The sequence below is a fragment of the Gossypium hirsutum genome, chromosome A13, assembly GCF_007990345.1.
Source record: "Gossypium hirsutum isolate 1008001.06 chromosome A13, Gossypium_hirsutum_v2.1, whole genome shotgun sequence".
NCBI lineage: Eukaryota > Viridiplantae > Streptophyta > Magnoliopsida > Malvales > Malvaceae > Gossypium > Gossypium hirsutum.
The window spans coordinates 85,406,725-85,478,813 of record NC_053436.1 but is presented as its reverse complement, the minus strand read 5'-3'; the positions used below and the strand labels follow the sequence as shown (position 1 = coordinate 85,478,813).

The 72,089-nt window shown below is 32.7% G+C and overlaps 3 protein-coding genes, 1 long non-coding RNA gene and 1 pseudogene across 4 annotated transcripts; 3 read left to right on the top strand and 2 right to left on the bottom strand.

Annotated features, from left to right (window-relative positions):
* Positions 1 to 30,111: 30,111 nt before the first annotated feature.
* On the bottom strand, positions 30,112 to 31,926 carry LOC107895081 (beta-amyrin 28-monooxygenase). Its single transcript, XM_016820297.2, has 3 exons — positions 30,919 to 31,926; positions 30,635 to 30,822; positions 30,112 to 30,551 (listed from the first exon to the last, which is right to left on the bottom strand). Exons 1-3 carry the CDS (start codon positions 31,892 to 31,894, stop codon positions 30,252 to 30,254), a joined length of 1,464 nt encoding a protein of 487 aa, XP_016675786.2. The 5' UTR covers positions 31,895 to 31,926; the 3' UTR covers positions 30,112 to 30,251.
* A 1,271-nt stretch (positions 31,927 to 33,197) lies between these two features.
* LOC107894352 (uncharacterized) lies at positions 33,198 to 33,850 on the top strand. Its single transcript, XM_016819635.1, has 2 exons — positions 33,198 to 33,341; positions 33,527 to 33,850. Exons 1-2 carry the CDS (start codon positions 33,198 to 33,200, stop codon positions 33,848 to 33,850), a joined length of 468 nt encoding a protein of 155 aa, XP_016675124.1.
* Positions 33,851 to 51,035: 17,185 nt separating this feature from the next.
* LOC107895083 (acetylglutamate kinase, chloroplastic) lies at positions 51,036 to 52,557 on the top strand. The gene has a single exon (XM_016820298.2). The coding sequence runs from the start codon at positions 51,309 to 51,311 to the stop codon at positions 52,389 to 52,391; it is 1,083 nt and encodes a 360-aa protein (XP_016675787.1). The 5' UTR covers positions 51,036 to 51,308; the 3' UTR covers positions 52,392 to 52,557.
* Positions 52,558 to 54,299: 1,742 nt separating this feature from the next.
* On the bottom strand, positions 54,300 to 56,892 carry LOC107895084 (disease resistance protein RPM1-like; annotated as a pseudogene).
* Positions 56,893 to 66,966: 10,074 nt separating this feature from the next.
* Positions 66,967 to 68,315, top strand: LOC121212724 (uncharacterized). The gene is made up of 2 exons (XR_005908081.1): positions 66,967 to 67,188; positions 67,429 to 68,315. It is a non-coding gene; the product is annotated as an uncharacterized lncRNA (long non-coding RNA).
* The last annotated feature ends 3,774 nt before the right edge of the window (positions 68,316 to 72,089 follow it).

The following is a 72,089-nucleotide window of genomic DNA, read 5'->3' as shown; positions in this document are numbered from 1 at the left end:
ATAAGCACCACCAAATTCACAAGTTAGTAAGTTCATACATAATATATATAATTTCAACCATATCATAAGTAGATTTTCATGAACACATCATTTATTACATTAACCTTTTTGTAAGATTATGAACCATTATCCAATTGTATACATACCTTGCCATTATCCTTTACTTACCCATTGAACCATCTAGAATTACATTGGATACTCAAGAATGCTTACACACAGTATGCCTTTCCATATAACCGTAACCTTTCCTTTTCAATAGTGCTCACACAAGCTGTGCATCAGAATGTTAGCTACACGATGCTGCTCACACGAGCTATGGAGAATCCACAACAAATGCAAGACCTCATAGATCAGTAGGATATTTAAGACCGACACCTAAAACATGAAATCCCTAATGACATGTCATTCATATCCTAAGAATTCTTAAGGTTCAAACGAGATTATTTATCCGTTAATTACTCAAAACGTCAATCTATTTATATATTCAAGTCAATTTATAACCAATATAATATAAAATATAATCAATCAAATATCATTAATAAGATTATAGTTCATACGAACTTACCTTGATAACTATAGTCACAAAAGTAGAGTTGGAGATTAATCTAAAGCTTTCGCCTTTCCTCAATTTAAGTCCGGTTGTTGTTTATCTTGATCTAAATAGATTGTAACACCCCTATCCCGTAACCGTCGCCAGAATAGGTAAGGGGCATTACCGGACTTGTAACTCATGTCAGAACAGTAAAATTTTGAACTTTTTGTTGAAATAAAGATCGTTCATTTAAATAAGTACTAAGCACAGCCAGAGGTAAAATTTAAACTTCACTAAGTAAACATTCAAAAGATGCCATTTTCGCATGGCTTATATACATTAACCAAAAATATTCTTCCGCCATTAGTCTATTCTATACATGCCATAAAATAATTCTAAACATAACAGTAACAAGCGGTGGATAGTGATAGTGTGACTAGTTGCTGGCGATCCCCGAGCCTGTAGCTTCGAAATGAGATCTATAAAACAGAGGAAACAGAGTAAACGGTCTCGGGTACGGGGTGTTACATACCAATTTAATTGTAACACCCCGTACCCGAGACCTTTTCCGGAGTCGAACACGAGGTGCTAACAGACATAATACATTTATTTTCACAGTCCATTTAAAAAATTTCCAGACAAGCTGGTTACTGCATCACTGTCGCCTTAAAAATCATATCTTGAGTTTCAAAACTCGAAAACCAGTTTTGTAAATTTTTCATGAAACTAGACTCATATATCCATATACAAATTTTTTTCTAGAATTTTTGGTCGAGCCAATTAGTACAGTTTATTAGTTAAAGTCTCCCCTGTTTTAGGGTTCGACTACTCTGACCTTCAAGTACTACGACTTGGATATCTCCCTGTACAAGGCTTCAATACTGATACCGTTTGTTTCTATAGAAACTACACTCGAAAAGGAATCTATACATATATGTCATGACTTCTAATTATCTCTGGTTAATTTATAATAAATTTTCAAAGTCGAAACAGGGAATCCAGAAACCGTTCTGGCCCTGTTTCACGAAAACTTAAATATCTATTAACATATGACTCATATGATCGTTTCGTTTCTTCCATATGAAAGTAGATTCATCAAGGTTCAATTACATAATTTATTAACTATTTAATTCCATTCCTACTAATTTTAGTGATTTTTCAAATTTACATCACTGTTGCCGTCAGCATCTGCCTTTAAGGTAGACTTTACCTATTTCATAGTTTCCATGATTCATCTAGCCCTTTAGCATATATAGCACAAAATATGATCATGATTAACCATTCCAATGGCTAATCGTTTCTAAACATTTCCATACCTCTTAATAAACAACATACAAAACGATTATAATACTATGCTCAAAGTGTATATAAGCCCTTTTCGCATGGCTATCCGAATTTATACAAAACCCAAGGGTACATGACCAACAACAAAAAGGGTAGTCCTATACATGCCATTTCAAAGTTCAACCAAAAGTGTACCAAAAGGAGCTTTGATAGTGTGGACGACTTCGACTTCGACAACCCCGAGTCCGATAGCTGACGAACCAAAATCTATAAAACAGAGAATCAAAGAAACGAAATAAGCATTGAATGCTTAGTAAGTTTTGAGCAGTGTCAACAGATAACAATCAAATTATAACCTAGTCGTTCGTATTTTTATTTCACTCTTCCGTCGGGCATACCATCCCTTTACCGAATATGCCCATCCCATCATATATAATAGGCAGATAAATTCTCACTTGATAGTGATCTCTTATAAACATAGGTACATTACATACTTTCGCCTAACTTTCCACATTGACCAAACGCACAATAATCATAGAACAGTCTTATTGCTTTACTCACATATGCATCACATAACGACCTTGTGATTTAGTCCAAATCACGCTTAAATATAATCTCAAAATACATACCTGACCAACTTAACGCATTGAACGTATTTATTACCAGTTGATATTGTGAAGTCGTATAATCCTATGCTTTACTCGAATCTTCAGCGAAACCTTTAGCTCAAATAGTCCCCACACGTAGTTATCGGGTCTTACCCGGACAAAATCTCCGCACGTAGTCATCGGGTCTTACCCGGACAAAATCTCCACACGTAGTCATCGGGTCTTACCCGGACAAAATCTCCACACGTAGTCATCGGGTCTTACCCGGAATACATTTCCAAGTTTCATGTACATTTAATCACATGTTACAACATTCACATTAGTCATTCGGCTTTACCACATATACATATCTCATACATATTTCACATTCGCCATTCGGCTTTACCACATATACATATCTCATATATATTTCACATTAGCCATTCGGCTTTACCACATATACATATCTCATACATATTTCACATTCGCCATTCGGCTTTACCATATATACATATCACACATATATTTCACATTAGCCATTCGGCTTTACCACATATACATATGTCATATATATTTCACATTAGCCATTCGGCTTTACCACATATACATATCTCATACATATTTCACATTCGCCATTCGGCTTTACCACATACACATGTCACACATATATTTCACATTAGCCATTCGGCTTCACCACACAGATATATATTTATCTTGTACATCAATTTCAGTCATAGCTTATAAGCAACTCAAATAGTTTCATCAATGTTTACAACAAATTCACATATTCACCACAAGCTATTTTCCTGAGCAATAGTCACTAAATTATTTATAACTGGAGCTACAAAACTCAACATCAATTGTCGTTAATTTTCCCTAAATATAGACTCATATATCTTCCAACCATAAAATTTTCAGAATTTTATGTTTGGCCAATCAATACCAGATTTTTCTTAAAGTTTCCCCTGTTTCACTGTTTGACTAACCTGACCATTCTTCACTACAAATCAAATTTCTCATTGTACAGAACTCAAAATATGTTCTATTTGATTTCATTTGAAACTAGACTCATTAAGGAGTCTAAGCACATAAATTTATCTTATAACCATTTTTGTACAAATTATAATGATTTTCTAAAAACAGAACAGGGGATTTCGGAGTCATTCTGACACTGTCTCACACAACTTTAAATATCTCTTTATAGGAAGTTTCATTGCTTACACGGTCTCTTTTATAAGAAACTAGACTAATTAAGCTTTGATTACATATTTTATTCAGCCTATAATTCCACACCAACAATTTATAGTGATTTTCTAAAATCATGTTACTGCTGCTATCCTAAGCAAATTATTACAATTTGCTCTTAAATTTCCAAGTCCAAACACTTATGAACTTACCATTTGAGTTTAAGACATATCATGGCCACATCATATCTTATTAAATCAACTCATTATGTCCTATTATGACTGAATTTACTCAACGTTTAATCACTTAAAACTTACCTCGGAAGTGGTCGACGATTAGATGTCCACGGCTATTCGTTTACTTTCTCTTTTCCCCTATCCGACTTTGATCCTCTTTGCTCTTAAGCTTAAGTAAAGCAATAGATTTGCTTAAGTACTTAACTAATATTATTCACTTAACAATCACATTTGGCAATCACATATCATTTAATCTTTGATTGACCAATTTAACACATACCAAAATCCAATCATACATCTAACCTTTATCTCAATACCAAACCGAGTTATAAGATCATACATTATACTAAGCATATCATTAAACATACCTATTCAATTTAGCTAATTTCATAGCCGATTAATCACCTTACCCCACATTACTCAATGCCGAATATTAACCCAACATCACAAGCATAATCACCATGAAACTTACCTTAATACACATTTTATCCCATTGCCGAATACATATATATATCATCAAACAAATATTTATTCACAGAACAACAATTCATTCACATCTCTATAAATGATCATAATCGGACATTATAAACAAATCAACTAGTTTAGCATTCAAATTCTTCTAACCATTCCTCAATCATTTACTCAATGAACAACAATCCAAGCACATCAAAGCATAGTCGAATGTATCATTCTTCTTAAATTCAAAAATAAATACATGGGCTAACTTCAAAATCTATTTAACAACTCAACTTTATAAACACATATTCGGCTAGGAAGAAAGATTGATAATTTAACAACCTTAGCTTAACATATAATTTGTTGTGACACATCTTTAAGCATTCTTTTATTCCATCAACTCAAAACACATTCATCACTCTCAATAACTAAACTCATATTCGGCAATGGCCTCCAATATAGTGACCGATTCTTCTCAACTAGCACCTAGTGTACACACATGATCATTTGTTTGATTCAAGCACCTATCCACCAAAAATTCATCCAAATTAACAAGAACAACAACCACATTCTTTGTTATCTACCATGACCGAAACCCATATTCATTCACCAAATATCAAAAATTTATCATCAATTTGACATATAAGGACATAACCAAATGTTTCTTGCAACACAAACTCAAAAATTAACACATGGGTCATGTTATGAGCACCAAAACAAACTCAACTTCACAAAAATTCCAAAAGAATCACATGATATCATACCTTAATTCCCCCCACACAAGATGGCCGAATGCCTTAGGTGTGCTTTCTTCCATTTCTTGGTTAGTTTCGGCTTGAGAGAGGTAGGAGAAGAAGATGAACCTTTTTTTTTCTTTTCTTTTGTTTTCTTCCTTCAATTCACGGCAATGGAGGGGGGGCATGGATGAGACAACTTTGTTTTCATCACCCCTCTCTTTTCATTACTTTATTACTAACCTCTTATTTTATTCTTTCTAACATAACACACTAACACAACATGTTTCCAACATGTTTCACCCCATAGCATGGCCGACCACTAGCTCTAATTTTGGGTAATTTGACATGCAAACCCATCATTTTCATAACATGCATTAATAGGCCACTTTAAATTTGCCTAGCACATTTCTAAATTTTCTCACATAAGTCCTATTTAATAAAATTCACTTACAATTAACAAAATTCAAACATGAAATTTTCACACATGCATATATACATATAATAAGCATCAACTATGACGGTTAATTATTTTTATGACTCGATTTTGTGGTCCCGAAACCACTTTTCGACTAGGGTCAAATTAGGGGTGTCACATAGATAATTTAATTCAAATAAGTATTTCAGTTAACCTCAAGTATTCAATTCAACCTATAATTCATATTAATGTAAAATTACAAAATTACCCCTAATATTTTAACTTTTATACAACTTAGTCCTTAAGCCCATAACTTGAAAATTCACCATTTTCCTAACCCAAAACATGCTAGTTGATTCTTCCCTATAATTATATCAATCCACATTTTTACTCATTTCACTCAAAATTCATAGAATTTATCATTTAAGCAATTTAATCCCTAAACCCTAAATTCACTTAACAAATCATGTTAATTTAACAATCAAAATTTATAATCTATAAACTAACATAAAAAAAGGTCAAATTCATTCATTGCAAGTCCCTCAACCTTTAACAGCTTTGCAAATTAACCCCTGGGCTAGGTAGATTAAGTTAAAACAAGCTCAAAAACATAAAAATTACTAAAAACGAGTCACAAAATCTTACCATGCAATACTCCTATGCTGGCCAAACCTTAAAGCCATAAAAAATGGTGTCTTATTTCTTCAATTTTGGTGAAAGACAAGAATTTTAGGAAGATGACACTATTTGCTTAATTTAGTTTAAGATTTGTAATTACTAATTTACCCTTAGTTTATTAGTTTACAAAATGACAAAAATAAACCTATAATTGTCCATTAACTTTTCATATGGCATAAATACCATCTAAGGCATTTAATTTGCATTTCAAGAGCTATTTAATCAATTTACCTATTAGAGACCAACTTTTGCATCTTTCACAATTTGATCTTTTTTACTTAATTAACCATTTAATCTTCAAAATTTCTTAAAAATAATTTAATAATACCTTAAATTAACCCTATAAACATTAAATATATATTAAAATAATAACTCACTTGTCAGAGTTGTGGTCTCAAAACCACTATTTCTGACACCACTAAAATTGGGCAATTACATTATGAGCAAGCACAAGACCATCACTAAGAGCCCAAAGCTAAGCCATAACATTAGTAGTAATGCTCGGATAACGATGAAAATCGACAATCCAATTACCATTATGATCACAAATAATGGCTCCTAGACCAATAGCTTCAGAACTTCCCAATGATGAACCATCATAATCAGCTTTAATCCATCCATTTAAAGGAAGGTTCCATTTGAAGTGAAGTGATGTAGGATATCCTCAAAATTTGGTTTTATGAAAAATAACAAAGTACTCCATAGTAAGAGTGATAACTTTAGATCGAATATCATTTTCACTTATGGGTTTCTCAAAGATGATTGCATTTTAGCAATCCAAAAGCCACGAAGGAAGAAAACAAACATGGCTGGCCAAGGAATGCCATGATGGGGAAAAGAAGATTTAGATATCAAATTAGCATTGAGCCAGTCCATTAAAGGGAGGAAGAACATACCTACCATTGAAGGGGGATAAGGAAAAATGCTCTAGAGATGAGAAGTGAATGAACAATCTCGAAGTACATGTTCAATTGTCCCGGGGTGAGAGTTGCGAAAAGTGCATCCAAAAAAGATGTCAAAACCTTTGGAACAAAGGAAAGATCAAATTGGGAGAAGAGGGCCAACAATTTCCAAAATGAAAAAAGGAGAGTGTAAGTGGAAGTTTGAGGTTCCAAACTTACAACTAGGGGTGAAGCCAAAAATATTGATAAGGGTAGGAGGCGAAGTATTTATATAAAATAAACATGTTGAAAGTAAGCTTGGCCCATAAAACAATGTATTTTTAAATTCTAGATAATCTTGATCGCCAAAATTAACATTTAGAAAAAAAAAATTAAGTTAAATACTCAATTTGTATGAAATATTGTAATTATTTAAGTTTATTTTTTACCTAATTAATATTTAGATACTATTTTATGATTAGATATTGAAATTATGTGATTATTTTAGCAAATTATTATTTAGAAATTAATTTGTATTAATTTATCAAATTAAACTAAGAGTGTTACTAAATTTATCATTAAAATTTATAGATTCTATAAAAGAAATCAAAGTAAAAGAAACATTGAAAAACTTTGGGGGCCAAAATAATTTATCTTATTTTAAATACTAATTATAAGGTCAAAATAAAAACTTTTAAAATTCAAAAGGACTCAATTGAAATTTTAGAAATTTAGGGGGGGCAAGGCCCTTACCAACCCCCTTAAATTTGCCGCTGCCTACAACTAATTACTAGAATCAAGAAGAGAGTTGATAAGGTTGGAGGCAATTGATAAGCTAATTTCATGAAGAAGAGTATTTTAGGAGTGGCGTTCCAACACAAAACATAGGGACCATCATTTAAAAAAAATGAAGTGGGGTGCACAAGAATACAAACCTTGATGTTGTTTGGAATATCAAAGGAAGAGTTATAAGAGCCAACATATAAATTCTTTACCAAGAAACAATCTTTCTTAGGTAGAAAGGGACCATGAATAAGAGAACAAATAGGACCCATGCTCATTTAATTATCATGCCAGAAACTAAGAACTAATTCGGGAACCATCTTTTATAATCCATTGGACACCTTTCTCAATAATGTGGTGAGAATTCTTGAGAGCTCTCCAAGTAACCTAAGAGTTGGATTAAAAGTTTGAATTGTAGATATATTTCAATAATTTTTGTGTAAGCAAATACTTCAAACTTTTATGATCGATAAAGACATGACATCTCTCATCGTAAAGGTAGCTTTTTCTTTAAAGCAAAAACTATGGCTACAAGTTCAAATTCGTGTGTGGGATAATTCGTCTCGTGAGGTTTGAGTTATTGAAAAGCGTATGCAATTGCTTTACCTTCTTGTACCAATGCACATCTTTTATGAGACAAGTCATTGGACACTACAAAATCTGTCAAACTCTTATGATCAGTAACCATTACGAGACGTGTTACTGAATATTACAAAATCCTTTCCTAATTCAGGCTATGTTTGTAACAACCTAATTTCTAGTGGTGTTGGAAAATGCGACTTCAGAACCTCGTTATCGTAAATCGAGTTCGTAAATATTAAATAGTGATATTTACAAAGTTAGCATATTGATGAATTGAAATTTGTTTAGGTAATTTAGCCAAAAAATGGGGTTAATTAAAGCCTAGTGACTAAATTGTAAAAGTTTCATCGCTATAGATTTTTAATTAGGATAAGGCTTGAGGACTTAAATAGTAATTATCTAAGGGAATAAAATTGCTAATAGACCTATTTTAAATGGATCATAGTGGGATGTGATGTTAAATGTCATTAACTTAAGTTAATTAAGGATTAAAGTTTAATTAATCATGATTAAGCAAATTAATTAAGTTTAACTAAAATTAATCATAATATATAAGTTAAATAAATAGGAAAAAAGGTGATAAAGTTATCATCTTCTTTTCAAGAACCACCGTCCACCATTTTTGAAGAAGGAAAAAAGCTTAAAACCTAGCTTGATATTCGATCAATACTACAAGTAAGACCTTAGTAATTTTTTTTATAGATTTTTTTTATCATGAAAGCTTGACTAAGCTAACCCATGGTTGTAACACCCCTAACCCGTAATTGTCATTGGAATAGGTTAAGAGGAATTACCGGACTTGTCATTTAGTTCAGAATAATTTCATATCAAATATCAACTCATTACAATAAATGTCATTCATTCACATTCAGTATGAACTTAAAATCGAGCACACTATACTTAAAACATGCATTAGGGACCAAGTTGGTAACATATAAAAGTTTCAGAAACTTAGAAAAATTTTGAACTTTTAAAATTTCACACATCCATGTGAACAGACCATGTGCCTCACATGGCTTTAGACAAGTTCGTGTGTCTAAGCCGTGGCAAAACAGGGCATACATACTGACTTATCCTGTAACGCCCCGAATTTTGGGCTTAGAAGAATTGGGCTTTGGGTTTGGGAGCGCCTAAAATTCTTGAGACCAAGAAAACGGCACAATTGCATGTTAGTCCTGTTGGGTTAGTGATTTTGGATGTTGGGGGGTCTCTATGAAGTCCCGAGTTCAAGCCTTGGCATAGGAAAAATTTTGGTTTTTAGCATTAAGGGAACCCTGACTCTAGGTTGAATGCTTCTTAAACTTTGAATGGTAAAATTTGACAAAAGAAGCATGGTGGTTTAGGTGGTAACTAACACTTCATAAGGGAGTGAGGACTGGGGTTCGAGGCTTGGATGGAGCACTGGATGTTTTATTTTTTTCTTTAAGGACGTGTGGTGGTAGAGTTTGATCAAAACTCTATAGGATAAATGTTGAATGAGTCTTAGAGGGATATGAGGAAGAAGTTAAAGGATAGAGTTGATTGTTGGAGGGAATTAGGGAGGATTCAAACTAGGAGAAAGCCTAGCCGAATGGGGACTTTGGGTTGCACAAGAATTCGATAAGGGGGAATTTGGTTTATTTTCGGCATTTGGGATATTTGTTTTGGTATAGTCGAATCTTGCTAGAAGAATGCTGGGTGTTTTATTTTGTTTTGTTCAATCGTTTTGGTACCTTTGCCTTTCGTTTTCAAGACTCTCTGACTCCGGGTTGTCCGCTGTTTTGTTTTAGCCGAAAGTGCATTACCATTTAGGCCATTTATTAGCAGATTTCTCCCCCATATCTCATCTTCTAGTCCACTCCCTTATTTTCTAATCCTTTTACCTCTCTTCTTTCCTTTTGGCTTGAGCCAAATGCTAACCCTCTTCCTTTTCTAAACTGTGGCCTTTCTCTTCTATTTTTCCCACTAGTCTCTCATAGATGAAATCCCTCTTCTCTTAACCATCTTATTGTGAGCCGGATTCCCTTACCGTAACGCTATTTTCTTTAATCTTAAGGTGTGTAAAGTTGAATACTCCCTACTATCTCTCTATCAGCTATTGCTGAATTCGTCTCCCTTCTGTTCTCCTATCATAAGGCTGCATTCTTCTCCTATTTTGACAAGATCAAGTGGAAGTCGTGGTGCTTCTTTTTCTTTATTTTGGTTTTCATTGTTGGTGTTCTTCTTTTCTCTGTTGCCGAATCTTCCCTATCTCTCTTACTCTGATGTTGGTTGGTACATAGGTTTGCTCGAGGGTTGATAGTGGGGCAAGTGATGTGAAGCAATCGACATCCCACTTCTAGTTTTGATCAAGTAAGTGATTTTGCCTTGTTATGAGTGAAGGCCGAATGTTCTTAATGACTCTATGAATTGCCAAGTGTAGATTGAACCACATGTTTTAACAATCCCTTTTAGCAAGGCTTTTGTAAACGCAGATCTGCTAGGGGTGTAAACTTTGATATCAAATAGGGAGATTATCAAGGCTTTATCATTTAAGATATGTATTAGTGTGGTTTCGATTCATGTTGTAAGAAAAGGAGAACAACAATATGAATCGAGTGGCTAACTATTAGTCCTGAATATTATAGGTTCGTTACTAGGGGATTCGTAGCACGTTTTGTAAACCAGGTTTGTACATACACCACCTTAACTCTAGATCAGTAAATCTCGAAATACTAAAAAGCTGAAAAGCTGAAAGAACAGCAACGGTTACTACATGAGCACGTGAACGTACGTGTAGAAAATCTGATGCGACAGTAGAGGCCACTATGAGTGAACTTATGGGCCATGGCCGTAATGGGCCACGTTGGGTCGAGTTGGGCTGAACGGGCACAATAGGTCCGTAGGCCCTAGATATGTAAAACTCACTAATAGGTGGGAAAATGTTGGACTGGCTGTGTCACTCACATGGCTTGGATCGAAATCAAGCTTCGTGGGCCAATAGGTTGTATGGGCCTATGGGCCTGCTTAAATGGGCTTTGGGGCCAATCGTACTGTATATTTGCTAAAGGTTGCACGGGTCGTACGAGACGACTGTGAACATACTGATGGGTCAGTAAGTGTACCTAGATCCCGATTTATGAAATGACCGTTATGGGCCGAAGGGAAAAATAACTAAAATGTCCCTATATGTTATATGATTGTTGTTAAATGCCATTTATGATATGTCTGCATTCATGTGATATTATGTTGCATGGGGGACGGGATCAATGATTTGGAGGAAGTATATGATTTGTTAGGGTTGCATGGTTGCTTGACGACTGTGGATCCACCGACGGCTTAAAGCCATTATGTGATTAGCAGCTCTGTTGCAAAATTGATTAGTGCCGCAATTGGTGCTACATTAGGAGTGTAGGGATGGTGGGTCGATTAAATCCCCACAAGAGTGTAGGGTTGGACGGGATACGGAGTGTAGGGTTGGTTGGGTATTTGTGCATTGCATAATCTGATTCTGATTGTGACATGGGCTCAGGCCCAACTGAGGATACTATGGGCTAAGGCCCAAGTGCCACCATTATTGTAATAAGCTTAGGCCCAAATTGATGTGATGTATGCTTTATGATCGATGAGGGTTGTACACACTGAGTTTTCATAAATTCACCCCCCCTCTTTTAAATTTTTCAGGTAATCCTGAGTAGGCGGTTCGACGTATGGAAGGACTCGGAGGTGGCCACACGACGAACAACTTTAAATATTCATATTTTTTTTTACATTACTTAAATTACTTTCTTTTTGGGTTTTTGATGTAATAAGGCCTTTTCTCTAATTTTATAGCTTTTAATTTAGGGGTTTTTAACTATTATGATTTATTTCTGTTAAAAGTAGAGCACGGTTTTCCAAAATGATAACTATTTTTATAACATCACGTTTTCGCAACATTGTGGAAATGCTTTCGCAACAAACATGTTTTTAAAAGTAAGGTTCGTTTAAAATGGTTAACAAATAACTAAGTTGGCTTTAGAATTAAACAAAGGGGCTTTTCTCTTTCAAGCGAGATTTACTATTAAGACAAATTTTTTCAAAAAAGCATTTTAATGTGACACACCAGATTCGATCATAATGTCCAGGCCGAGTTTGGGGTGTTACATATTCACACGGCTACATGACATGCCTGTGTGCCAGGCCGTGTGAAAATTAAGGAGGCTACTGACTTGGCCACACGGCTAACCATACGCTCGTGTGTGCCAGCCCATGTGCCACACAAGGCTATTAGAGACGCCTGTGTATCTAGGCCGTGTCAAAATTGGAGGGTATACTGACTTTAATTTGTAGGTTATCCTAGGGGACACACGATCGTGCAACAAGACCGTGTGTCACACACGGCTGAGGCACACGCCCGTGTCTCTGCCCGTGTGGACAAAAATATGCCATTTGAATAGCCAAATTTTCCACCTTAAAACACAAGCAAATACATTCAAATTTGACCTCATATGAACAACTCAATTTGCAGCCAAATGAACCAATTTAATACACAAATAAAGCTATATCCAAACTTACCATTCGCATGTTCATGCACCTATATAGCATCATATACAATTCATCCATTTAATCTCCTAAATCAAGACTACCTTTGCATAATCTCATACATATATTATCATACTAAAAATATACCATGATTAAACATATAAATATATACAACCAAAACATAGTACTAAATAAGCCAAATCACATGGCTTAACTTATATACAAGTCTTACACAAAACATGGTTCCAAAACATAACCTATACTATTAAACTAGCCTATACATGCCATATTTGCATAGGTTCGAAAGTTCAAAATACCAAACGGAAATTTGGATAATATGACGCGCAACTCTGACTTGTCCAGAACGAGTGAGCTAACAAACCTCTATAAGACATAGAAATAGAAACTGAGTCAGCTTCTGAGCTTAGTAAGCTCGTACAATTCAGAATTTAACTTACCATTTAAAGAAATCAAATGCAATAATAACAAGCCAACAATTCAATAAAAATCCATCACCTAATTACACATAATCACCACATGTTAGTCATTCAACTAATACATAAACCATATCTTATTCATATAATATTATTTAGGCTCATTGAATCTATTAGAACTTCAAAGGATAATCGAGTGAACAATATTAATAGTCCGTCCATTCATCATCATACATGCTCTTTCGAGACATGGCCAGTAAGCTCATAATGAGTTAATAACTGTAAGCTCAATTAAGCTAGAAACGGGAAGCTCTATTGAGCAGAACGGGAAGCTCTATTGAGCTGAACGAGAAGCTCTTATGAGGTATCGTGAGTCCGCAACAAATGCAGGACCATTTCGGTAAGTATAGTAACATGTCACTCGTATCCAATGAATTCTTATAGTTCAACTAAAGCTTGTAACATATTCGATATATCATCAAGTAATTCAATTATAAACATTCAATTCAACCATTGCAAGTATAGTATAGTTCGATTCTAATTATACGAACTTACCTCGAGTTGTTCGGATAACCGTCGACTACTCGTCTACTTTTTGTTTCCCCCGATCTAATTCTGGTATTTGCTTATCTTGATCTATATGAATCAAATTAACTCATTCAAACTTTCATTCAATTCAATTTAGCCTAAAACATTCATTTTTGGCCAAATTACAAATTTACCTCCAAAATTTTGACTACTTTGTAAATTAGTCCTTTATACACAAAATGGCAATTTTACACAATTAGGCTATAACCCAAGATAGCCAAATTTCCTATATGCTACTAGCAGCCCAAAACTTTCATTATTTCACACTTTTAACTACTACTTTTTACAATTCACAATTAATCCCTATTTTACTTTTTTGTCAAAAATTACTTTAGAAAACTAGGAAAACTATCGTCAAACCTCCAAAATCCATCATTTAATAACAAAGAACTCAACTAACAATTACACTTTTCAAAATCTATAACAGTTTCAAAAACTAAAGTACGGGCTAGCTAGATTAAGCTGCAACGAGTTCAAAAACATAAAAATCATTAAAAATCGAGTCAAAACCGTACCTTAATTAAGAATTGAAGTTGCCGAAACCTAAAAGCATAAAATGGCTTCTCTTCTCCTTATTTTCGGTGAAGAAAGGATGAACAATTAGGAAATTTTGGCATTTATTATTATTATTATTACTTTAATAACTAAATTACTAATATAACCTTATAAATAAACTTATAATAACATGAAATTTATGGACATGAATGCCCATTAACTTAAACTAAGGTCAAATAACATTATAAGGACTTCCATATCAATAAACAATAGCTATTTAATACCATTAAACAATAGAACTCATATTTTACGCTTTACGCGATTTAGTCATTTTTACGGAATTAAGCATTTAAATAGTAAAATTTCTTTACGAAACTTCCACATAATTTATCTAACATAATGTAAACCTTATTAAAATAATAAAATAAATATTTTGAATTCAAATTTGTGGTCCCGAAACTACTGTTCTAATTTGACCTAAAAACGAGTTGTTACAACTTTCCCCCAATAGGGATTTTCGTCCCCGAAAATCTTACAGGTAAAAAGGTTAGGGTACTGTTTTCGCAGAGCTTCCTCGGGTTCCCACATAGCTTCCTCAATCCCATGTTTATGCCAAAGAACCTTCACAAGTGTTATACGGTTATTTCTCAATTCTTTGATTTCTTGGGCCGAAATTCTGATCGGTTCTTCTTTATATGATAAATCAGACTGTAACTCAACTTCAACGGGAGAAATCACATGTGACGGATCCAATCTAGATCGACGTAACATCAAAACATGAAAAAAATTATGTATCTTTTCTAGTTTTGACGGTAAAGCAAGTCGATAGGCTACAGGTCTTATTCTTTCAACAATTTCATACGGCCTAATAAATCGTGGACTTAACTTTCCTTTACGACTGAATCGAAGAACCTTTTTTCACGGTGACACTTTTAGAAATACTTTGTCTCTGACTTGAAATTCAATCTCTCTATGTTTAAAATCTGCATAAGATTTTTGTCGATCTGAAGCTGCTTTTAGACTATCACGAATCGTTCACTTTTTCTTCTGTTTCTTTGATTAATTCAACCATGTGTATCTTTTTCTCACTCAATTCAGTCCAGTATAATAGTGTTCGACACTTGTAACCATATAAAACTTCGTACAGTGCCATCTTTATACTCGTTTGAAAACTGTTGTTATACGCAAATTTAATCAGAGGCAGATATTTCTCCCAGTTACTTTCAAACTCGAGAATACAACAACACAAAATATCTTTAAGTATCTGTATAAATCTTTTCGATTGACCATCTGTCTGAGGATGAAAAGCTGTGCTGAAATTCAATTTCGTTCCAAGAGCTTCTTGTAATTTCTTCAAGAATCTTGATGTAAATTGCGGATCTCTATCAAAGATAATAGATAGTGGTACATCATGCAATCGTACGATTTTGAATAAGAACAATTCAGCTAGTTTATCTAAAGAGTAATCTGTACATACCGGTATAAAATGAGCAAATTTTGTCAGTTGATCAACGACAACCCAGGTAGCATCTTGCTTTTTCGAAGTTAGAGGTCGTCCCGACAAGAAATCCATAGTGGCTCTATCCCATTTCCATTCAGGAATCAATACAGGCTGCAGTAAACCAGATGGTACTTGATGTTCAGATTTCACTTGTTGACAAATCAAACATTTTGATACAAACTCCGAGATATCCCGTTTCATTCCTGACCACCAATACTGCTGTTTCAAATCATTATACATCTTGGTACTACCCGGATGAACAAAAAAGCGACTACTGTGTGCTTCATGTAAAATTTTCTGAACAAGTTCTTTATTTTTCGGTACACAAATTCTATTTCGGAACATTAAACAATCATCAGTTCCAATATGAAATTCTGAATCAGAAATAGACTCACATTGAATTCGTTTAGCTTGCAGTCCATAATCATTCTTTTGAGCTTCACAAATTTGTTGCAGAAATACCGATTTAGCTTTCAATTAAGCTAAAATAAATCCATCATCACGTAACATCAAATGGGCATTCAAGGCTCGTAATGCAAACAATGATTTTCGGCTCAAAGCATCAGCAACCACATTAGCTTTACCCGGGTGATAATCAATCACAAAGTCATAATGTTTAAATAACTCAAGCCATCTTTGTTGTTGCAAATTCAGATTTTTCTGTGACATCAAATATTTCAAGTTTTTATGATCCGTAAAAATGAGGCATTTTCACCATATAAGTAGTGTCGCCAGATCTTTAATCCAAAAACAATCGCAGTTAGTTCTAAATCATGCGTCGGGTAATTTTTTTCATGCGGTTTCAACTGCTGAGAAGCATAAGCTAGAAGTTTTCCTTCTTGCATTAAAACACAGCCCAATCCGTTTAGCGATACATCACTATAAATCATGAATTCCTTACCCGATTCACGTTGAACCAAAACTAGTGCTTCTGTTAACAGTGCTTTCAACTATTCAAAACTCTGTTGACACTTTTCTGACCATACAAACTTCACATCTTTCTGTAGTAATCGAGTCATTGGTGTTACAATCATTGAGAAGCCTTATACAAATCTTCGATAATAGACCGCTAAGCCTAAAAAGCTACTGTAACACCCTTTACCCGTGTCTGAGGTCGGGATAGGATACGAGGCATTACTGGACTTAAACATACACAATCACATAAAATCAAACCATAAAATTTCATTCAAATTAAAAACATTCATACATATGTATAACGTCCCTTAAACGGGCTTACGAGGCCCTAAACACGCATCAGAGATGATTCAAGATTAAACCGAAAACTTTGAAAACTTTTGGGAAAACTTAGAAAATTTCATCATGAAACAGGGTCACACGCCCGTGTGGGTAGGCCGTGTGGTCACACACGCCCGTATGGCTCGGGACATGCCCGTGTCCTCAGCCCGTGTAACTCTCTATTTATGACGTCAGCAACAAAATAGAGTCACACGGTCGAGTCACACGCCTAGGTGCTAAGCCGTGCCCTCCACAAGGTTGAGACACACGGCCGTGTCTCTGCCTGTGTGGCCAAGAAAATGGCTATTTACCAAGCTATTTGGCACCCTCATTTGCACATTTTTAACATAATTTTAATGGCACTTTTCATGGCATAATTGAGCATTTAACATCATCAAACAAGTCATGATCATGGTGATTTCATATCAATTTATTCATGCATAAGGTACCATACTTTGCCTAGTTTAAACTTATCAAACTTTCATGCCATGACTATCATTAACCCATTCTCTTATTTCATACTTATGCCAATTATGTCATCAACCAATTATCAAGCACCTAAACAATATCCACACACCCATCCATATTAAACAACATTATCACACCACATGACCTTTGGCACATGCAAGTACATATAATTAGGCATTACAACCCAAATAGTCAGTATAAGCCACATCTTATGGCTATATATACAAAATGAATCAATATATCATCATAAGCCAATACATTTGGCCAAATGAAATGACAGATACACAATTGACTAAGCCCCTATACATGCCATAAACTCAAGTGCTTGAATACTTATACCCCAAATGGTAGCTTGATAGTGTGATTGAATCTCCGGGAATCTCCAACCCGAACTAGCTGAATACATACACAATTGACTAATCTCCTGGAATCTCCAACCCGAACCAGCTGAATAAACCTATAAGAGATGAGAAAGGAAGGGAAGTAAGTTATATAACTTAGTAAGTCCGTATGAAAATAATAAGCAACTTATTAATATGCTTTTGCCAAATTCTAACAACATGTTTTCAAGGTAGCACAATTATAATTGCACATAATTCAGTCAAGCTGTCTACTCGAGTAACGGTCACTTAATTATTTATAACTTGAGCTACAGATTTCTAAATTATGATCCGTTAATTTTCTTTGAAACTAGACTCATATATATTTCTACCATAAAATTTTCAGAATTTATGGATTATTCAATAGGTACAGTTTATTCTTCAAAGTTTCCCCTATTCTGCTATTTTACACCTTTCTTTACTAAAAAATTATTATCTCCTCATACAGGATTCATATGATGTTTTTGTTTTTTATTTTGAAAATAGAATCCTTTTGTTTGTTTCTTTTGAAAATAGACTCATTAAGGATTTTAAGCATATAAATTCTAACCCACAATTATTTTTGTACAATTTTTAATGATTTTCCAAAATCAGAACAGGGGATTCCAAAATCATTCTGACCCTATCTCAAAAAATTTAAATATCTCATAATATAAACTTTTTTTGCTTACACCGTTTCCTTTATAAGAAAATAAACTCAATAAGATTTAATTTCATATCTTATTCAACCACTAATTCAATTTCCACCATTTTTGGTGAATTTTCAAATTCGGACTGCTTCTACTGTCTAAAACTGTTTAAGTGTAAATAATGATAACTAAAGTTAATAACACCTTTACAAATCATTTCAACCATCATGGTATAAATACATATTTAAAAACATAAGCATGGGCCCATAGGCAATCACAAAATCATTCTCATAGGCATTACTTACTTATTTACTTCGTTACAAAGATGCATCATAAACCGAAATCATTTCTCATGAGTTTTGCATACATACCTGTACCGATCCTTACCATTTCATACATGCACGTAATGTCGTTGCATCTTTGATGTCTCACACACTAAGTGCCATACTCAATATCTTGCACACCAAGTGTCATTCTCAATATTTTGCACACTAAGTGTCATATATATATATATAGTCGAAGTTATCTCAAATCACACACCAAGTGCCACATTTAGCCGAAGGTATTTCAAACCGCACACTAAGTGCCATTCTTAGCCGATATGTCGTTAAACATAACAATAGTCACGTATATACAATTTATATGATATCAAAGCATTAAAAGCATAAATACAACAATGCTTATTGCATACAAACTTACCTCGATCGTTAAAACGACGGAACGGATCGACTAGTCTGAATCTTTATTTTTCCTTTAATTTAGACCCGCACGAGGCTTAACTTGATCTAAATAATTAAATTCAACTCATTTAATCATTATTCTACTCAATTCAATCAAAGTTCATCTTATGACAAAATTACCATTTTGCCCTTATACTTTTGACCTTTTTACAATTTAGTCCTTAGGCTCGTAAAATTAAAATTCATGAAATTTCATCACACCCAAGCCTAGCCGAAAATCATAGATGCTCATATCAGACCATACAATTCATAATTTCACATATTTAACACACTATTTTCACATTTATCAATTTAGCCCCTATTTGACAATTTCATTAAAAATCCTTTAACAAAAGTTGTTTATTTAACAACAAGGATTTATTTTCTTCCATAAAACCTTAAAACCCTAGCATTATCATCAATGGAAAATCTCAAACTATTCAATATTTTTGCAAATTGGTCCCTTCATTAGATAGATTAAGCAACAATGATTCAAAAAACATAAAAATTATTAGAAATCGAGTAGAAAATACCTACATGCATATAAAAACACCATGGCCAAATGAAGCTTCATCCATGGCTGCCCTTTTCATTTGAAATTTCAGCGGAGGAGAGAAATAAAGATGAGAAATTACTTTAGTTTTATTTATTTTGTCTTTTACCACTTATTTAGCAAAATAACCTTTAAAACATTTAATAATTACACTAATGCCAAGCCATCAAAATCCACTATCTCTTTAATGGGCCATTTACCAAATAAAGACTTCCACATTAAAGTTCTATAACTATTTGGTTCATTTAACTAATAGGACTCATATTTTACACCTTACGCGATTTAGTCCTTTTTGCCGAATTAAGCATTTAAATGATAAAATTTCTTCACGAAATTTTCACACAACTCTAATATCATGCTGTAAATATTAAAATAATAATAAAATAAATTTTTTGACATCAGATATGTGGTTTCAAAACCGCTATTCTGACTTAGCTAAGATTGGGTCGTTACATCTACGGACTTCAAATACATTTCTTGGAGGTTTCCAGTCAACAATAGCAGAAATTTTGCTTGCATCAACTCTAATGCCGTCGGCTGAAACAATATGTCCCAAAAATCCAACCTTTTTAAGCTAGAATTCACATTTACTGAACTTTGCAAATAATTGCTTATCACAAAGAGTTTGTAACACAATTCTCAAGTGGTCGGCATGCTCAAATTCATCTCGTGAATAGATCAAAATATCGTCAATGAATATCACAACAAATCTGTCTAAATAAAGCCTGAATATATGATTCATCAAGTCTATACAAATGGCAGGAGTATTAGTTAACTCGAAAGCATAACGAGGAATTCATAATGGCCATACCTTGTTCTAAAAGCAGTTTTCGGCACATCCGACTCTTTAACTCGCAACTGATAGTAACCTGATCTCAGATCGATTTTTAAAAATATCGTAGCCCCTTTCAACTAATCAAATAAGTCATCAATCCGCGGAAGAGGGTATTTGTTCTTTATAGTCACTTTTTTCAACTGTCTATAATCGATACACATGCGCATAGAGCCATCTTTCTTTTTCACAAATAGTATTGGTGCACCCCAAGGAGAATAACTCGGTTGTACAAAACCTCTATTTTAAAATTCTCACAATTGAGCTTTCAACTCTTTTAATTCTATTGGAGCCATTCTGTACGGAGCTATAGATATCAGAGTTGTTCTCGGTATTAACTGAATACCAAATTTGACTTCTCTGATCGGCGGTAATCCCAGTAATTCTTCTGGAAATACCTTCGAGAATTCACAAACAACAGTTACGAATTCAATCTTTGATTCTTACACCTTCTTGTCCAATATATATGCAAGATATGCATCATAGCCCTTTCTCAAGTATTTCTGAGCTAACATAGATGATATTACAATAGGTAATTCATTCAAATCATTAGAATCAATCCGAAGAATCTCACCATTTTGACATTTCAATTCAATAATCTTCTGTCTACAATTCACATCTACATCATGCATAGACAGCTAGTCAATACCCAAAATCACATCAAACTTATTGAATGGTAGAAGCATCAAATCAGCCCGAAAATAGTAACCCCGGATCATCAGAGGACAATTCTTACAAATTTTATCAACTAAAATAAACTTGCCTAAGGGGTTCGATACTTTAATAACAAATTCTGTAGACTCAACATGTAAACTCTTTCTAAATACTAAATTCATACAAATATATGAATGGGTTGATCCAGGATCTATCAACGCAACTATATTAGTATCAAAAAGAGAGAAAGTACCGGTGATAATGTCAGGTGATGATGCTTCCTCTCGTGCACGTATAGCATATGCTCTAGCAAGTGCTCGTGCCTCAGATCTCATAGTCGAATCTGTCGTAGCACCTCGATTACCACTCGTATTTTTGGTGTTTCTAGGCAACCTCCTTCTAATAGCCGTGTTACTAGTTTTCACTGGTTGTTCTCTTTCAATCGTGAACTTTTCTAGACAATCGCAGAGAAAATGATCCATAGATCCACATTTAAAACAAGCTCTGCTCACTAATTTGCATCCCCCAAAATGTCGCTTATTACAATGTTTACATTCAGATCCGACATTTCTAACACTTTCTGAACTGGCCACAGATGTTGCCTGAGCTTTTGAACCTAATTTTCTCGTATTTTTTGTCTTTAATAGAAATTCCCGCAGAAGTTGTAGAACGAGGGTGATTTTCTTTAAATTTCTTTGATGTTGATAGATGTGATTTGCCCGTAAATCTTTTTCTAGACTCTCTAAACTAAGAATCAGCTTTTCTTTTCTCTTTACACAAATCTTCGCCCTTATAGGCTCGATCAACCAGAAGAACAAACTCTTTTAGATCAAGAATTCCCACAAACACTTTGATTTCTTTATTTAATCCATCCTCGAATCGTTTACACATAATAGCTTCAGACGATACACATTCGCGGGCATATTTACTGAGTTGTACAAACTCTCGTTCATATTCTGTAACTGACATACGACCCTGCTTCAATTTAAGGAACTCTTTTCTCTTCTGGTTAATGAATCTTTGGCTAATGTATTTCTTTCTAAATTTAACTTGAAAGAAATCCCAAGTGACTCGTTCTGGCGGAACTACAGATATCAAGGTATTCCAACATTGATACACAGTATCTCTCAACAATGATACTACACACTTCATACATTCTTCGGGTGTGCAGGATAATTCATCAAATACTCGAATCGTGTTCTCAAGCCAAAATTTAGCCTTTTCAGGGTTATCATTAGCAGTAGCTCTAAAATATTCAGCCCCGTGTTTCCGTATTCTATCAACAGGTGATTTATTCAATTGCAAAAGATTGGTGCCTTGAGGAATTACTGGAATCGTTGGGGAACCGATAGGGGTAGAGGTTTCGGAATAGCCGGGTTCGTATGTATATACTGTGTAAACCATTCATTTAATATCTGAAAGAAGGCTTCTTTAGCCTCACCCCCTTGACTACTCGTCACTGGTCTAGATTCAGTAGTTGCTACTCTTTAAGCGGGAGCGGGCACGTTACTTTTTACGTCGTCTGCTACGGCTCGCTCAGGATCCATTACTATATAAAAACACATTCAGAAACGTCAGGAGTCGTCACACTATCACAGTTTTATATATGGAATGTATAGCTAGACTCAAATAGGCTACATTAGTCCTAGAATCGACTAAACCATGGCTCTAATACCAATAAAATGTAACACCCCTAAGCCATAACCGTCGCCGGAATAGGTTAAGAGACATTACCAGACTTTTCATTTAGTTCAGAACAATTTCATATCAAATATCAACTCATTACAATAAATGTCATTCATTCACATTCAATGTGAACTTAAAATTGAGCATATTATACTTAAAACATACATTAGGACCAAGTTGGTAACATATAAAAGTTTCAGAAACTTAGAAAAATTTTGAACTTTTAAAATGTCACACGCCCGTGTGAATAGACCGTGTGCCTCACACAGCCTTAGACACATCTGTGTGTCTAAGCCATGGCTAAACAAGGAATACATACTGACTTATCCACACGGCCACATGATACGCCCGTGTGCCAGGCCTGTGAAAATTAAGGAGGCTGCTGACTTGGCCACACAGCTGACCACACACCCGTGTGTGCCAGCCCATATGCCACACACGACCATTAGACACGCTCGTGTGTCTAGGCCGTGCCAAAACTGGAGGGTATACTGACTTGTACCCTAGGGGACACATGGCCGTGTAACATGACCGTGTGTCATAACAGTTGAGACACATGCCCGTGTCTCTGCCCGTGTGGACAAAAATAGGCCATTTGAATAGCCAAATTTGCCACCCTAAAACACAAGCAAATACATTCAAATTTGACCTCATATGAACAACTCAATTTGCAGCCAAATGAACCAATTCAGTACACAAATAAATCTATATCCAAACTTACCATTCGCATGTTCATGTACCTATATAGCATCATATACAATTCATCCATTTAACCTCCTAAATCAAGACTACCTTTGCATAATCTCATACATATATTATCATACTAAAAATATACCATGATTAAACACATAAATATATACAACCAAAACATAGTACTAAATAAGCCAAATCACATGGCTTAACTTATATACAATTCTTACTCAAAACATGGTTCCAAAACATAACCTATACTATTAAACTAGCCTATACATGCCATATTTGCATAGGTTCGAAAGTTCAAAAATACCAAATGAAAATTTGGATAGTGTGACGTGTAACTCCGACTTGTTCAGAACGAGTGAGCTAACGAACCTCTATAAGACATAGAAACAGAAACTGAGTAAGCTTCTAAGCTTAGTAAGCTCGTACAATTCAGAATTTAACTTACCATTTAAAGAAATCAAATGCAATACTAACAAGCCAACAATTCAATAAAAATCCATCACTTAATTACACATAATCATCACATATTAGTCATTCAACTAATACATAAACCATATCTTATTCATATAATATTATTTAGGCTCGTTGAATCTATTAGAACTTCAAAGGATAATCGAGTGAACAATGTTAATAATCCGTCCATTCATCATCATACATGCTCTTTCGAGACATGGCCAGTAAGCTCATAATGAGTTAATAACTGTAAGCTCAATTAAGCTAGAAACGGGAAGCTCTATTGAGCTGAAGGAGAAGCTCTATTGAGCTGAATGGGAAGCTTTTATGAGCTATAGTGAGTCTGCAACAAATGCAGGAGCTCGACCATTTCGGTAAGTACAGTAACATGTCAATTGTATCCAATGAATTCTTATAGTTCAATTAAAGCTTGTAACACATTCGATATATCATCAAGTAATTCAATTATAAACATTCAATTCATCCATTGCAAGTATAGTATAGTTCGATTCTAATTATACGAACTTACCTCGAGTTGTTCTGATAACCGTCGACTACTCGTCTACCTTTCGTTTCCCACGATCTAATTCCGGTATTTGCTTATCTTGATCTATATGATATCAAATTAACTCATTCAAACTTTCATTCAATTCAATTTAGCCTAAAACTTTCATTTTTGGCTAAATTATAAATTTACCCCTAAAATTTTTACTACTTTGCAAATTAGTCCTTTATACACAAAATGGCAATTTTACACAATTAGGCTATAACCCAAGATAGCCAAATTTCCTATATGCTACTAGTAGCCCAAAAATTTCATTATTTCACACCTTTAACAACAACTTTTTACAATTCACAATTTAATCCCTATTTTACATTTTTGTCAAAAATTACTTTAGAAAACTGGTAAAACTATCATCAAACCTCCAAAATACATCATTTAATAACAAATAACTCAAGTATTCAATAATGGAACTTTTCAAAATCTATAACAGTTTCAAAAACGAAGGTACGGGCTAGTTGGATTAAGTTGCAACGAGTTCAAAAACATAGAAATCATTAAAAACCAAGTCAAAACCGTACCTTAATTAAGAATTGAAGTTGCTGAAACCTAAAAGCATAAAATGGCTTCTCTTTTTTTTCTGTGAAGAAAAGGATAAACAGTTAGGAAATTTTGGCATTTTGTTTTATTATTATTACTTTAATAACTAAATTACTAATATAACCTTATAAATAAACTTATAATAACATGAAATTCATGGACATGAATGTCCATTAACTTAAAATAAGGTCAAATAACATTATAAGGACTTCCACATCAATAAACCATAGCTATTTAATACCTTTAAACAATAGAACTCATATTTTACGCTTTACGTGATTTAGTCATTTTTACCGAATTAAGCATTTAAACAGTAAAATTTCTTTATGAAACTTCCACATAATTTATCTAACATACTGTAAACCTTATTAAAATAATAAAATAAATATTTTGACTTCGGATTTGTGGTCCCAAACCATTATTCTGATTTGACCTAAAAACGGGCTATTACATGGATCAGTTTGACTAATTGGTGAAATTTTGATAAGTTTCCATTGTTTAGAATTGAATAAATTAGGTGTGTAATTTTTAAAAATTAAGCTTAGATTAAGAAAATGGCTGAAATTTAAAGTTTAATTATTAGTTTCGTACATTAATGACCAAATTGAATAAAATAAAAAATCTATTCTAAAATTTTGTTAGGAATAGAAAGTAGACGGTTCCTAATGAATGTATATGAAATCAGAGTTTAATCCGAATCTTTAGATTGAAAGTTATGCTTGTTCCAGTTATAGAGACTAAATTGAATAAATTACAAAATATGCATAAATTGATATTTTGTTATGGATTGGGTGGAAATTGTTAGTGTGTTATATTTCATGACTATTCATAGCTAATGTCGATGTAGAAACTTTGAGAGAGAAAGGGAAAGCGAGAGTAGTCGATGAGTGATGCGAGACCACAGTTTGTACTTTTATGATTTGAGATAGTAATATTTGCTTGCATATGCATGTTTATTGATTGGTGAAACATTGAGGTGAGTATATTCTGATAGTATGACATGTTTTGATCAAGATTGGTAGGGATTATCATAATAGAAGACTAAAATGATTGAAATGAAAAATGAAATGAAAAACATGAATTATGTTATGTGATATGGAAATTGAAATGGAATATGTTATATAATATGAAATGTATGGGTTTGATAATGATAATGATTTGGATTATGATTATGATTGAGGAATGTTATATGTTTTAAATCATAAAAATAGATTGAATGTTGGTACCCTATTAGTTGTTCGGGCTGTGTTGGATATAATTGGCATGCCATGGGATTGGTTTGTGTATGGGATTATGCGTTTATGCTCTAGGATGCACCTAGTATGCCAGATATACACTTTGCTTTCTAGGATACACTTCATGTGCTAGTATGCGATTTGTGCGCCAAGATGCGTTTCATGTGCTAGTATGCGCCTTACATGCCAGTTTACCTTACTTTGGTTTATCTGATGATGTACTTCAGTGCCAGTTTGGTGTGTTGGATGGACGATCCGTGTATCATTCTGAGTCTAAGTCATGTTAATAGATTTATAAATGGTGAACTTGGTAAGTAATATTGTATGATGAAATGGTTTCACTTGTATTCTTATATAGAATGCGATAGAAAGATCATGTAAGCTATTAAGCAAATTATTTGAGAACGAGCCTTGGGGGCCGAAATGAGTACGAATGAGTCGATAAAATTCATAAACGAGTTTGAATGGTAAGAAAATAATAGTACTATAAAACATGAATACCATGATGTAAATTGCATATAGAGCTATGTGACCACATAGTTGATAAGGATAGATAGTAAGATATAAGTGATTTGTCAAATGGTATGCCTAGTTCATTTGTCATGCATATATTGATGAATGGATTGGTTAATTCGCACATATATGTTCTTACTTGTACCAAATATGTGAATTATTTTGTTTGATAGATGAGACTTGAATACATTATGTAAATGTGTTATATATGAAAATTCATGAATGTTTTTGTTATCTTAAATCATGAAAGTACCACTGAGCCCTATCGCTTAGCATACGATTTGTTTATTCCGTGTGCAGGTACAAGTATTCTCGAAGCCCTAGGAAACATCCACATGACACTAATAAAATTAACCTAAGTTTTTATAGCCCTTTTTCATTATGTTACTGACATGTACCTAGGTTTTTTTTTTCATCAAATGTTAGAAATGGTCCAAAATACTTATATAAAGGTTGTGATTTGTGATTTTGGTTATAGTCAAGCATGAAGCTGATGTTAATAGATTGATAACCATATTTTGTACATGTTTTAATAGTATAGAATGGTTGAATTGGGGCTTTGGTGCAAAATGATGTTAAACATGCTAGGTGGAAAACATTTGAAACAGAGACCTAATGGTCTGTCTGCAATGTTGCAACTTGAATACCGCAACTCAGGCCATCTCGTCGTGACGTCTCCTGTTTGAGGTCACGATGTCGAATCTGTTTTATTTTGAAAACTTTGCAATTTGGTCCTCAAGTTGGAAAGCTTGGCTACTGTCTTCAATGACGTGACACCAAGCTCTGGAAGTCGCAACACCCACTTGAAATATTTTAAAAGTTTTTTAGTTTGGTCCTAGTTCAGCCTATAGATGGTATTGAGCTTTCTTAAGCTCATGTTTGACCCTAAAATGGTTAGTTTTCGTGTTTTATGCACGCAATGCTAGTATTTAGGCATTTAAGATTGAAACTTGCATGTGATTAATCATAATTGCTCCGGCAATGAATGTGGCATTCTGTAGTTCGGACCTGACAATCGAGTTGGGTATGAGGTGTTACAGTGTTAGTATCGGTGCCTTAGTTAACATTGTCTTCAACTTCTCAAAACATTTCCAACATTTCTTGGAAAATTGATATTCTTCTATAGTAACTTAGTCAATGGGATAGCTATCATTGAGAATCTTTTAACAAATCGCCAATAGTATCGTACTAGAACATTCAAAGTTGACGTTGGTGTCATAGAGGAAACTAATACTGTCTTCAATGACGTGACACCAAGCTCTGGAAGTCACAACACTCACTTGAAATACTTTAAAAGCTTTTTAGTTTGGTCCTAGTTCAATCTATGGATGGTATTAAGCTTTCTTAAGCTCATATTTGACCCTAAAATGGTTAGTTTTCGTATTTTATGCACGCAATGTTAATATTTAGGCATTTAAGATTGAAATTTGCATGTGATTAATCATAATTGCTCCAGCAACGAATGTGGCATTCTGTAGTTCGGACTTGACAATCGGGTTGGGTATGAGGTGTTACAGTGTTAGTATTGGTGCCTTAGTTAACATTGTCTTTAACTTCTCCAAACATTTCTAACATTTCTTGGACCATTCAAAATTGATATTCTTCTGTAGTAACTTAGTCAATGGGATAGCTATCATCGAGAATCTTTTAACAAATCGCCAATAGTATCCCACTAGAACATTCAAAGTTGACATTGGTGTCATAGGGGAAGCTAATAGCTTTCTGCTTTGTTGGGGGAAGCAAAGTGGGATTAAGGATATTTATAGTTGGGTGAGTTTGAGATAATTTTTCCCTTACCCTTCACTTTTTGATTCAAGATATTATTCTTCACAATTGATCAATAGTTACAAGCTTGAGATCAATTACTTCTGGCTTTGGCTTGTTTTTCCTTTGAATAATGAGCCACGGACTGTAGCCATCAAAAGTAGAGGGACTAGTGGTATGAACATCCAAGTGCGATGGATCTAAATGGTTAATAGCATTAACAAATGGAGAAGTAGAAGGATGGCATTTTTCGATAGAGTGGTTGATCTTCCAACAAGAGAGAATTCAAACCTTCGTAGATAATAGCTTGTTTATATCCTTCGCTAGTAACAAAACAAGAAAGGGGTTTACAGAGATTTAGTTGAACATATAAATGACCATATCTATCCCTTTCGTTAGCAAATGTGTGACTATCAACTCTTAGGAGAGATCCAATACCTCTACCAATTTTCTTAAAAATATCCATATCAAAGTTTTGAACTTGTAATTCTAGTGATCTTAACTAGGGGTGAGGATTCGATCAAGTAGAGTCGAATCGAGTCAAAAAATTTCTAGTTAGTTGAGTTGACGAATTCTATTTTAGCAACTAAACTCAATTTAAAATATTTTCGAATCAAATCAAATAAAGTCGAAAAATTTCAAGTCAAGTCGAATCAAGTTAACGAATTCTATTATTTATACTCAAAGTTGCGTTTACATGGACTGATTATTTAACTAGTAGATAAAGTACAAGATTATTTAACTACATAAACAATATAATGGTTTTGCTTTTAACTTAATGGGTAAACATTTATCAAAGTGACGTAGTTTTGCCTTTTAACTTAATGGTTTTGACTTTTAACTTTAGAAAAGGTAAACATTTATCAAAACGACATAGTTTTTCCTTTTCTTATTCAAATTTTTTGATAACTCGATTTGTGTAATTCCAATTCGAGTTAACCGAAAAATTTGATTTCTTATTCAAGTTGATCCGAATAACTCGATTAATTCAAATAACTCAAACTATTTAATTAAAAATTTAGATTTTTATTGAGCTTTTCGAATCAAATGAGATTTTACTCACTCCTAATTTTAACCAAACTGAAACATAGGAAATTGTAGCAGTGGATGTCCTAAGGTTGGATTCCCATTTGTGCACAATAAGAAAATGACCCCAATAAACTATGGTCCATTTTGTATAACATAAGCATAATCAGAGTTATAATGAAGGAAACAATAAAGTAGTTAAGACCTAAGCCTGTAAATTGGATTTTACCTGTGGGTTTCCAAAGGGATGAAAGCTGACTAGAGACAAATTAGTAAACCATAGTTTTCCCAAATGAGGCACTGGCCATTTATTTCTGATTGTATAATTTATTTAAAAGATATTATTACATCAAGCATTTATAGAGTTTTGAAACCCCATCGATAATTAAAAATAAGAGTGAGATATTTAACTCACTTATGGAAAAGTTATTAAATAGGAACAATTAATTTAGAAGGGGTTGGATTTTGATGGGAAGACCCTCCTTAGGAATGGGTGATGGAATGTAGGAAATCTTCTCATTGGGATTGAGTTTAACCCATTTGAAAGTGGTGAGCAGATTGTGGATGAAAGTGAGGATTTCAAGTCGAGCATACTCCTTGCCAGGGCACATTCGAGGACCTCCCCCAAATGGTACAAAGGAGTAGGGTGCAGGACCATTCCCTTCAAACCTTGATGGATCAAATCTCTCTGGATCCGGAAAGTATTTCGGATTCTTGTGCGTTGTATGCACCATCCAAAACGCCTGACCATTTTAGTACAATTAAATCAATATTTATTATATATGGTTGCATTATTTTATTTTTAAAAAAAATATGTATTAGTTACCTTCCATCCCTTTGGGATTGTATAACCTGCGTAAGTGAAGTCGGTTATGGCCTCTCTGAAAGATCCATTAGCAGGCGGAGCCAACCTCATTACTTCGGATGCCACGCACCATGTATACTTCATCTTCCGTATATCTTCCCATCTCAATGGCTCCCCTGCCTCCTTGCATCTTAATACTTCCATTTGTTCTGCATTTTCCCAGCAACTAGTTGAAAACATTACTTTATTCGTGAATAGTCCCATCCCAATGTCATGGGTGCTTAAAATCAAGCTAAATCACGTACCTTCAAGGACCCTGTTATATACTTCAGGATAATCCGAAAGATAGCTAACAATGAAGGTGATGGCAGTGCTTGTTGTGTCATGGCTGGCAATAAAGAAGCCCACAATCTTATTGCCGATCTCAACCTCAGTCATACCATCCATCAGCATGCTGTCAACCAAGTCTGAGGCTACTGTTTTCCCTTTCTCCAATATCTCATTTTTCTTCTGGGTAATGAGGGCTAAAAGCCGTTGTCGAATCAGTCTGCCGGCCTTCACTGCCCGATTGAAAGTTGTACCTGGAAGATCTATGGGAACCGACATGAGACCCGCAGTGGCAAGAGCAAATGGCTTCGCGAAGTTCTCGATCTCGTCGTTATCCGTGACGCTCATGAAAAGACGACAAGCCAGTGCGAACGTGTACTTCTTGGAGAGTGGGAAAACTTGGACTTCATTATACGGCGACCAATGTTGATTTAGGTGCTCTTTCGCCATTATATCCATGACTGGTATGAAATGTTGCAGGGACTCAGGCTTGAGAAAAGGAGGCAGATAGGCCCGAAGTTTAGTGGATTCTTCTTTGGAAGAATTGTCAACACTGGATGGGTCCATCAAAGCTTTCTTAATAGAATCCGGCCACCATGAAGTGACATATTTGTTTTGGCCGGAGAAAAGGAACTTGTTACCAGCGGAGCCGCAGAAGACGGCCATGTCTTCTCCAAGCAGTGATGTGCGAAACACATCGGGTGAATATTTGGTAGTTCTATCAGTCACGAATTTCTCAGGAGTTCCCCTTCTGGACGCCAACACAAAATCCAAGGTTTCACCGATGTATGGAAGACCCTTTTTACCAGGAGGGAGGTTGGGGTTGGGGCCGCCGCCGCTAGATTTGTATTTGTAAAGAAAGTAAAAGAGACCGGCAGAGACGTATAGAAGCACCAAGTGGAGTACGTATGGCATCAAAGAATCAAAGGCGTCGATGGCTGCTGCAAGCTTCATGTTGGTAGCTACGAAAACTGAAATGGAGAATGGATGCATCTGAAATGTATATTTATAGTGCTATCATATACTAGTTTATCCCCATATTTGTCTTTGGAGGAATTGAAGTCCATCCAAGTTTGGTATCTCCATTTACTTTTCTAATGGAAATCCTTCATTGCCATCAATGATACTAATTTTTGACTTGCTCGATGCCTTTACTCACACTAGCATATATTTGTACTCCTTAAAGTTTCAAATCAAAGTATTTCTCGACAAATATTTTTAATATATATTAAATATTTGTAATTTAGTTAAAAGCATCATTTATGTTAATAGAATAAAGTTGTTAAAATTATTAATTATATTTTTATATTATGAATTTATTCATAAATCAAAATACATTGTTAATAGAAAGAAAATGGAAGAAGACTTAAAATGGATTGTGACAACAATTTTAAATCCATGGAATGGGTTATATTATAGGATAAATAAATAAGGAAGAAACAAGAATAAGAATATTTGTTAAACAAAGTAAAATTATGGATCCATCATATCCTTATCCAAGATTATTCTACATTGCTTCACATAGAGTGGGTCGATACAAATAAAATTTATTGAAAGTGACAAAAGGTGGCCAATTGCACTTCATGGACAACCCAGAGAACAAGAGCATCAAGGACATGTTCACTTACACAACGTATGGCTTGGTTTTTATATAATTTGCTTAGCGTTTAGGGTATATTCAGCTTCATCTAAGTTTAGTCTTATTTTTCTTTATATAATTTTAAATGTCTCTCAAAATCCTCTTACTGTAATATTATTCCCATCAACCATATTAATTTTTTATTTGTTGGATGTATTTACCAAACTATATGATATTAGCTGGAATTTTAATTTTTACTATAGATGTTAAAAGAATTGTATTTATCTAAAAGTTAATTAAAGTTATACAAGGTTCCTAGTAAACAATTGTACACAACCTGAAGGCATTCCTAAGAAGCATGTCTCTATGAAGGAGCTTGTTACGCCGAGTGGAGATTGGAATTGGTCTATTCTTAACTTGGTTCTGCCACATCCAGTCATCCTATAAGCCTCCATTAGATGATGACGTTGATGACTCTGCAAGTTGGGTTCACGATAAAAAAGAATTTGTTTTCAGTGTGATCTGTCTACGCTACTAATTGTGGGGGTGGAAAGGAGTAGATACAATGGGATTTGGCATCGGATTTGGTACATTCGAGTTCCTCAAAAGGTGTGTGTTTTCATTGGACTAGCCTTTTTAGATAGAATTCTAACCACTGAGAACAGAGTGAGAAGAAAAATGACTCTTGATGGAAGTTGTATGGTTTGTGGAAGCGCGTTGGAAAATACTGACCATGTACTGCGATTTTGTACCCCAGCTGTGGAAACTTGGCTTTCTGTTACTAAGGTGGAAACGAGACATGAGTCTCAGCTTGGAAGAATGGTTTGTTAAAAAGCTATCTGATCCTAAATATTTTGCCTGTATTCCTAGCGCTTGGGTAACATTGTTTGGTAGTCTCTTTTGGCAATTTTGGATTAGGAGAAATAATTATGTATTTCATGCTGAGTTTATGGAAACCGATAGTATTTTTGGGAAAAAGTTGTTGGATGAAAGACATTTTTCTTAAGGCAAACCATGGGTCGAACCAGACATTGAGGCACATAAATGCTGATTCTCGTAGAGCCATAAGATGTAAACCACTAGATGATGGATGGAAGAACGTGAATACTTATGGTGTTATGTGTCAACTTTCAGGGATTGCTATTGTGGGTGGATTAATCTGTGACCAGGTTGGAGTATGGATTGCAAGCTTCACAAGAAATCTCCAGAGTTGCTTGGTGCTCATGGCTGAACTCTGGGGTATACTTGATGGGCTCCAAATAGCGTGGAGTTTCGGGCTGAAGAAAATGGTGCTTGAGACAGACAGTAAGGAAGCTATTCAAGCAATTTAAGAATATGGAAAAGAGCAGTATGATTCTTTTGTAATACATAACACCAAAAAGCTTCTCCAACGTGATTCGACAATTCACTTAATACATGTTCTCAGAGAAGGCAACAAGGTAGTGGATGGTTTGACAAAAATGTCTTTCTCAAGACTTTTGGGCAATGTTACATTTATGCAACCCTCAGATGAAATCCTTTAGTCTTTACATGATGATTGACCTGATGTAATGTGATCTCATTTTATATTAATTAGGGTTAATCTCTCTTTTGTATAAAAAAATTATACAAGGGCAAGGCAAAGAAAGGGAAAAAGGCCACTAAGATTAGAGGTGTTTAAAGATGGTATTACTACTTGAATTTTAAAAGAGTTTCTTTTACGTAAACCTAACTTGGTATTAGTTATTAAAAAAATGATAATAATATCATATTTTTTAAGTAATGACTTAGTGAGTTTGTTTAAATAGAGAAACATTATGTTTTCTTATAAATTTATCATAAGCAGTTATGTGTGGAAACTATAAATGTATGTTTAAAAATAATATATAATAAATAATGCAATGCATGACTTTTAACTAAGTAATAATAATACATGAAATATGTACAGTATTAAATTTAAAAATTTTAATTAAATTATTTATCATTGTGTTGTTTTTAATCTTGAGTCAGTGTCGAGTTAACTTGTGCCACTAACTCAATTAAATACATTATTAATATATACAAATGATGGAAGTAATGAAGTGTGCATAATAAAATTAAAATGTATAAAAATATTAACATAAAGTTCTAGTTGCATGGTAAATTAAAGTTTTACTAACACAATTGGTTTGGGTTCATATCCCTTAATATGCATATTTTTATTATTATTTTAATTAAAAATATTAGAATATCCGAGTAGTATAATTTATTTTAATTACAAAAAGGCATGTCCGTAATTTTTCTAACCGAGTTGGTGACCCGGTTGAGGGTGACACCAACCTTGTCACCAACTCAGTCATGAACTTAAATAATAGCATAGATATGTAGAAAATTTAATAAGAATAATGCCTTGAGTTGGTAAGCTACCTAGTTAGTCACCCAACTTTTAGAGTGTTTTCATTTTGGTCACAAAAAATGAACTTTTTGCAATTTTATCAACCAACTTTTAAATCGCTTTCATTTTAGTCATCTAAGTATTAAATCTCTAATGGCGATTAATTGTACATGTCACATTATCTATACACTTTCATTTTGATCACCCAACTTCTAAGCCGCTTTCATTTTAGTAACCCAAAAAGATATCATTCTTAAGTATTGATCAGGGAAAAATATGGTAGAAACTGAAATAATACATTAAAAATTGTCAAATTGTACATGTTTACCCCATTGTTAAAAGTTCTAACTTTTTTTATTGAAATTTTAAATTTCAAAACATCAGAATCAATTTAATAAAATTATTGAAAAAAATTCATCCCTTGGTAGTGTTAGCCAATTTGTTACTATAATATTAAAAATAATTAATTTAATTTTCTTCTAAAATTTTAAATTTTATTTTAAATTTCCAAAGTATAATCAACTCAAATAACTCGCCTTTATTAATTATCTATGAAACACAATTTTTTTATTATACGAACTTAGAATCTTCCATGCTAAGCTAAAAGTAGAGAAAATCCTTACAATTAATTAAATAGGTAAAGTATAGAGATGGTCGCTCACCTATTGCTCGTGTTTTATTTTGGTTACTAAGCTTTTAATTTTTTCAATTTAATCACTAAACTATTTGAAATCATTTTTTTTGTCACTGAACGTTAGCATTTGTTTGAAATTGACAGAAGTGCTAAAGTGGGTTTTTTTTATTGGTCTAATAACAAATTTAGCCCTATAATGCTTACACATTCTATTAATTTGAGCCTAAATATAAAAAATTAATAAATTTAACCATCAATGTTTACAAAATTTGTCATTTTAGTTCAAATTCTAAAAAAAATCAATAAATTTAACCCTCAACATTTACAAAATAAAAATATTTAAATTTTAAAATTTGTGTAAATTTAAAACAAAAATCCAACCCCCAAACCTTTATTTCTCCACCGTGCTCGCCTCCATCAACTTACACTTGTAACAATATGCTGTCAGTAAAAAAATTATATGCCATCACATCAGGCAAAACTCTGACGACTTTCATGAAATCTGCCAGCTGACATGCCTCCTCCATCTTCTTCTTCTTTAACACGTTCATGATCAGATGAAAGGTGGCAGCGTTCAACCCATCGTTTTCCATCATAGTCTGTGTTGGAAAATATCCAGTTCAAAAACGGTTTTCTTGCATGGCGAAAAATAAAAATTTTAAAAACTAACTAGGTTTGTGATATTTGTAACAATAAACCCTAGATTGAATTTGCATTTGTGTTTTCGGATAGACGAATTCTTTTTGTTCTCGACTTTCAACCAAACGATATTTTCCGCTACTTTCGTACCATGAACTGCTTCGAATGTGGGCTCGAACGAATCAAATCAAACACAAAACCAGAAACAATTTTCTTTTCTTTAGCGTGAAAACAAAAAAAATCTCTTCTCAAATAGAGACCGACAAAATTGTTCATCCGAAAAATAGATTTAATAGTTGAGAATAAATTCTCTCTATTTTCGCACAGAGTAATAATATTTTTATGTTGTGTAAATAGTCCTACCGGTGCCATCTATTTATAGAAAGAGAATATAGAACCCTTGTTTAATTATAAAAGTTTATTTCAACTAGAAAAATGAGCTCCTAGTATAACTAGAAGTATAGGTGGTGACAACCCTAGTTACTGTCCACCCTTTTAACATGAGAGGATTTTAAACCTACCCCATATCGGATCCAATTACATGTACTTTCCGGTCTTTTAACCCAATACTTTTTGATCCAACTTGATATTTTTTTTATTTCCCAAAATAAAATTCTCAATATATTTCCAATTAAATAATATTCTCAACCCAATTTTAATTCCATTAAAATATGACGACTTTACCGTAAAAGAATTTATGAGAAAATATATTTAATTTTTTATATTCAATAGTTCATTATGACCAAATGATTTATTTTTTTATTTTCAAACTTTATTTAATTAAAAAACATAAATTCATTTTTCAGGTCATTTTAATTTTTTATTTTGGAGAAAACCACATTCATTTCTAAATGATTTCATTTCTCCATTTTCATTTTCATTTTGGAGAAAACCATAATCATTTCCAAATGTTTCCATTTCTCTATTTTCATTTTCGAATGATTTCTCATTTCTCCATTTTCACCATTTTTATTCCTCTCTTTAATTTGATTCAACATACAATTCATTTCTGGTTTCAACGAGCTAAAAGATGGATCGATTGGACATATGCGATTAAGGATTAAATGATTTATAATTAAGTTCCAGCTTTTCGCCTATAAATTATAAACTCATTTAGTCACGATGTCATTCCATTGTAGTATCATGACTAAGCTCTCTCTAACGTGTCACACTCGATCTTTATTAAGGTCTGAGTTAGGAAAATGTGGGAGTTAATTGTAAGAAACTACTAGTTCAGCGGACTCAATTGTGAGAATTTAGAAATTCCAGTGGTTGGTTAGCAATCAGTTGGTTCTGGTTCTGGTTTGGTTGCAACGAAATCAATTGGTTACTTAGTGGGAGACAAAATGATTGCTAATATATAGTGTTTATAGGAGTTGGTGACCGAGCATGTAGTGGTTATATATATAGTAAGAAGGGTTGTTCTGTAGAAAGGGGATTTTCTCTATTCTACTTCTTGTTCCTTCGTTCCATGTTCTTTTTTTCTTCAACTTCTTCGGTTACACCGAAGAAGATAAAGCTAAAGAAAAATTTGCATGCAGTGATAGTCAAGGGTTTGAGTTAGGAAAATAGAGAATTCAGTATATTGGTAAGCCTCTTAATCTTCCTATACTTGTGGATTTGAAAAAAAGAGAAGATATAGATTTCTATAACTTTTGAAAGAATTCTAAGAGTTTTGGTTTTTGGGTTTTGGAAGCATAAATGCTTTGATTTAATCTGTGTTTTTGGTTTTCATATGTAGCTACCAAGAGAAATGAGGTTTTGGCGTTTGGAAAAGCTAAGTTGGAAAGTAGAAAGAAACCAGATGAGTTTCCATACTCCATATCTGGGTGTCGATCTGGATGTTGTATGACTGATGTGATTCTATGTTGAGTTCAGTGAGATTCAGTGATGATATAGGATTTTTGTTGATTGGATATGTTATGTATGCGCTGGTTGTTTGACTACATGAAGGATGAAAATATGTTTTCTAAGAATATGTTATGTGTTGTATTTGTGAAATGGGTGTGGCGTATTCCATGTTATATTTTGAACGTATTGTTGTATGTTATGCGTGTTCATGAATTATAGAGTACAGAGGAAATTGATTGCTGGGTTAATCGGTGTAGGAATTGGCGTTGTGGAGAACGAATGGATTATGAAATAGAATTTCCTTTAGTTTTTTCATAATTCGTTTTGGTATGTGTTGCAACTGAGATAGGCGATTGCCTGGACTTGCGGGCGAACATTTAGGTGTTCTAATTAATAAAGAGGATTTGAGAAGGAGTAAATAGATGACAACAATAATGATGTGTAAGGCCATGGCATCGATTAGAGACTTTAAGCCTATAAGAGTGTAAGACCATAGCTGGATTATGGCATCATATAGTGTAAGACCATAGTTGGGTTATGAAAACATATGAAGTCCGCTAGGATAGTAAACATGACATATTTGGGAGAATCGTGAAATGATTCATGTGATTATAAAGTCTGCCAGGACAGCGAACAAGGAAATCCGTTAGGATAATTATGTCGAATATAGAAGCATTAGCGAAATTACTGAGATAAGGCTCCACCAAGTTATGAAGGTAAGAAGGATATATGAAAGTGTTGCATACGTGGATATGTATGGAGGAAGGTTTTTCCTTATAGAGTATTTGTAACTAGGTATCCACCATTTAGGGTTCACTAGAAAGGACTATTTTAAATGGAAGGTCAGTTGGGGACTATCTTATTTGGTAAAGTCCGTCAAAGATTTGTCGAAAGATAAGGCTGTCCACGAGGACTACCAAATGAATTGAAGTACTATTAGAACCTAATTTAGGTGGAAAGGATCTGGTAGTTTGGAATATTTGTCAGGATCATCATATCTGGAAAGTCCGCCATGGACTATTTTGTGGGACATCCATAGGGACTATTTGTTCTAGAAGTCTACCATGTATTATCGAAGTAAAGGGAAGTCCACCATGGACTATCTTGTGGGATGCCCATACTATCTGTTTTAGAAGTCTGTCGTGTATTATTGAAGTAAAGGGAAGTCTGCTAGGATTATCTTAGAATTATAATGCTGTAAGGACTATCTCATATGGCTATCTATAGAAGGGGTTTATTACCTATGGTCTACCAGATTTTAAGCTTAAACTACCTATTGATGAGGTCAAGTATTCATGGAATTTTTTAACTACACTAATATCTGCCGAAGTGGCGGTAAACAAATGAAGAGATAACAAGATCGTATACCTACATCAAGATCTTCATGAGGGTAAAGATAATGAAAAGAAACTACCCTCTCAATGTAATATATAGTAATTCGTCAAGTTATCTAGGTGGGTATATATATAAACATCTATCCAAAAGATGAAATGCTCGATAGAATATCAAGCAAGAAGAACGAAAAATCTGATATGAAGCTTGAGACTATGGTATGAATCGCCAAGGAGTATCCATTAAGAAGTTGTATTGTTATAAAGTGTTTATTAGAAGTTGTAGAGGGAAAACGTATAAACATCGAACACAACAGCAGATGCTAAAGTCTAAATGAAAAATAGAGAGTTTTAATTACATACATGAACTCTTTTTATTGATTCTTTTATGTAGTGATGAACATATGGAACCTCATTAAATTCACATGAACTTATGAGTGGTTTGCCTTGGTGCAAGACCAAAAAATGTATAGAAAGCATGGAAAGGACCAAGTCGGACCTTGCGGAGTCCAAGAGGACATGCAGGTTGTGGTATTGTGCATATAAGGCACATCTTTAGAGGCTCTGCTTGAAGGTTTGAAATATTAATAGAACTTGAGTTGATATACGTCATGTATAATTAAATTGTTTATAGTAAAGTTGAAGTAAATCTCTATAGTGAACAATTAAGTAACAACTCATATGGTGACTATTAGATTATTTTTAATAGATAATTACATTGAAGTATTTGTAAATGTTTCTTTAGTTGATGTGTTTAAATAGTAAAAATATTTTATTTATCTATCAAATAAAACATGGCTAGTTAAGTTTATTGTACTGTATACTGGATAGGTTTAATTGTGACATCTAGTATTAGACCTGACGAACGGATTGGGTAAGGGGGTTTCAATTTAGTGGTATCAGAGTATAGTTTAGTCGGTCCTATAGACATTGGAAATTGAGAAATAGCCCCCATATGCATGATACTTTTGTCTAGCTTTGTCCCTTATATTATAATTAGTTTATGTATTGTGGATAAGTTCAAGTTGGCGGATAAATGCAGAATGGGTGATAGGTATCTCGGAAGTATAGAAAGGGAAATAAAAAAGGGTAGTAAAGGTAATAAATAAACTTGAATGCTTAACAATGGTAGGGGAAAGATTTCGGAAGTATAAATAATTACATCATATGTATATTAAGACTACGTTTCTCAATGACGACATTGAAGAAACAATTTATACAGTGCAACTAGAAAACTTTGAGTCGAGAGACCCAAAGAATATGATTTGCAAATTAACAAAATCCGTCTATGGACTCAAACAAGCTTCTTGTCAATGATACCACAAGTTTAATCAAGTAATTGTCTTGTTCGGTTCTGAAATGAATATTGTTGATGATTATGTGTATAACAAATTCAGTGGGAGTAAGTATATATTCATATATTCCTGGTTCTGTATGTCGATGAAATTTTGCTTGCCACTAATGATATAGGGTTATTGCATAGAACTAAGAGGTTTTTTATCTAAGTATTTTGAGATGAAATATCTTGGGACGCCTCTTTTGTTTTAAGAATTTAGATACATTGAAACTGATCTTGTGGTATTTTTGGATTGTCACAAAAGAGCTATATCGATAAAGTACTCAAAAGGTTTGGCATGCACAGTTGTAGACTAGATGACACCAATGTTGCTAAAAGAGATAAAGTAACATTGAAATTAAGGAAATGCAAAAGATGAACTATGCATTAATTGTTGGGAGTCTAATGTATGCTCAAGTATGTAAGCGTCTAGATATTGCGTACATTGTTGGGATGTTAGGTAGACATTTAAGCAACATTGGTATAGACCATCAAATAGCATCAAAGAGGATTATGAGGTATCTTCAGAGAACAAAAGATTACATGCTCACTTACAATAGATCAAATCATTTAGAGGTCGTAGGGTATTTTAGTTCTAATTTTGCTAGGTGCCAAGATGGCAAGAAATTTACATCAGACTATATTTACTTGTTAGCTAGAGGAGCTATATATTGGAAAAGTGTCAAGTAGACACTTGTAGCTTCTTCCATTATGGCAGCAGATTGTAGAATATTATGAGGTATCAAACCATGGAATATGGTTGCAAAACTTTGTCATTACGCTGTGCATTTTGGAGAATGTAGAAAGTCCACTCAAATTATTTTGTGACAATAAGTCAGCGGCACTATATCCCAACAACAAAAGAAGCTTAACTAAGTCAAAACATATTGACATAAAGTTCTGAGTTGTGAAAGAAAGAGTGCAAAGTGGACAAATATCCATAGAGCGCATTGGGACAAACTCTATGATAGAGGATCCGCTCACAAAAGGTTTTCCACCCAAGTTCTTTCATGAGTACACTGCTTATATGAGTGTTATGTTGGAAAAATGAGTTTAGAAAACGTAGTGGAAAATAAATTTAGGGAAAAAGCAGATTTTTAAAATTTTTCCAAAATAAGATCTTAGTTGTGATATCTAAAGTAATAAATACCTTAATCAAAATTGTACATTTTCGATTCGTCTAGAATGAGCGCTTCGACCGTGTAATGACCTAAAATTCACGGGCATCGAAAAAGTACAATATCGGGCCTTCGTCTTAGTAAACTGAGTTCGTAAATAATTATTAGGAATAATTGTGAGTCTAGTAGTGTGTTTAATTAGGCTCTAATTAAGTGAAATTAGCTCAATTTAGAGAAAATAGTAAAAAGAACTAAATTGAATAAGGGGTAAAAGTTGAATTATAGATTAATAGAAAGTAAAAAAGATTAACATGGCAATTAAGCCATTAACAAGAAATGAGGCGGCATATATGTAATAAAAATCTAAGATTTTTATGTTATATTTTAATTATATAATTAATTATTTAGATATAAATTATGTTAAATTAATTTAAAACAATTATATTATAAAATTTTTATATGATAAATAAAATATGATTTTGACAAATGGATGGTGATAAAAATATACAATTGTAACATATTTATGTATTTACTTTTATTAAAGTAAATAGATATTTATTATTTTTATTAAATTAAAAAGATAGTTATTAGTTAAATAATTATTTATAAGATTTTTATGAAATAATTAGATAAAATCATGACAAATGTATGGTGTTGATCATGTACAAATGTAGAAAAGTAAATGTATACATTTGTATTATAGTATTAATTATATGATAGATATTTATAATAATTAAATTATAATATATTAAGTTAATAAAATAAATAAAACAAATGAAATAATAAAAGAATAAAACGAAAGACGAAAGAGAAAAAAAAGGGTGTAAAAGAACAGAGAAGCTTTTGAAATAGAGTAGGGAAAGAAGAAAGAAAGAAGAAAAAGAAAGAAATAGGGGAAATAGGGAATTTGAAGCTTGGAGTTTTGGTAAGCTTAATTAAGTCCTTTTCTCTTAATTTTGATTTTTTAGAAGTCTTAAAACAAGGTTTTGATAAAATTAAGTTGATAGTTTAGAAGTTTATAGGTTTTTAAAAATAATTTATGTTGGACAAAAAGATGAATTAGGGATTTAATTGAATGAATTTTAAGTTAGAATTGATTAAAGGATTAAACTGTAAATTAGGCTATAAGTTTTGTGTTGTAGGATTAAATTGAAAGAAGTTTTAAATTAGGGTTTTATTATGAACATTAGATAGTTAAATAGAATATGGAAGGAAATTGAATAGAAATAAAGTATGAATTGAGTTAGAAAAGTAAATGAGTTAATTAGGAATAAATTGGAATTAGGGTATAAATTGGATAGAAATTCAGTTATTATTATTAATTAGTGATGTAATTAATAGTGTAAATTATTTTTTTCGTAGCTAACAAAAAACCCGAGGCATTGGCACAAAAAGGAAAAGTGAAAGTTATCGAGGAGTAATCGCAAAATCCGGGTTTGTATTACTATAATTCAAGTTATTTATTATTAAGTATTAATTTTAAATTTATTTATTTTATAGTAAGTAAATATTGAGGTAAGTAATTTTATTGAATTGAATTTAGAAAATTGAATTGAATGAGAAATACGTGTTAGTATTACTATAATTCGAATTTAATTATTATTAATTGTTAAATTTTAAGTTAATATGCATGGTAAGTATTAGTATTGAATTGTATGAAATTAAATTGAATTGTGATTATATGTGAATAATTGAAATGCTTATTGAGTTGAGAAAATGTATTGAATTATGATTATGTGAATTGAAAATTGATTGAAAAGTGGAAAATGATTGAATTAAAAATGTGAGAAATTTCCACTGAATTGAATTGAGATTTATATGTGATTCGGAAACCCTATTAACTAGTTGGGCTGAGTCAAGATATAATTGGCATGCCATAGGATTGGAAGTGTTCAGGGATGCTTCGACCTCGAGTCGATGAGACACTGGGTGTCATTATTTTACTTCAGATAGATTCGATGAGGTACTGGGTACCACTTTACTTCGGCTAGGCTGATAAGGCACTGGGTGTCAACTTTGCTTCGAACTATCCGATGAGGCACTGGGTGCCAAACTGGTGTATTTGGTTAGATCCGTGTATCCGCCAAAGTCCGAGTCTGTTAATAGGGGTAATTAAAAGAAAAGTTAAGTTGAATAAAAGGAATTGATTGAACCATTGAAAGAAATGTGAAAATGGAACATGAATTGATAATGTGATTTGAATGTGAGTATGAGAATGGAAAGCATGAACCAATGGTTCATGAATTAGATAATGGCTCAACATGAATGTATATGATTTCAATTGACGAATAGCTAAATTAAATTGTATGAATATATTGAAAAGGACAAATTTATGTTTGAAATGGTTTAGTAAATATTAGATTTATATGATTTAATTTATATGATTATTATGTTTATAATTTGAATTATAGTAATAACACTGAGTATAAAATACTCAGCGTACGGTTGTTTCTGTGCGCAGGTTAATAGGTATTCAGAGTCTCGGTTCAGCATCCAGGCGATCCCGACTCCAGCGCAAAACTCGGTGATGTATTCTTCTTTTGGCAAAAGTGGCATGTACATAGGTGTTAATTTGGTCACTTTAAAATGCTATATAATTTTTGTTGTAAAGAATGGTATTTGGTATTTTGGTGTTTAAACTAATGAAATGGTATGAAAATTTATATGATATGCATGGTAGAATTGGTGCTAAATTTAGAATGGATGAATGAAATTCTAATTTAATTTTTAATGGTAACATAAATGTTCATAGAGTAAATTATCAAATTATTGTTATAGGAATGATTTTAATACGATTAAACATGAAATTGCATTGGTTGAAATATTGATTTTGGATTGGTTCCGGTTTGAAATTGTAGGGAATGTTAGATATTTATAAAAGGGGTTTTATTGAGTTTTTTTTTAAAGTCAATTAGCAAAAGTTTTATATGAATTTATGATTATATTATAATATGTTCAATAATTATTTAAATATTAATCGTAAATTGTCCGATTGTTCGGTAATACCTCGTAACCTTATTCTAGCGACAGTTTAGGGTTAAGAGGTGTTACAGACCTAGTAGACTTCTCCGCTATCCTGAAGCTCACGTCTACTGAGTGTGGGTTTGCTTCGAATCAGAAAATTTTTCACAAAAATTAACAGGGTTAATTTTGTAATTTCTCTAAACTTTTGGGTCAAGTTGTAAATCAGAAAAATATCTCTAGAAATTTTTTGGTATAATCTCTTCAGAGAATTTTCTCTCTACAACTTTCTCTTAAACTCAAGTGTGTAAAAATAATGACCTATAGCTCTCTTTATATGGGAAGAGTTTAGAGAATTCAACTATGATTAAACTTAATCACTTTAATATTAAATCTTATTAAAATAATAGAATATTTATCTACAAGATAAATATTAAATTAAATTTAATATTAAGATAATTACTTTAATATTAAATTAAAAAATATTATTAAGATAAGTATTAAATTTAATTTACTATTAAATTATTAAAATAATATTATTTTTGGAATAGTTAATCTGAAATCAAATTCTCTGGTAGAGTTCTAATAGGAGTGTAACTCTTCCACTACTCAACCATTGACAACCAATTGCCATTGGCCACCGAGGCACCGTCGTCCCAGCCACTGGCACCGTCGTGTTCGGTGATGCAGGTGCGACATCCTTAAAGCACCCTGAGCTGGTTTGGCTACTGTCGGTTCTGTTTACTTTAATATTAAATTAAAAAATATTATTAAGATAAGTATTAAATTTAATTTACTATTAAACTATTAAAATAATATTATTTTTGGAATAGTTAATCTGAAATCAAATTCTCTGGTAGAGTTCTAATAGGAGTGTAACTCTTCCACTACTCAACCACTGACAACCAATTACCATTGGCCACCGAGGCACTGTCGTCCCAGCCACTGGCACCGTCGTGTTCGGTGATACAGGTGCGACATCCTTAAAGCACCCTGAGCTGGTTTGGCTACTGTCGGTTCTGTCCATGTCAATGATGACCCGCTGATCTGATCTAGCCACTGGTTGGATCTTCGGATCGATTTAACATACCGGGTTCAGTTTGACCAGTTTTTGGGTCTAAATGTAACACCCTTTACCCGTATTCGACGCTGGAACAGGGTACGAGGCATTACCGAACTTAAACTCAAACGAACATTCAAAACTGAGACATGAATTTACACTCAAATTTAAAACTTTTCATAAACATTCATATCGTCCCTTAAACGAGCTTACGAGGCCTAAAACGTGCTTTGGAAGCGTTTTAGGACTAAATCGAGAACCTTCGAAATTTTTACAACACTTAGAAAATTTTCATGTTTTGGAGGGTCACACGCCCGAGTGGGTATGCCGTATTGTCACACACACCCGTGTCTATAGCCCATGTAACTCTCTGTTTATGACGTCATCAACAAATTAGGGTCACACGGCCAAGGCACACGCCCGTGTGCTAGGCTGTGTGGGCAATTTAATTTTCATAATTTTTCCTAAAATTGGTGTAGACTTCACACGTCCTAGGCGCACGCCCATGTCCCTAGACCGTGTCTTTTACATGGCTGAGACACACGGCCGTGTCTCTGCCCATGTGGCCAATTCGAAGCTAAATTTTACAATACAAGGGACACAAGGCCAGATCACACACCCATAGGGCAAGCCATGTGTTATACACGGCCTAGACACACGCCCGTGTGTCTACCCGTGTGGACAAAAATAAGGCTATTTGCCAAGCTTTTTTGCCACCCTTACTTGCACCAACCTACACAACATCAAACAACATCAATCCAAGCATATACAAACTACCAATTCAGCCACAATCAAGATATCCACACCTCAATTTCATGCTAATTTCTATCACATACAACATCTCATGCTTATCATCACAAATCATGCAATAACCTCATCCATTAAAGACATCATCATATGTATAATATTAGCAAATACCAAATGGCCACTTACAAATGAATCAATTACCATTACAAGCCAACACACTTGGCCAAATCAATAATGACACATATCACTAAAAGACGAAGTCTCTATACATGCCATATTCAAAATATCTAAACCAATTATACCCAAATGATCAAATTGATAGTGTGATCGATGCTCCGACTACTTCCGATCCCCGAGCTAGCTTGGTGACACTATAAGAAATGAAAAGGAAGGGGGTAAGCTTTAAGCTTAGTAAGTTAATATGTAAATAATAATCAACTTTAAACATACACATAACATAATGTAAATTAGCACAGAATCATTAAGTGATCATAGACTTATCTTACTCATTTGCATCCTTACCAATAATGCATCTTAAACCGAAATCATTTCTCATGAGTTTTATGTATGTACCTGTACTACTTCATCACATAATCATAACCTATCACATCTTTGAAATAATCTTTAAATCACATGTTGAACCACTTGGAATACTAAAGGATACTCGGGAATTACATACACAGAGAATCGTACCAATGCCATATCCCAAATATGGTCTTATATGGGACCTTACATCGATGCCAATAGCCCAACTATGGTCTTACTCGATTCTCATATCTATGCCATGTCCCAAACATGGTCTTACACAAAATCTCATAACGATGCCATATCCCAGATATGGTCTTACATGTAAACTCATAACCCTAATGTCATGACATTTGTATTCTAACTATTCCTAAGGTTCAACTGGGAATTTCGCCGTATCGAATCTTTGTCGAACGAATCCATAATGATAATTATACAAGTTATGAAATAACAAAATATTAAATACATAATATAAGTTGCATTACTTACACACGAACTTACCTCGGTACAATATATGGCTAACTAATTCGATTTAGTCCACAACTTTGTTCTTTCCCCAGTCTAGGTCCGGACTCCGTTTTTCTCGATCTATAATAGAAAATTTAGCTCATTTAATTATCACAATGTGCAAAGCAGTCCAAAAATCGTACTTCAAAAAAATTATAGTTTTGCCCCAAAACTTTTACATACTTACAAATTAGTCCTTAGGCTCGTAAAATGAAATGCATTCAATTTCTTTATTACTCAAGCTTAGTCAATCCACACACATGCTCATATCAGCCCACATTTTTCATCAAATTAGATTTTTACTACACATTTTACAACTTTTACAAATAGGTCCTTTTTAGGTGTTTTCTTGAAAAATGACTTAGTAAAAGTTGTTTATCACACATCAAACTTTCATAATCTACCATGAAACATCAAAATACATGCATGTTACACATGGATCAAACCCTAGACATCAACCCTAGCTCAAATAAATGGTAGAAATGGCTAAATCGGTTGATAACAACTCAAAAAATGTAAAACAAATTAAAAACGGGGCTAGATTACACTTACAATCAAGTTTGAAAGTTGAAGAAACCCTAGCTATGGTGACCTTGGGAATTTCAGCTATGGCATGTAGAAGATGAGCAAATTTTGACTTAATTTTCCCTTTTTATTCTTTTATGAACCAAATGACCAAAATGCCCTTTTTACTAAACTTTCAAATTTTACTTATTCATGCTTATTTTTGTCCATAAAAATAGAAATTGGTCAAATTTCTATTTAAGAACCTCTAATTAATAACCTATAGCCATTTCATGCTTAAAGCTTCTAGAATCACATATTTTGCAACTTTTGCAATTTAGTCCTAAAAATTAAATTGGACACTTTATCCACAAAATTTCTTAACGAAACTTTCGTACAATCATCCAAACATATCATAGACCTCAAAAAATTCATAAAATGATTATTTCTACTTCAGATTTGTGGTCTCGAAACCACTATTTCAACTAGGCCCAAAATTAGGATGTTACAGTCTTGGTCTCGATTTTGGGCTCCCGGGATTTACGATCTTAGGTCTAATTTTCAAGTTCAATAACCCATTGGTCCAATTGTTTGACTTGAAAATTAATTTTTAAAAATATCAAATTAATTTTAATTTAATTTATTCAAAAATCACTTAGATTTTCCAAATTAATTTTTTAAGATAATTTTTTAATCAAATTCTCTAGTTGAACAATTCTTACGACCACCTAATTTATTTTCATATCGAATAAATTAACTCAATTAAATTATTCCCAAAGTCGTAGAATTTACTTCTGATTCAAATGCAGTTCGATCGAGGCTTTGTTGAGCTAGCGGAGGGACCAATCAGACATATACAATTATGCTCTAGTGATTGAAATTATGTCCAGAAGCATCGTTCCGATAATTCGCAATTAATTAATCATGGAGTTAGTCCACAAGAAGTACCATGGTTGAAAACTCCTTATTGTATACTGTTTGTGAAAGCAGTTTATCCAACTGCTTTATCCAATGACCTCGTCATATGTGTGTTACCCTCATATGATATCCTTGATTCCTTTGAGTTAAATCCGTTCACTCAATACAATCCTATTTTATCTCACTGTCACCATTGTGTCTTCTTAATGATTAATATAATCACTGTTAACAAATGACTATGATAAATTGCTCGTTCGAGAACTAGTGACCCGTGGCCATATTCCATATTTATCAATCCAAACAATGTCAATAAGAAGATATCATTAACTCTTTAATTGAGTTATAAATTCCACTGTTTCTAGTAAAGCCATGCCATACACAAATCATGTACCCAACATACTGACTATGGGCTCGATCATCTTTAGAGCATAAGCCTCTATTTATATTAAAGCACATGAGTTGCATATGCATAGTCAGTGACTAACTCAGGATTTAGGTAAATCACACCATGAATGTCACAAGTGAGTTAATTCACAAACGGATTCAGAATTAATTCATCTTGAGTCCAATCCAATGTACAATTCTACCAATGAATACATCTATGTCTCTACTCGTGGAGTCAACAGTTCCGATAGCCAAGACTAGTCATCTCCCCAATTGGAATTGTAGACGATATAATAATCCTTCTCAGTGTTTGAATCAAATACTCACTTTGATTCTTTTACGGGATTACAGACTCATTTAGATTATCTACTGAAGTAAGTTGTCTTTCTCGCAATGTAAACGTTATTTACAGTGTCACTTATCTTCAATTTGAACTTTAAACAATCAATGAGCTAATATTTACTTGTCACAATTTCGCAATGAATGCAAAGTATAAAAGACGGAAAATACAAAAGACATAATAGTGGAATGTAAAATTAACTTTATTTATTTATTCATCGTTCAAATAAATAGAAAACAGTTACATGTTTACTACAAGACAGGCACATTCCCTAACATGTTATATTATTTGAGGGCATCATGGTTTAGTGAGAGTTTGTGTTTTATTTGCTTTATGTTTGTTTTCAGACATTTATGTATTTGGTTATTTTCTAATCAGAAATAAAGTATTTAGTTTATTCACTCTGTTTAATACTGACCACGCTTAAGTTTAAGGAGGACCAGATGGAAATAGGCATGTTTTGGTTTATATTGCATGTAAATTCCATGCTACACATCTATGATTGATCCATGTCATTTGACTATATTTGTATATATGACTATTGATGAGTTTAGTCATGATTAATATGACAAAGACTGATTCAATTCTATATGGATATAGTTGATGGACAAGACTATTATAGAATACCTGTTATATTATAGCAAATTTTGAGCCCATAAAGTTGTACATTTATCAGGAAACATATGTTGCTCAAGTGGGAGATTGTTGGATTAAAATCCCCAATTATGGGCACATATGTATAATGTATAATGCTATTATAAAATATGATCAAAATTAAGTAACCAATTATGTTATAAGTGTCATAGGTATCAAAGTGTCATGAAAATAATGTGTAGATATCATAAGTTGAAAATTGTATTTAACTTGATGAGGGGTCAAATTATAAATACTCAAAACTAATTTAATAATCAATTATTTAAAGAGATAGTGGTTTCCAAGAAATAGAGTTATCTCACATATCTTATTCATCCCCATCCAAGAGATATACTATAAGAAAAAAAAATTATTTTCTTGAAAGATCAAAATTTTATGGGTAATTTTCAATAATAGATTCAAGTACACTTCTATATATAATCTTGTTCTTGATTATTTGACATTTATTAAATTTTATATTAAATCTGTTTTTCAGATTCTTTAACAATATTTTCTGATAATAATTTAAATATTACTTGTATAATTAATGTGACGTTTTTAATTGTTTGATAAGAAAGAAAAGGACAAAATGGTTAAGTATGATAATTGTGTCAATATGGTTGAGATCGAAAATAAGGTTATCATTGAAGTCTTTCGTCCAAAAAATGATATTATCCTGTTTTTACATACATTTTATCATTTTTTTTATATAATAATAAGGATGAAGGATAATGTCACACTGTTTGATTTTGCTAATTTATCGTTATATATACTAATTTTAATTGTTGGATTTTAATAAAATTTCATTTTAGTTTCTTATTTTATCTTTTTAATTATTATAAATTCTTTTGACAATAGAATGTAATGATTTGCTTACACTCCTGAGTGGGTGCACCATTAGCTCCTCCTAAGCCAGAGCCAAAGCGAAGAGGAAAGGAAGATAGAAAAATGGGCGCAACAGCCACCGGCAAATCTCTCCATTTTTGCTCTTCACAGGACCCCCTTTCATTTCTCTCCCTAACAATGACAAAATCAAAAGCAGAAACCCTAAACCTCAACTTCAGATTCTCCAAACCCCCATTAACCCCCAATTCTCGTCGCCTTCGTCTTTCCATTAGAGCTTCTTCACCCTCCTCCACCGCCCTCAATGATCCTCCTCTTCCCTCTCTCACCAATTCCGATCTTCAACTTCGAGTCCGAATCCTCTCTGAATCACTCCCCTACATTCAGAAATTTAGGGGAAAAACCATTGTCGTCAAATACGGAGGCGCCGCCATGAAATCTGCGGAGCTCAAGGCCTCTGTTGTCAGGGACCTCGTCCTCCTCTCCTGCGTTGGCCTCCGTCCCGTCCTCGTCCATGGCGGTGGTCCTGAAATCAACGTCCTTCTCAATCAGCTCAATATCCCCGCTCAGTTCCGCGATGGGCTCCGTGTAACCGACGCCAGGACCATGGAAGTTGTTTCTATGGTCCTTGTTGGAAAAGTTAACAAAGACCTGGTTTCTCGTATCAATTACGCTGGAGCCACCGCTGTGGGCCTTTCTGGCATGGACGGCCGCCTTTTAGTTGCCCGGCCCAGCCCAAACGCTGCACAGTTGGGGTTTGTGGGAGAAGTTGCGAGAGTGGACCCCACAGTCCTCCAAACGATCGTGGACAACGGAAGCATCCCGGTGATTGCTTCAGTGGCGGCGGATGAGTATGGTCAGCCTTACAACATCAATGCAGACACGGTAGCCGGTGAGGTGGCGGCGGCATTGGGGGCAGAGAAACTGATTCTGTTGACCGACGTCGCAGGGATTCTGAGAAACCGAGAGGACCCTGGAAGCTTGGTGAAAGAGATTGATATAAAGGGAGTGAAGAAAATGATTGAGGAAGGGAAGGTAGGTGGTGGGATGATTCCCAAAGTGAATTGTTGTATTCGATCGCTTGATCAAGGCGTCACCACTGCTAGCATTATTGACGGTCGTGTTGAGCACTCGTTGCTTCATGAGATTATGACCGATGAGGGCGCTGGCACAATGATCACCGGTTAAACTATAGCCTACTCTTCCTTTTTGTTAGTTTTAATATTGTAACTCTTCTATTTATTGCAGTTATGAATGCATTGCGACAAACTTCAATGCTTTTTGTTATCAGTTCCTGAACAATGTTTCTTTTCGGGCTCAATAGTTTAATAAAATCAAAGGAGAGATGTTGAAATTTGCTGACTCTGGTTTAAGCGTTTTTCTGCTTCAATCCCTTATGGCAAGAATAAGATGGGTAATAATGGAAGCTGAAATCAATTTCAATTAAGCTGTAGATGTATGATACTGACTGAGGCAGTAGCTTCGAGTTTCAATTTTTCTGCCTTGAATCACTTTCTCTTAACTTTTTGGCTATTAACTCTTTCACAGTCCTCTCTTTATGCGCTTTCATTGTAAATTTTATCTTTTGTTTTTTCAGTTTGCATGAAGTTTTATATGGATCCTCCCTCTTTTGTTGGCTATGCTTTTTCTTGCGTATATGGATGTTTGCTTCATTGGAACTTGATGTTTTAGTTGCTCTATGTATTTGGTTTATTGGAATTTCAAGTTGCTTCAGTTGCCCCTGTTTGTATGATAGATTAAGAAACTCCACACATTCTTCCTATGGAGCTCTGTTACCTAAATTTGGCTTGAGTATTGTATGTGTGTGATATGAGTATACTTTTTATTTTTTTTGAAGTCTTTAATATGTTTGGAGGATCATACCACGTTCCTATGTCCAAATAGGTACTTTAGGAAATTAAAGAGTCCAGGTAACATAGCTTTGTTGATTGCAACTTCTGAATGTACTTCTTGTAGTTCATTGTATTTTAAAGGCTTAACCCTCTTTAGTTCATTTATTTATTTCCTCTCATTTAGTCCTTTTTTATATACTTTGTTGCTTACCTTATTACCTTTTTATTTGGAAAACTGTCTTCCATGTACGCAACCTGTAATTTACCATTGCATGTAAGTTGATATTTTCTAGGTTTTGAGGTGGAAGCTATTGACATGAAGTGAAAAAATGAGTATAATATAACAAGCAAAAACGACAAAGGTACAAGGAGCTATTTATGAGATTGGGGGCCGGGAAGGCAACATACATCAATCACCCACATTGATCTGGTAAGTAATTATAACCAGTTAGACTGGTAGATTCAAATTTAGTCTCTTCCTATATGGTTATTCTACATTCAGTTGAATTGATCCATCTGAAAACCATTGAGTGTCTGCCCTGTCCTACAAGTAAAATCATCCAAATTAAAACATAAAATAAAAGAAATAGCAAATCAGAACAATGTAAAACCTATGTTGCTCTCACTCATTTTTCTTGAAATAATATGGTTATGGAGATATGATCCTCTAAGGACCAGTCAAATGCATGTTAAGACTTAGAAAAAGATTGAACATACCTCTGTATTGGCCACTCAACTGTGTCTGACGCAATATCAACATCGGAATTTTAAGACATGGAAGGAGATCCATCCAAGTGCTTCAACTAAGGAATTCTAACAAGCGTGAATCACCAAGCTTGTAGGTTTCATGCTGTGCTCCTTTAACTGTGAAGTAAAGGAAATAGATATTTGGAATATGCCTGACTTTCCAATGATCAGAGCCTCCATTAGGCAACAATTTTTGAACCGACTCCATGGGCATATTGTTAAATGATAGAGTCTTCAGACATTTTAGATGAGAAATGGTAGTAGGCAACTCCTCCTATTGGGGGCTAGGTCCAAGTTCTAGATGTTCTACAAGTGTTAATGATCTTCATCTATTATCAGTCTCTTTAAATCATTTAACCAGCAAAGCCTCAAGTCCTTGAGTTTCTTAAAGTGATTCTTGTTAAAATGCAGTTGAGCTCCACTGTATCTCTCGAAAATCCACAAGAAGAGTAAATTTGGTAGAACACCAAGGATTTGAAGTGAATCATCTGATATTCTATTCTAAGGTAAGTTTTGTGAGGTTCCTCAGTTCATAAATCCAACCAGGTAACTTCATTAATATTCCTCGTAGCCTGAGGCAACGGAGAAAAACCGGAGGGGATGACATTGTATGTAGGTGAAGAAGCTCTTCCTCTTTTATAGAAGAAATTCTCAATGACTGAAGGTGGATCATCTGCTGTATTGCATCACATAAATCATTTCCCATTTTCTGATTTTAGTTTAGTGATGCATAGTTTTCTCAACTGCTTCAATCTTGCTAACTCGCGAAAGAAATTACCACCACTGTAGGCCTCCAAGTCCACCTCATACAGCTTTTCTAAGGACTCTAAGCTCCCAAAGTTGGAATATAACTTCATCCCTCTTCGACTATTGATACTGTTGATGCTTTGTTTATCTTTGTAGTAAGCTACAAGATATTGAAGATTGAAGAGCATGTTGATTTCAACTGGTAACTTGCTTACAAATGAACGTTTTAGATCCAAAGTTTGAAGCTTATGCAATTTACCTATAGATCTTAGGAGCTTTTTCACCTTTGTGTCCCTTATGCTCAAGTATTTCAAATTGAACAGATTTCCCAGTTCCTCTGGAATATAAGTCAATGGGACTCCTTCAAAGTCCAGTTCTTTCAACAATTTGAACTTTGTGAACAGTAAGAAGCAGAAAGATTTAGGTAATTCTTCTATGTGAAAGAAAATTGCTGAATGAGTTTGATAATTACCAACAACCATTGGGAAATTGTTTGATTTGTTGCAGATGGAAATGTGTCGAGCTACACGATCATGGTTGGACAAATTTTCTGGACATGTTTGAATGAAACTCAGTTCTTTGGACTCGGAAACAACAACTTCGCGCATCAAATCATGGAGCTGGCAGTTTCTGACATCGCCAATAGAATCGATCACTGATACTTGAACCAAGCTTCTGTTAATCGATTCGGATAGGTACGTCATCGCAACTTCTTCTAAGGTCATACCGTGTTTACCTTTTACGAACCCCTCTGCGATGCACATCCGAATCAGTCTCTTGCAACTTATGGGATAATCTTCAGGAAACATGCCCATGAACAAGAAACAACCCTTGAGATGGTAAGGCAGATCATAATAACTAAAAGAAAGTATCTGTTTCACATATGAAAGATGTGAACTACTGTCTAGCTCAGCACTAAGGCTATCAGGTAAGCGTTTCCATTGACCAACATCCTTGCCTTTGGTTGCCAAAAGTCCACCAATGGCCACAACTGCAAGGGGAAGTCCTTCACATATTTTGACTAATTCAAAAGTTAAACCATTCAACTCTTCAGGGCATAGTTTATCTTCATCATACTGAAAAGCAGTTCTGCTTAAGAGCTCCTGTGCCTGTTCTAGTGGAAGAGGTTCCAAATTATGGACATGAACTAGTGAAGATTTCTTGCAAAACTCAGCAGTGTTCATACTTCTTGTTGTCATTAAAATTTTGCTTCCTTTGTTGTTATCCAATAAAGCATGTTCTTTATGTCGTCCTTCCATACATCATCAAACACCACGATGTACCTTTTATCATATAGATAGTCTCTGCATATGCTTATCAATTCTACACCATCCATTGTGTCGACCCTAACAGGTGGGGACTGCTTTCGAGACTCATACATCTGCTTCATCATGGTCCTTAGCAACACCTCCACTCTGTATGATTGAGAGACGGTGATCCAAGCATGGCAGTCGAACTGTCCCACCATGATTTCATCATCAAAAGCTTTCTTAACAAGGGTCGTCTTCCCGACCCCTCCCATCCCTACTACTGAAACAATTGTGCGTTTCAGCTCTGCATCTGCCAATCTATGGGCCAATTCTTGTCGAGAAGAATCAATGCTCACGAGTGCTTCACTGTCGACAAAATGAAGTCCCATTCGAGGGTCAATCGGCTTGTTATAGTTCTCACCTGGAACACGTTGCAGGGTGTTGAACCTGTATCTTTCACTTCTTTCCTTGATTTCATTAACAGATGTTTTGATATCTCTGATCTTTGATGCTGCCCGGAGTTGCCTTTTCACAGTACGGACCATATGAGCTATTCTGCTCAGGGAAGCCATTAAACCTTGCTGCTGCTGATCTTGTGCAAGTGGAACATGATAAAGCTTGTATTCATCCATAACATCTTCTATCTGAAAAGCCACCTCCCTTACATGTTGCGCCCATAGTTTGAAGCCACCATTGGAATCCTCTTTATCAACCATTGGATCAGTTTGGCTAAGGAAACAAGCAATGTAGTCGAGCTCGATCCGGATGTCTTCAACTTCTTTCTTAAGCCGTCCAAACAGTTTCACCTCCGCACCAAGGAATGAAATTAATCTATCAATAACTATACCCACAGCTATCTCCGCCATTTCAATTCTTTTCCTTTTCTGGCAACTTGACAAACTTTTCTTGTTAAGTCTTCTCCTATGTTTACATGATAGATCATAAATAGAAACTTTGAGGTTGTTGGTCAATTTATTCATTACGTGTGGAATCATATAGGTCAGTGATGTTGAATTTGAACACGCTTTTACAAAGAAATGCGTGGACACCAATTTGGTTGCTGCTATAATTTGAATCTATTTAGTGAAATTAATTTCATGATCGGTGCAGTCTCTTCCATTTCATGATACTTATTCTACTAAATAGTGACTACTATTTTTCATTAATTTCTTTTTTAATTCAAGATCATCATAATTAATATCAAAGTTTTTAAACACGTTGCTAAAGTGGAATAAATAAATAAATAAAATGCATCGCCAATTCTATTTTTAAAGACAATCAATAATTAATTTAGAACATAATTTCGTCAATTAAGATGCAAGCAGAGCAATCAATAATCACCTTCTCCCAAAAAGTAGTAACAGCAATACTCATTGTTGCAGTATGAAAAGTCTATTTACAGCATAATGAACTATCCAACCACAACTATTTAATTCAAATAAATGACATTCATATTTATGACATAAGATTTGGCAATGCTTCTACAGGTGGACTAATCTGTGACCAGCATAGGATGTAGATTGCTGGTTTCTTAAGGGATATTGGCTGCTATTCAGTTATTGATGCTGAATTTTGGAGTGCACTGGAAGGTGTCCAAGTAACTTGGAATCTCGGGCTCAAACGAGTGATTTTTATATAGGATAATACTGGAGCTATCCAAGTGATTCAAGAAAATGTAGCTAATCAGCATTGCTCAACCGTGGCATGTGCAATTAAGAAGCTATTACAATTTTCTTGGATGGTTAAAGTTACTCATTCTTTGAGAGAGGGCAACAAGATAGCTAATGGATTAACTTTAATGGCGTTCTCAAGACCGTTGGGTAGGTATTTTTTTATGTAACTACAGAATGAAGTCCTTTTGTTATTACATTATGATTATTCTGAAATGTCTTGGTCTCGCATAGTTTAGTTATGGTTTAATTTTTTTTTTGTACAAAAAAAAAGACGTTAGATAATCATCATAAAAAAAATATCATACACTAGTTTTACCCATTAAATTTTTACTAAATTTTGCTAGTGTAATCCAAAATACTATTAAAGATAAAATAATACTATAATCATATTGCATCAGTCATCTTAAGGACCTTGTGGTGAAAGTGGTGGTTGGAATGGTTGAAACTCAGGTAAAGATGTTGCTAGCAAAGATGAAAAACATGCATTAGCATTTTGTTCATTGTACTCACGTTGAAGCCACCAAATCTTGATAACTCGATCTACATTCAAGAATATCTCTCATTTTACTAAGAATTGGAATATTTTTGTGATAGAAAAGTACAAAAATGACATTTGAATTCCATTTTTCAAAGTAGACAATGCGTCCATTGCAGGACTTGAAATATTTTGGTGGTAAAATGGTACAAAAATGACTTTTTGGAATTTGAATTTTTCAAAGCACACTTTACATCCATTGCATCTAAAATAATGTATTGAGAATGAGAAAAAATCAATTTCATTCACCAATTTCCTTTGATTAGTCATATTCTTACATAATTTTTCATAGTCAATATCTTTTTTATTGATCTTTTATTTGGAATTAATACTTTAACCTTTATTTTATACAATCTCAAGCATTGCTTTATCCTTATTAAAAGTTTGGAGAGAAGGGTTTAAAGCTATCTCAAAATTAAGAATATCATAATTCTCAATCCATGTTTATCTGAATCATGGATTCCACAACATGTGTAAATCTTTCATACAAACTTCATTTAGAAGAGCACCAAATGAAGGTGCCTATGCATAGCCACAATGCCACAAAATATTTGTCACATTAACTAATTCAAATGTGGTTCAATTTCTTTCTTTTTAAATTTTTTAAAATCAAGATTTTTCTACATAATATGTGAAATACTAAACATTGTAATGAAGATTTCATAATAATGTAAACTATTAATTTCAATGAACTTGACATATTAAAATATTGATACATGTCAATACCAGCAACAATCTTTTTAAATAAATACCATCCTAAACCTATAAACTTATTAAGCAACTCATTCCATAAGCTTCATTTTTTTTAATGTATCTCAATTATTTTTCAATTGAAGTTTCTCCCAATTTCTTCGTGCTTTTATTTTAAAAAGAACAACATTTTCTAACCCTTCTAAATTTAGATGAGTTGTCGATTCATTAACGTTTTAGCTTATACAAAGTTACAAACTGCCATTGTGAGCTCACTAACTTTTAATGCTAAGATAATATCATCTTCGACTCTAGTCTTCATCATTTATTATTTCATTTTCAAATCTCGGAATCAAAATAAAACAAAAGGAAAAGGAAGAAGATTGAGTGAACCTCTAATAATTCCATGTCACATAGTACTTTCTGCCCAAATCTCACCAACATTAGTACCAATACTCTAAACGCATGAAAGCACACAACACTTCAAAAGCTTTAAATGATTGATGCAACTAACAACACACAAAGACACAACTTGAGAAAAGGCCATACATCTAAACTCAAAATCATAGAAAATAATGAATTTACCAAGTTGAGAAGACCTAGGAAATCAACCAAAGCTTATTCTAAAGATACAAGGATCTTTTGTTTTACCTTAAACATGTGCACAAATGTTGACATTCACGAACCAATGCAATAATTTGAAAAAAAAAACATGCAAAAGATCCAAGGTTTTCAAAACTATACTGCTCCATGTTAGTGGCCTATTGCAACAAGGAAGACAAGCATACTCTTAGAAAGGACTAGATTAAATCACATAAAAATAATAAAAAAGCATGTAATCACAATGGTAGCTAATTAAGAATAACTAAATAATTCTAATTAAATCTTACATTACACGTAAACTTGCATGGTAGCTATTTTAACCCGATATATAAGGAGAGAGAAATGAATATTGAGATCAGCGGCTAGGTTCTTAAACTTGAAAAGTAATTCAATTATTTTAAGATAAAAATCGAAAATCAAGGTTATATTTGTGAAAGAAGAACCTAGTGGGCAAAAACGCCACCCTAAGTTCCAACTTCAAAGTACACTTCTATGAAGGGATTGTTGTAGTGGCCTAAACATGCCATACTAGGCATCCAAAGAGTTGAATGAAAGAATGACCTACAACAATTTTGAAATTAAATTTAATTTGATTTCACCATGGATTGAATATAAGTTTTTAATGATGGGTTGATGAAGTATATATTCGAAAACAAGAAAAAAGATTGCAATGCTCTATCTTCCAAGAACCTCTACAAGAAATTTGAGAGAGCGATGATCTCCTAATTCTATAATGGAAATCTTATCCCCAGATATCTTCCAACCTTGGCTACGTTCGAATAAAAAATGTTTACACCCCTTTAGCCTTTTGGATTGATTATCCAAAGGGAGGTGAAGATGTCTTGGAATCAAATTGTGGATAGCAAGAGGTTGCTCAGAAAAGATTTCAAAGGCATGCAATATAAAAAAGGAATCCGTAAAAGTATCATGAAGGCCTTTATATTAAGAATTGAATTATATTTTAAATCCCTTATTAAAAAAATATGTAAATTAGTCCATATATGTTAAATTAAAGAGCAAATTGATCCTTTTGTTAAAAATTATATCCATTTTTACTATTAAAACCTAGTCCATATACATCAATATAAGCTACACGTGGTTGTTTGGTTATTTTGTCTGCTATGTCAATTTTTAACAGGAAAGATCAATTTACTCTTTCATCTAACATATAAACATACAGATATTAATTTATTCATTTTTTTATTAAAGAGAATAAAATATAATTTAACTTTTAATATAAGAGCCTCCACGAAACTTTCAAAAAAGAGAATCTTATATAGCTGGAAGGAAGCAAGTTAGGACTTATCGTTTTCAACTTTTTATATTTTATTAAATATTGTGTCTGTTATATCATTTAATAATTTTGATTCAATTTAGGAAAAGAAGAAGAAGTTATATTCATGTTTGTGGACTATAGTCGTATGATTTTAAATAATTTGTTATAATTACTCAATTTACAGAAAAATATTTTTATTTTTAATTGTGTACCTACAAGAGTTATTTCAAATATTAATTTAAGATTTACATGCCACCAGTTAGGAAATAATTATTTTATTTTACTTTTAATTAAAGAGTATATCTAAATGTTCACTTGAGAAATAAAAAGTAAATAATTATTTAGGATTTATATGTAATTATCTTTAAATGGTCCATAATTTAAATTATTTATTCATCAACATTAGATCATACCAATCATATCTTTATTTTGTTTTATTGTTTCCTTTTTTACCGTCTTGTGTTTTAATTTTTTTAATGTTTTATTTTGATTGTATTTCAATTAATTATTAAAATGCAATTTTAAACTTATTTACATAACATATAAATACTTTAATAATGATTATTAAATATAATTATTTTTTAGCCTTGGCCTAGCCGGGTAATAACATTCATACTACTACGTTTGGTTGGAGTATAAATTTTTTCACATGTTTTAATCATTGGTTAGCTCGAAACTAATCACAATTGGTAATTTTTAGTCACTCATATGATTTATTTATAGAAAAGAGAAGAAAAACTTTTTATTTATTTTGAAGAGATTTTATTTTTACAACAATTTTTACTCGTCTTTATAATTACATGTTTAAATTTATACTAATTATGTTTTATTTTTATGTCTATCTGTATTAAAAATGATTAAGCATACATTATATTCTTTTAATAAATAAATTTCAAACAATGATTTATTTAGCTTTGAGAAACAAATAATTAGCAACATTTAAAATAGTATAAATTAAAACTTTATGAAAAAAACTATAATGCATATGATTTTGACATCGGCCCACTTTTTTACTAAAATCATAATTGATAATAGTCTAATAAAAATATTACTATTGTATTTGTATCTATAAAATTTATAATTGAAAAAAATGAAAAATATATTTGAAAGTGAAAAGGATATGTATGTATGTAAAAAAGTAAAAAAAAATAGTATACTGTTATGAATATCTTATTAAGTGGATGTCCATCATGATCAAGTTAAAATTTTAATATACTTTAAATTCTAATAGTTATTAGAATTAGATCTCTACTTATTTTATACTTCTTATGCCTATAAATAGATATTCTGATAAAGCATTGTAATCGTTCCTTTTTATCAATAAAAGTAACCACTATCATGGTGTTCATAATAGTGACATTTCTAATCACCAGAAAAAGAATAGCAATGAAGGATAAGAAAGAGGTGGCTAAAATAATCCTTCAAATTATGGAGAATTTATGCTACCGATGTGGTTAGATGGGGCATTGGGCACGTACCTGTCGTACGCCTGAAACTTTAGTGAAACTTTATCAAACATCTATTAAAGGGAAGAAAAATGATATTGAGACAAATTTAATATCAAAAAATGATGAAGAGGAGGCAAAAGAAGAGGGTGATGTAATTCATGGCCTTAATGATATAACTCGCCTTGATGTGACAGATTTCTTTGAGAATCATTAGAAAAGTTGGTGTTATTTTAGCATTTTATGTTGTTTTTAAGTATGTTTCGTTTTCTTGCATAAAGAATAAGTTGGTGTTATTTTGACATATTTATGTTATTTTAAATATGTTTATTTTCTTAATTCAAAAAAATAAAAAAATTATTTATTTATTTATTTATTTTGCAAGTTATACATATTCAATAAATATTTGCAACATTTCTAATGTTTATTTTATTTATTTTTATGAAGAATATGAATGATCAACAAAATTTTGTTGGATCCAAAATCAATGGAGACATATGTCTTGCTGATAATGCTACAACACATATGATACTCAAAGAGAAAAAATATTTTTCTCATTTAACAATAAGTGACGCTCATATTAATACAATCTCGGATAGTTCGAAACTTATTGAAGGCTCCGGAAGAGCAATTATATTATTACCTAAAGGTACAAAATTTGTCATTGATAATGCTTTATTATCCACTAAGTCTCAAAGAAATTTATTGAGTTTTAAAGATATTCGTATTAATGGATATCATATTGAGACTATGAATGAGAAAAATATCAAATATCTATATATTATAAATGTTGAATGTGGAAAGAAATATGTTTTGGAAAGACTACCTGCTTTTTCATCATGTTTATATTATACACATATTAGTGCAATTGAGGCACATGTTACTACAAACCAGAAGTTTATAAAACCACATACTTTTACTATTTGACATGACTAGTTAGGCCATCTCGGATCTATTATGATGCGAAAAATAATTGAAAATTCAATTGGGCACCCATTAAAGAACCAAAAGATCTTTAAATTAAAAGATTTCTCTTGTGATGCTTATTCTTAAGGTAAACTGATTATTAGACCATCACCAGCTAAAATTAGGATTGAGTCTCCCGTATTTCTGGAACGTATTCAAGGTGATATATGTGGGCCTATTCATCCACCATGTGGACCATTTAGATATTTTATGGTATTGATAAATGCATCTAGTAGATGGTCACATGTATGTTTATTATCCACTCACAACCTAGCTTTTGCGAGACTACTTGCTCAAATAATTCGATTAAGAGCACAATTTCCAAATTATGCAATAAAAACTACCCATCTTGATAATGCTGGTGAGTTTACATCTCAAGCTTTCAATGATTATTACATGTCAATTGGGATAAAAGTTGAACATCCTGTAGCTCATGTTCACACAGAAAACAGTTTAGATGAATCGTTTATCAAACACATCCAACTAATAGCTAGGCCATTGCTTATGAGAACAAAACTCCCTATTACAACATTGGGATATGCTATTTTGCATGCAACATCACTTATGCGCATCAGGCCAATAAATTATAATAAATACTCCCCATTGCAATTGGCTTTTGGTCAGGAGACAAATATTTCCCATCTTAGAATTTTTGGATGTGCAATATATGTTCCAATTGCTCCACCACAACGAACAAAGATGGGTCCTTAAAGGAGGTTGGTAATATATGTTGGTTATGAATCTCTTTCTATAATTAAGTATGTTGAACCATTAACTGAAGATTTATTTACTGCACGATTTGTTGATTGTCACTTTAATGAAACAATATTCCTAACATTACGGGGAGAGAAAATACAGCTAGTAAAAGAAATTACATGGAATGGATCATCATTATCTCAATTAGATCCTCGTAAAAGTTAATGTGAGCAATAAGTTCAAAGAATCATACATTTGCAGAACATTGCCAATCAACTACCGGATTCATTTACTGACCTAAAGAGAATTACAAAATCTCACATTCCAGCTGAAAATTCTCCAATACAAATTGATATCCCAAGAGGGAAAACTGTTAGTGCAAAAGAAAGTAATCCATGCTTGAAGCGTGGAAGACTAGTTTGTTCCAAAGATAAAAATCCTCGTAAAAGGAAAGGAGAAAATACTCAAAGTGATTTTCTGGAGAAAAGTTTCTAAGAAGAGGCCAAAGATATAATTAATCATAATCATAAAACCCCAGGAGGGATTCAAGTACCTGATAATGATGATAACAAAGAGATTTCGATAAGTTATGTTACTTCGGGGAAAAGATGGAACCGTAAAAATATAGTTGTCGACAATAAATTTGCATATAATGTTGCTATTGAAGTAGAAAAAGAAATGATGATCCTGATCCTAAATTTATTGAAGAATGTAGAAATGGAAATGATTGGCCAAAATGGAAAGATACAATTCAAGTAGAATTAAATTCACTTTCTAAATGTGAGGTTTTTGGACATGTAGTCCAAACACCTAAAGGTGTAAAGCTGGTAGGATATAAATAGGTATTTGTGAAAAAACAAAATGGAAAAAATAAAGTCGTAAGATATAAAGCACGACTTGTAGCACAAGGATTTTCGCAAAGGCCTAGCATTGATTATGAAGAGACATATTCTCCTGTGGTGGATGCAATCACGTTTAGATATCTTATTAGTCTGGCAGTACATGAAAAACTTGACATGCATCTAATGGATTTTGTTACAGCCTATTTGTATGGCACATTTAATTGTGAAATTTATATGAAAATCCCAAAAGGATTTAAAATCCTAGAAGGATATAGAATTTCTCGGGAAAATTGCTCGATCAGATTAAAGAAAAGTTTATATGGATTAAAACAATCTGGACGTATGTGGTATAATCGTCTTAATGAATACTTGTTAAAAGAAGGTTATAAAAACAATCCAATTTGTCCATGTGTCTTTATAAAAAGGTTTGGATAAAATTTTATGATAATTTCTATTTATGTTGATGATTTAAATATTATTGAAACTCTTGAAGACTCCAAAATACAACAAATTGTTTAAAGAATGAATTTGGGATGAAAGATATTGAAAAAACAAAGTTTTGTCTTGGCTTATAGATCGAGCATTTAAAAGATGGAATTCATGTTCATCAATCAACTTATACGGAAAAGATATTAAAGAAATTTTACATGGATAAAGTACACCCATTAAGTACTCCGATGGTTGTACGATCGTTAGATGTGAATAAAGATCAATTTTGTTCTTGCAAGGATGGTGAAGAGTTTCTTGGTCCTGAAGTGCCATATTTAAGTGCCAAAGGGGCATTGATGTATCTTGCAAACAACATAAGACCTAATATAGGTTTCGCTGTAAATTTGTTAGCAAGATTTAGTTCTTATCCAACACGTGGACATTGGAATGGAATTAAACATGTATTTAGATATCATAGAGGGACTATTGATATGGGGTTATTTTATTCAAATGATTCAAAATCCCTATTAATCGGCTATGCTAATGCTGGATACTTATCGGATCCACATAAAGGTCGATCTCCAACATGATATTTATTTACATGTGGGGGTACTGTCATATCATGGCATTCAACAAAGCAAACATTAGCTACTGCTTCTTCAAATCATGCAATTAAAAAAGAAAGGTCTGCAATGCAAGAGGCAATTCGAGAGTGCATTTGACTAAGGTTATTGACCCAACATATCCAGAAGATATGTAATTTTCCTTTACAGGAAAATATGTCAACTATCTTATACAAAGATAATGCAGCATGTATAGCTCAATTGAAGGGTGGCTATATCAAAAGTGATAGAACGAAACATATTTCATCAAAATTATTCATCACACATGATCTTGAGAAAAGAGGTGATATAAATGTTCAACAAATTCGTTCTAGCGAGAATTTAGCAGATCTTTTTACTAAGGTATTGCCAACTTCAATATTTGAAAGACTATTAGACAAGATTGGAATGCGTTGACTCAAATATGTAATGTAATGTTGCCATTAGGGGGAGTCTGAAAACAAGTTGTACTCTTTTCCTTTAACCAATGTTTTGTCCTATTGGGTTTTCCTGGTAAAGGTTTTTAACGAGGTAGCTTGCAATAGAAGATTGTGTACTCTTTTTCCTTAATTAGGTCTTTATCCCGTAGAGTTTTTCTTAATAAGGTCTTAATGAGACACATTATCTACTAATGGCCATCCAAGAGGAAGTGTTATTAATATCTTATTAAGTAGATGTCCATCATGATCAAGATAAAGTTTTGATGTACTTTAAATTCTAATAGTTATTAGAATTATATATCTACTTCATTTATACTTCTTATGCCTATAAATAGAGACTTTAATGAAGCATTATAATCAACCATTTTCATTAATAAAGTACATTCTCTATTACTTTAATATTTTATTTGTTCTTTATTCTCTCCATCTTTCTTTATTTTATAACATATACTGGTTTTATTTATTTATTTTACACTGGTAACAAATCTCATTTCTATTTTCCTATTTAAAAAATCACATTTTGTTATAGAAAAAAATACCCAATAATGTTATTAAATTAAAAGAAGAAAGTCTAATGATGATCCTAGTCCTTATACTCTTTAAAAATTTGAAATTTAATCCTTTTGATTATATGATTTAAAAATTAAAATCTCATTGATAATATTATTAATTAACTTTTATTAAATGTAAATATTATGTTTTTAATTTTTAATAAAAATAATATTAGAATGTGATATATTCAAATTTAATGGGGTCCAGTAATGGTGCATTTGATTGGGGTTTAATTTTTTCAAATAAGAAGTAGAGAAACTAAATTTTAGGATACAAAAATAGAGGGACTAAATTTTAAAAGTTGAAAGAGAATAGGGACTGGTTAAAAAAGAGCAAGAAAAACGCGTAGGAGTACAACGGCTAGTTCCCATAAGGGAGGCGGCTTCCCTCTCCCTCACTTATTTTCACTTCCCTCTCTGATTGAATTTTCTGCTGCCTCTCCCATTCACTCCATTTTTTTCCTGTTTTCATCTGAGTCTCTGATTGATTTTTTTTTCTGGTTTTTTCCCGGTTTCTGGAACGTTTTAGCACTCAGGCAGCTTTGTTTCGATTTCTTTTATCTGATTTTGATCTACAGTTCCATTCTGTTAATTCAACTCTACTTTTTTGGGTTTCTTGCTTCGATTCTATTTTGGTTTGGTAATTTTGGGTTCCCTGTTTTGATTTGTTTTTCTTTCTAGTTTTCTATCGATGGTGATTGTATGTAGAGATTTTTTTTATTTATTTTAACCCTCAATTTCATTCTAAAAGTTCAAACTCTGCTTTTTAGGGTTTCATACTTGGATTCATTTCCTGTTTGGTGATTTAGGGTTCCTGTTATCTCTTTTAATTTCTATCGATTGTGATTATACGAAGGGGCTAATTATGTGTTGAAAACAGGATTTTGATTTGCACACCAAATGCATCAGGGATCTACCATTGTTTCTCAGTTGCGGCCTGAGTTTTATGATCCCAGGAAGGCTCTTTTTCAGGCATCGGACTTGGTCCTTTTCGAAGGATCAAGTAAATCAGTAGATTTATATGTTTTTTTTTTACCAAGATTGCAACTATATTCACTCCTCGTGGGTAAAAACCATTGTTATTAGGTTGGGTATCGAGATTTTCATTATAATGGGAAAAAACAAGCCATCCTTGGATGCCTACTCCCTTCAACCATCAGCTGCATCAATCAATGTCTACACTTTGGTTACAAACACTAAATCCACGGAGAGTTGTCGACTTCCAGTTCCAGATGACCGTATTCTCTCAATGCTTGCCATTATCGTGGAAGAAAGCACAAGAGACGTCGGTCCGGAAACGGAAGATGAGCACTCTATTGTTTTTTAAAGCTTCTGATTGTTGGATGCACGTGGTTATGGGGTTTCTCTTGATGATCAACGTGACGAGATTACCTTCATAGGCCACTGTGACGTTGCCTCTACTACTACTACTACTACTACTACTACTACTACTACTACTACTACTACTACTACATCAATGGAGATCCCCAGCTCCCACAGGATGCTCATGTTTTCACAGACGGTGATGATACAAGGTGAGCAAAGGGAAGATGGGCCTCTGCTGGTTGCAAAACTTCATAATATTAGATTTGTATCTATAAGGAAACAAATAGCAAAGGGTCTTGATTGTTTTGTTAGTATTAATACGTACACGTTAGAATCTAGAAAATGTTGTTACTATGACACAATTTCTTTTTTCCATCCTGGTAATTAGTAAAACTTGTAAATTTTATGCAATAAATAAAATTTTCTCAACTCATTTAATAATGGAAATCTATTGTTTTACACAAATTTGTTTATGAGAATATATGTTACTACAGAATGTTTCCATTTTTTTTTAAATGGAGCTAAAATTTTTTAATTAAGTCCCTTTATGAAAAAAACATTCTTAAATTGCATTAATTAAGTTATTTTACTAACCTTTTTCGTCTTTTACGGTGATAGTGCTAATGTAGTGCTCCATGTCAGCGATAGTTGTTGACGTCAGCAAAACTAAAAAAAAAAATTAAATAAATTTCAAAAAAATTAAAATTAATAAAAACCATTTAAAAGTTAAGTCTAAATTCATTTGTAGACTGATTTTCTAAATTATATAAATTTTAAAAATATATTTTAAATTTTTACTTGAATGAACCTGGACAAATAGTTGTCCAAGTTCATTTATTTCAAACTTAAAATTTTTAAATCATAAAAAATAATTTTTAAATATATTTTTAATAAATTTTTAAAGTATTATTAAATTTATATAAATATTAAGTAAAATTCAAAATTAAAAAAAAATTAAAATTAATAAAAAACCATTTAAAAGTTAAGTCTAGATTAATTTAAAGAGGATGTTACCAAATTATAATTTTTTTTTAATTTTTGTTGACGCCAACAGCTATTGTTGATATGGAGTGCCACGTTAGTGCTATAACAGTGAAAGATGGAAAACGTTGGTTAAAGGGCTTAATTAATACAATTTGAGCATTTGAGGGTTTCATTGAGTACATTTTCTAAGGAGGAGCTTAATTTTTAAAACATTATTATATTTTATTAATATTTTTTATAAATTTTAATAAATTTTTAAAAATTTTATAGTCTAAAAGTACAACAAAATTAAAATATTGATATACATATCATATTTTGAAGAATTTTTTAAAAATTTATATAATTTAAAAAAATTGTCCTGAATTTTTAATTTTTTAACTTTTTGAATTTTAATTAATATTTTTATAAATTTTAATAAAGTTTCAAAATTTTATTAAATTTTTTATCATTTAAAATAAATGAACTTGAATAAACTGTTTGTCCAAATTCATTCTAGTAAAAAATTTAAATATTATTTTATTTTATAAAAATTTGAAAATTTAAAATTTTTGCTTATGTCATAGAGCGCCATATCAGTATTGTAATAATTAAAAATAAAAAATATTAGCCAAAAAATTAATTGATGCAATTAAAAAAATTAACAACTTATTTAAAAATATATTTTAGGAAAGGATTTAATTGATTTTTGTCACCGAAATTCCCCTTTAGCATTACTTAAATGCCTCCACCAAATCAAATTGACGAGGTAGTGATAACACATCACATTATAATAACTCTTCAGAAATTGAAATTTACCAAAAATATAAGTGTTCATATTCTTTTATATTATATTTGTGTGTGATATGATTACAAATTAATATAAATTTTAATATTTTTATTATATTTTATTTAAAAATTACATTTAATTATTATTAAATTTATGATAAATCTAACTTGATTAAATAATTTATTTAACTTTTATCTAATTTCATTTTAAAATTAAGAAATTGGACCATAATAATTTAAATAATCAAACTAAAATAATTTGAGTAAGGATCATGAATAACTTGAGTTTTAAAGGTCTGAATATAAATAATTTGACACTCAAAAACACATGATTGAATTCGAAAAAACTCAAATAAGAAATGAATATAAGTTCGAAATAATTCAAAATTTTTAAAATTTAAATTCATTCGATTCATATCCACCAAACTTATCTAACATGTGTAATTAAGAGCCTAGAATAACCCACTACGCCAAAAATATAAAAGTATAATGATAAATTTAATTCTAAATGTTTACTTATTTTGTCTTTTATTTATCACTTTGAACCTTAACTTTTAAATTTTAATCAAATTGCTTCTTTTTTATGGAAAAAAACTAACTGAACTATTAAAATTTTAATGACATTGATTTGGCCATTCGGGTGATTGTCCACTTATAATTCATAAAATTTCAAAAAATAGTAAAAAAATATTTTAAAATTCAACAAATTTCTATAAGTTTGTAATTTTTTTTTAGAAAAATTATTAATATTAGCAGTAAAGTATACATAACTAGCTACACGAGTTTTCATTTCAATTCCATTAAAATTATCCATAAAAAATAAAGCAATTTGACTAGAATGTAGAGGTTGAGACCAAAAGTGATTAAAAAATGAATAAAAACTAGAATAGCCAAATAAGAAACATTAAGAGCTAAATTTATAATTATACCGGATATAAATGAATTCAAATAACAACCCACTTACACTTATGTTATGTTTGGTAAGAATATTATTCTTTTTACATATTTTTAGTATATGAGTTAGGTACAAACTAATTCAATTGATAATATTTACTACTCCCATGACTTTTTTTAGCAAAGAAAATAAAAATTTTACACTTATTTTGAAAAGGCCTTATTTTTTACAAAATTCTTTACTCGTATTTCTAATTTCAATTTTAAATTCGTATTAGCTATTCTTTATTTTATGTCTAACTATTATAATATATATGTAATAAATAAAATTTGATATTAATTTTACACTTTTTGTTACTTTTGCAACCAGTCTGGATTTCTGGATATATTTAAGCCCAACAGACAACTTTACTTTTGCACCAGAAAATAAAATTAAAGGTAAATTAGGCTTTTTTTACGTATATAATATAAAAAAATTTAAAAATTTTGAAAATGGTATTCCACCCACATTAATTATAGGAATGGGGTGTTTGCCTCTGCAACACCCCTATTTTCTGACAACCGTTAGTAATTAGTTAAAAAAAATAATTTTTTTGGTCAAGCCTTCTTCATTGGCGGCACCAAAATACTCGAATATAGAACCCAAATACAAATACAAAACAAATACAAATGGAAAACCAGAAAAAAAATATGGTGAAGGTTGCATGTCAGGCGGCATTGGTGAAGTCGTCCTGATAGGCAGATCGGTGTCAACCTTGACTTTCCTACGATTGTTGCTGCGTGGTGATGGGACGAGACCCTTAAGGGTCTTGTGAGTTCGGGGTTTGGGGGGACCTTATAGCCATGGTCCCCCAAAGTGAAAAAAGAAAAAGAAAACAAATTCAGAAGAGAATAGAATGAGAAGGAAAAAATGAAAAAAAGAGAGAATAATAGCAGAATATATAAGAGAAGAAAGAGAAGATAGAAGAGAAAGAAAGGGGAAGGAAATAAGAACTGAAAGAAAAAGATTTTATTAAGGATTTGGGGTTTGAAGAAAATGATTTTTTTAGAATTTAGTGTTTGAATAAAAAGAGGGATTAAAGGGTTTTGATTAGGGTTTGAAAAATAAGGTATTAATGGGGTTTTATTTAGGATTAAAAAAGTATTAGAGGGATTTGTTTAGGGTTTAAAAAAAGGGTTAAAAGATCAAAAGAGAATTTTGTTTAAGGTTTTAATAGAAAAGATAAAAAGGAGGTAACTTTTTAGTATTTATAAATTATTTGTTTAGTTTAGTGTTTATTGTGATTTATAGGTTATAAATGTTGTTTTTGAATTATTTGACAAATATTTTTGACTTTTTGAGATTTTGATTTTTTAAATTATTTTTGTAAGAAAGAAAGGTTGTTTGAAAGAAAGTGTGCAAGTATGTTTTATTATATTTTTTGATGGGCACTTTTTTTTTGATTTATTATTAGATGCATATAACAATTTATAGTCCAATCAAGTTTATTTTGTTTTGATGGTTTCTGTTTTTTTAACATAATTTTTTTTATTTTTTTATGCAGGTAAAAGATGGGATATTTTCATTTTGTT

Excerpts from the sequence above, each read along its gene's own strand:
- LOC107894352 (XM_016819635.1), top strand. The coding sequence starts at position 33,198 with ATGACTCTTGATGGAAGTTGTATGGTTTGTGGAAGCGCGTTGGAAAAT. Across the intron at positions 33,342-33,526 it reads AGTCTCAGCTTGGAAGAATG|GCAAACCATGGGTCGAACCA; the intron begins GTTTGTTAAAAA and ends ATTTTTCTTAAG.
- LOC107895083 (XM_016820298.2), top strand. The coding sequence starts at position 51,309 with ATGGGCGCAACAGCCACCGGCAAATCTCTCCATTTTTGCTCTTCACAG.
- LOC107895081 (XM_016820297.2), bottom strand. The coding sequence starts at position 31,894 with ATGAAGCTTGCAGCAGCCATCGACGCCTTTGATTCTTTGATGCCATAC. Across the intron at positions 30,823-30,918 it reads ATATAACAGGGTCCTTGAAG|AACAAATGGAAGTATTAAGA; the intron begins GTACGTGATTTA and ends GGGAAAATGCAG. Across the intron at positions 30,552-30,634 it reads CAATCCCAAAGGGATGGAAG|GCGTTTTGGATGGTGCATAC; the intron begins GTAACTAATACA and ends TAAAATGGTCAG.